Source organism: Salmo trutta, unplaced genomic scaffold (assembly GCF_901001165.1).
Source record: "Salmo trutta unplaced genomic scaffold, fSalTru1.1, whole genome shotgun sequence".
NCBI lineage: Eukaryota > Metazoa > Chordata > Actinopteri > Salmoniformes > Salmonidae > Salmo > Salmo trutta.
In genome coordinates, this window is record NW_021823434.1 from 140934 (window position 1) to 213022 (window position 72089).

The window sequence follows — 72089 nt, forward strand, 5'->3', positions numbered from 1 at the left end:
CAGGACACCACCACCCGATGTCACAGGAAGGCCAAAAAGATCATCAAGGACAACAACCACCCGAGCCACTGCCTGTTCACCCCGCTATCATCCAGAAGGTGAGGTCAGTACAGGTTCATCAGAGCTGAGACCAAGAGACTGAAAAACAGCTTCAATCTCAAGGCCATCAGACTGTTAAACAGCCATCACTAACATTGAGTGGCTGCTGCCAACATACTGACTCATCTCTAGCCACTTTAATAATTAGAAATTGGATGTAATAAATGTATCACTAGCCACTTTAAACAATGCCACTTTATATAATGTTTAAATATCCTACATTACTCATCTCATATGTATATTTACTGTACTCTCTACCATCTACTGAATCTTGCCTGTACCGTTCGGCCATCGCTCATCCATATATTTTTATGTACATATTCTTAATTATTCCTTTACACTTGTGTGTAGAAGGTAGTTGTTGTGAAATTGGTAGATTACTTGTTAGATATTACTGCATGATCGGAACTAGAATCACAAGCATTTCGCTACACTCGCATTAACATCTGCTAACCATGTGTATGTGACAAATACATTTGATTTGGTATTGATTGGCCTAGAGAACTTTGGAAAAGTTTGAAATGAGGAGTATTGTAAGAAATGTTTGAATATGTAAATGAAAGGTGAATCTAACTTTCATTTTGTGGAGTTAGGTAGCCTCATCAGCTAGTCCCATAGGTTCTTGGCATGTACACTGCCCGGCTGGGCTGATCAGTGGAGGCTGGTGGGAGGAGCATTAGGAGGACAGGCTCATTGTAAGTGCTGGAATGGAATAAATATGTTTGATACTGGTCCATTAATACCATTCCAACCATTACAATGAGCCCGTCATCCCATAGATCCTCCCACCAGCCTCCTCTGACATTGACCCATGTATTATTTCACCAGCCAGGAACACATTTGTTAAAATATTTCTATGAACATGAAGATAATTAACTAAGCTTTCCAGGTGCCAGTATCCTTCATAATTGAATAGAATTACTTCCATTTCAATCATCACTTAGTGTCAGTCTCTAAAACGCACCTGTGTCTGAGTTAAATGTACATGTTTCCTTGTAGGATTTGATGAACCAAGAGGAGCCGTGAACAGACTTCCTCCTGCTCCATCTGGAAGGATTCAATGTTTAGCCATTCTCAGGTTCCACTTACTGATTGGGAAACATTTCTTCATTGGTTGGTTAATGAATTTGACACACTAAGAACATTTTGGATAATTACATTTTTAGAAAGAGTTTCAGTCAGGGGCTTCCAGAAATCCAAAACCACTTATTTGTTTTTGTTTTTACTTAATTGATTATTAAATAGTTGGGTTCGAAGGTAGACCTGCGAAGGTCAGAAAATATATTATTTCGACCACTTTGTTTGTTAATAGCTGTCACCCACAGAAAGTCCATGCTCTTTCAGCCACAGGAGGCTGCTGAGGGGAGAACGGCTCATAATAATGGCTGAAATGGAGCAAATGGAATGGCATCAAACACCTAGAAACCATGCGTTTGATACTATTCCACTGATTCCGCTCCAGTTACTAATACGAGCCCATTCTCCCCAATTAAAGTGCCAACAACCTCCTGTGCTTTCAGACCCCAATAAAATGAAGCATTACAACCATACACAAGGTACTGGTGAGTATGGGGATCTCTGCTAAGTAATTACAGTTAGTCTTCTGTGACAAAGGTTAGTGTAGAAGTGCACAGAATAATATATTTCTTAATTCCATTCTTTTACTTTTAGATTTGTGTGTGTAACGGCTGTCGTATAGAGGGGACCAAGGTGCAGCGTGTTGAGTGCTCATAATTACTTTTATTAAACTCAGAACAGTAAAGAAAATAACAAAGAGAAAAACGATCAGCTAACAGTTCTGTCAGGATTTAAAGTCTACACAGAACACAACTAAACAGAAATCAACTGCCCACAAACACGCTAGACAACTTAAATATGATCTCCCATTAGAGACAACGCGAACCAGCTGCCTCTAATTGGAGATCATCGCAAAAACCTCCAACATAGAAATAGAATAATAGAACAAAACATAGAAATAGAAAACCTAGACAAACCACCCAAAACACCCCCTGTCACGCCCTGACCTACTCTACTATAGAAAAGGACATCTTACTAGGGTCAGGAACGTGACAGTGTGTTTTGTTGTGAATTGTTAGATACTACTGCACTGTTGGAGTTAGGAACACAAGCATTTCACTACACCCGCAATAACATCTGCTAAAAATGTGTATGTGACCAATACAATTTGATTTGAAGTGGAGCAAAGTATTGCGAGCAGGTCTTGCCAGGCTGATGAGAATGTGGTTTATGGGCGAGTTAAGGTTGTGTTACCAAAAGCTGGGTCTCAATGAGTTGAGTCTGGGGCTTATTGTAGGGTTTAATTTATGAAAAAAATATCTGGGTTTCTATTGTCATATGCTATTGATCTGATTTGTTAATTTCTTTGTTGCAATATTGCAGATTTGCACAGGGACTACACTTGAGGCAAGTTGATATGATAGAAGATGGCATTGCACGGAGTTCAAGGACACTGACAAGAATGACAAAAAGCCTGAGAAAGGTGAGAGGTGCATTGTGACTGTTACAGTTGTCGATCAACACAAAATTATGAGCAAATTTGACTCTGAAAAAGCCACCAGTTTTGTTAACCTATATTCACTCAGAGGAAATTTTTGCCAACTTACAAACAGTATGTAAAAGGGTGTTTTTAATGATCAGGTTTTTGGAATATTTAATTCATTATTTAATTATAGGGGCTACCCAAGATTTTCAACATTTAGCATGCTTTGCCACCCATCCAGACCAGTGTTTTCCACAGGTATTTAGGTTACTTGTCTTGGTGGCCGGCCAGGAAGGGCAGCATGGTGTGTCTCGGGAGACTTGCACCACTGCTGCTGCCCTAATTTATTATTCTTGTGAGCCAACACTGTTCAGGCAATGAAGTAAAAGCTGTTACAAATGTGTTTTGAATACTGCTTTTAGAGCTGCAACTAACAACTATTTTTATAATAAATCTGTCAGTTATTACTCAAGTTGTTTGAATTTTAAAAAGTCTGTGTTGCTGACTGAATATAGGATGTGTTTTATCAAATAATAAAATGTTGACAGTGCATTACAGTGCAAATAGCAACAGCAGAGAAACTCAAACTCAGTTATTTTGTGACTTCCATTAAAGTGTATTTCCACATGAGACAGATTAAGACGATTTGGGAATCTAAGTGAGATTTGATTTCGGTACTCCTCCTAGAAAAGTTGATGGTCATGCTTGCCTGGGACACCCAAGTCTTCTCATATCACTAACATTTGTCTTACCTCTAATTATTGAAGGTTTCCAACAAAGCCCTGAGGAGGTTCGAAAAGTTCTCTGGGTGGTGATAGATGAATCCAAGTTCTCGCACAAGAGAAAGGAATAACATTATTAGTTTTGATGTAGTAACATTCATTGTCTGGGCTTCAAGAGATAATTTGGTAATATATTTCACTTATGGTAATCAGTTGCCTTTTTAAAGAACAGTGGTTCTTCTTTTAAAGGTTGTGTCATACTGCAGCACACCTTGCGGGCTGCCGCAGAATTCTATGGCAAGTTATTTAATTGTCAGCCATTGTTACCATTAATGCAAGTTAGTGCTAGTTTGACCACCAGAGGGCATCTTTGAGAAGCATTTGATAGCCTTTAATATTGGCTGTACTAGATCATTTAAAACCTTTTTTTGTAAGAACATAGTATATGGGATTGATTTTAAGAAATGTTGCTTAATTCATTTGATTAAAAAAAAGGTATGAAATGTATGCATTCACTACTGTAAGTCGCTCTGGATAAGAGCGTCTGCTAAAATGACTCAAATGTAAATGTAAAAAAATAAATATTATGGTGTTTCTATTCCCCCAAAAATTAAACCCTCAGGATTTCTGTTAGGATGGAATGGAAAATATGGCGCTGTACAACGTGACGGTCGGGAGTAGGCTACAGTACTAAGCGCATAACATTACCACACCCTAATTGTAGTCTAACCAATACCCAAACGGAGATTCAGTAAAAATAAAAATCTCATTGAATCATCAAGACCAGTCCCCATGCTTGTCTCAGAGCAGTGCTGTCTTGACCTCTGAATGCTGTCTCTTCCATTCATTTTGAAAGAGTCTTCCAGTAAGCAACAATTTGTTTACCTTCATTAGCCTACTTTGTTCCAATTTTTCTGTCATTCAGTGATATGTATTCCCATAGTAATTCATTATGGATCCATAAGGAAATAAACATCTGCATTTTGAAAGAGTATTTTTATCATTATTTGTATCATTACCTAAAGCATAAAGATGCTGATGAAGAAATACAGTACTGTTCAGTATATGCTTTATCCAACATTTTGCGGTTGCATGAGATCGCCCACACGCACTTTAAACAATTGGATAATAAAGCATTTAAAGCATTTTGAAGATCGAAGCTGCCTACATTTGTTTATTAGGCTACTGTGCAGTAAACATAGCCTACAGTACATACTGTAGTAAACATGGTATAGTGCCTAATTCCTTACATAAGGGAGAGCAGGCCATGTCCAGACTTTCTCGGTGACCTCAAGTACTCATTAACTCTGTCTTTAATGCTTTTTCGGGTTGCATCAGTCATGGACAGAAACTTCTGAGACAGTATTAATGATGAACACCCGTAGGTTCACTGGTAAGCCACATTTGCCTCAGGATCCATCCCAGTTGGTATTCTGTGTCCACTCATGGTATCTCTCTTTGGTTACACATCCTTGGAAGAGCAGAACAGCATAACGGTCCAGACGGCCCTTGCTGTGCCTGGTGAGCAGTTGGTCAAATTCTGTTGTCAGAAGAGGAATGGAAATGTCAGGGTGAACTGAAGACCTAACGAAACCGCCAGGTATGTTGACTCTGACTGTTGGAGGTGGAGTTCCAAATCTCACAGGTATACCTGGCATTGATTGTGACTCCATCTCATTCCTCGCCCTCTTCAATGAGTTATTCTCCACCTGACTCTCCACCAATGCCGCCTGACAGGGCATGTTCACTAATAAGCGGTAAATTGCTGCATGCCTTTTAGGCCGCCCATTGTGACTTGCTTGTGGGCGTGCTGGCAGCATATGGCAGCATATAGCAGTAAGTTTTATTTTGCGTGAAGAATTCAGCATAGCAAGTTTGTATGAAGGTCTGGTTATTAAATGGGTAAATAGTTCAATAGTAATATGCTCTAAAACGCTCTGGTGACAAACACACTTTGCTTCCCTGTTTCTAATAGTCCACATGGCTGGAGAACCTATTCAAGTAAGTAAAAAAACAATGAATTATTTGCTAACTAGCTACAGTGTAGGCTAACTCATATGAGCTGCTAAATGAGCTAACTAGTTGACTAGCTAGCTATCTAGCCAACTTTACATACTGTAAATATCACCAGCTACCTAACTTCATATTAGCTAGCTATCTGGATGTATTTATCACTGTAAAAAACAAACTCCAAATGCATTTGTAGGTAGCTACGGTAGCTAACAACCATGGACGAGGGTGAAAGGATAGCAGCCCCAATTGTCAAAGTGAGAGAGTAGGCTATTCTCGATAGGGCAGGCACTTGTGTATTTCCAGTCCCTAGAAGTGAAGACGGAGACTATAGTAACAAAATATTCAGTGCCATGTAATTTGAGTGTAATGAAGTCTGTTTCTTGTGAGGTTTTCTGTCCTCAGATAAAGATAGCTATGAAAGCCTGTCTACAGATGAAGAGGTCCCAATGAAGAGCAGTGGTTCTCAGTCCTGGTCCTTTGGACTCAAAAGGGTGCACATTTTTGTTTTTGCCTTAGTACTGCACAGCTGATACAAATGATCAACTCATCATCAAGCCTCAAGTGGTATTTGTGTATTAATTTGTGATGCTATCCTTGATAGGATCCTGTTATTGTCACATGCTACACATGCACATGTGTGTGTAGATGCAACTATCTATCCAATATTATCATGATTTGTTATAAGAGATGTTATGCTTTGGTAATCCACAATGACCTGGTGATGTAAAAGTCTAATAATGACATTATCTTCCATATTCCTACAGATACCTTGTAACTGGATATTCTTTCAAAACGATTGTCTAAAGTTACCGTGTAGGGCACTGCAAGGTCCGGTGACCAGGGCCATCTGGGACTGCCTCCTGGAGGAATTCAGAAGTATGAATTCTACCTGTGTCCTGCATAACTTCATGAGGATGGACACGAGGACCAGGAGGGGATCTGCAGCTCACCGCCGTGTGCCAGAGGAGAAGTCTTGTGCTCTGCAGGATGTTTCAAGGATAGGGTCCGACAACACAGCAAGAGAGGCAATCCGTGTGCGGGAGATCTTCACCTCCTACTTTTTCAAAGATGGTGCTGTTCCCTGGCAACACCATAGACTACACTATGCACAACCAAAGGCTCGTTTAAGAGCCATTCACATTGCAATAAGAGTATTCTTCCATTAACTTAGCTATGTCAACTGCAGTTATTCAATTCTCAGTTTCTCTCCCTTTGTTTTCTACTTCTCAGGTGAGGGACTGTTTAGGTAAGTGTGTGATGTCTGTATAAAAACAAAACAGGCTATTTGAAGTCACCCATATTGAAAAAATGTAGAACAATTAGACACCCTACAACCCACACCTACACACTCATGTATCAATCTGATTGATGGATTGTGTTGTGCAGTAAGCAGGTTCAGGTGTATAACTGTGGCTCTTTCCACCTTCAAAGAATAGGCAAGAGGGCCAACCACAGAGAATAGTAATACACTTCATTATTTCTATAACTATGCTATATTGTTTGTCCTTGTGTGTCCGTTCATGTTTTTCAGCATAAAGTACTCTGCAGCCACTTAGTGTGGACACCAGGTTAGGCCAGACACACAGATTCCTGTTGAACACTCACTTTAACTATGTTATTTTCTCAATAACAGTCTCTCTCCTTCACTTTATCCCTCTCTCCCCTTCTCCCTAAATCCTCTAGGTTATAGCAGCTGTGTCAGTGAACCCCTTCCGCATCTGAACTGGCTACGTAGAGGGCACAGCATGATCCGAGGTGAGAGGTCACTTGGTCAGGTCAACAGGAAGTATTATTAAAGAGATGCTTTACATTAAAATACAGATAGAGATGTAGTAGTCCCAGAGTTAATGATCCAAGGTCAGTTTTGCATTTCACCTCCTGATGATTATGATGACAGACAGTGTTAGAATAAAAAAAACATGCTCTCTCTCTCTCCATCTGTCTCTCATCTGCACCACCTCACCCGCTCTTAACATAACCTTCGGGCTGACTGGGAGCCTAAGGCTGGTTAGGAAACACCACTGGAGACACTATTATGTAACTGTGATGAACTGAGAGAATATTAGGATAGCACTGTGATTCATTAATCATATGCTGCCCTCCCTGCTCCTCTGTTCTTACCTCTTTCCCTTTGTCTTTTACACCTCTCTCCCCACCTCTTTCTTCCTCTGTTTTTATAATGCACAACAGATGTGCATTGAAGTAAAGATTGAACTTGTATTTATAATATAATATTACAATTATAATATTTATAATGCATGTATTATGTATTTATAACACCTGAATAATGAACTTCTTTCAATTAAGCATTTCACATTCTCTACTGGTTGAAATTAAGTCTCTCATTTGATGAAATACTACACCTATCCTGTGTTTATCAAATCAATACAGATGAAGGAAATTAGACAAAGAGATGAACTGGTTTTAGAGTATTTACATGATGCATAGGAAGTGTTGTGTACTGTTTTTCTGTATACAGTTGAAGTCAGAAGTTTACATACACTTATGTTGGAGTCATTAATTAATGTACACTACTCTATTATAAACACACTTAATGTTTAGTTACATATTAATGAATGTACACTACTCTGTTATAAACACATTTATTACTGTTTAGTTACATATTAATGAATGTACACTACTCTGTTATAAACACACTCACTGTTTCGTTACATATTAATGAATGTACACTACTCTGTTATAACACACTGTTTAGTTACATATTAATAAATGTACACTACTCTGTTATAAACACATGTATTACTGTTTAGTTACATATTAATGAATGTAAACTACTCTGTTATGAACACACTCACTGTTTAGTTACATATTAATGAATGTACACTACTCTGTTATAAACACACTGTTTAGTTACATATTAGTGAATGTACACTACTCTGTTATGAACACACTCACTATTTAGTTACATATTAATTAATGTACACTACTCTGTTATTAACACACTATTTAGTTACATATTAATTAATGTACACTACTCTGTTATAAACACATTTATTACTGTTTAGTTACATATTAATGAATGAACACTACTCTGTTATAAACACATTTATTACTGTTTAGTTACATATTAATTAATGTACACTACGCTGTTATAAACACACTATTTAGTTACATATTAGTGAATGTACACTACTCTGTTATAAACACATGTATTACTGTTTAGTTACAAATTAATTAATGTACACTACTGTTATAAACACACTGTTTAGTTACATATTAATGAATGTACACTACTCTGTTATAAACACATGTATTACTGTTTAGTTACATATTAATGAATGTACAGTACTCTGTTATAAACACACTCACTGTTTAGTTACATATTAATGAATGTACACTACTCTGTTATAAACACACTATTTAGTTACATATTAGTGAATGTACACTACTCTGTTATAAACACACTATTTAGTTACATATTAATTAATGTACACTACTCTGTTATATACACACTATTTAGTTACATATTAATTAATGTACACTACTCTGTTATAAACACATGTATTACTGTTTAGTTACAAATTAATTAATGTACACTACTCTGTTATAAACACACTATTTAGTTACATATTAATTAATGTACACTACTCTGTTATAAAAACATGTATTACTGTTTAGTTGCATATTAATTCATCTACACTACTCTGTTATAAACACACTATTTAGTTACATATTAATTAACGTACACTACTCTGTTATAAACACACTATTTAGTTACATATTAATGAATGTACACTACTCTGTTACAAACACATGTATTACTGTTTATTTACAAATTAATTAATGTACACTACTCTGATATAAACACACTATTTAGTTACATATTAGTGAATATAAACTACTCTGTTATAAACACACTGTTTAGTTACATATTAATTAATGTACACTACTCTGTTATAAATGCACTATTTAGTTACATATTAGTGAATGTACACTACTCTGTCATAAACACACTGTTTAGTTACATATTAGTGAATGTACACTACTCTGTTATAAACACACTATTTAGTTACATATTAATTCATGTACACTACTCTGTTATAAACACACTATTTAGTTACATATTAATGAATGTACACTACTCTGTTATAAACACACTGTTTAGTTACATATTAATGAATGTACACTACTCTGTTATAAACACATTTATTACTGTTTAGTTACATATTGATGAATGTACACTATTCTGTTATAAACACACTTACTGTTTAGTTACATATTAATGAATGTACACTACTCTGTTATTAACACACTATTTAGTTACATATTAATTAATGTACACTACTCTGTTATAAACACATTTATTACTGTTTAGTTACATATTAATGAATGAACACTACTCTGTTATAAACACATTTATTACTGTTTAGTTACATATTAATTAATGTACACTACTCTGTTATAAACACACTATTTAGTTACATATTAATGAATGTACACTACTCTGTTATAAACACATGTATTACTGTTTAGTTACAAATTAATTAATGTACACTACTCTGTTATAAACACACTGTTTAGTTACATTTTAATGAATGTACACTACTCTGTTATAAACACATGTATTACTGTTTAGTTACATATTAATGAATGTACACTACTCTGTTATAAACACACTCACTGTTTAGTTACATATTAATGAATGTACACTACTCTGTTATAAACACACTATTTAGTTACATATTAGTGAATGTACACTACTCTGTTATAAACACACTATTTAGTTACATATTAATTAATGTACACTACTCTGTTATAAAAACATGTATTACTGTTTAGTTATATATTAATTAATGTACACTACTCTGTTATAAACACACTGTTTAGTTACATATTAATGAATGTACACTACTCTGTTATAAACACATTTATTACTGTTTAGTTACATATTGATGAATGTACACTACTCTGTTATAAACACACTATTTAGTTACATATTAATTAACGTACACTACTCTGTTATAAACACACTATTTAGTTACATATTAATTAACGTACACTACTCTGTTATAAACACATTTATTACTATTTAGTTACATATTAATGAATGTACACTACTCTGTTACAAACACATGTATTACTGTTTATTTACATATTAATTAATGTACACTACTCTGATATAAACACACTATTTAGTTACATATTAGTGAATATAAACTACTCTGTTATAAACACACTGTTTAGTTACATATTAATTAATGTACACTACTCTGTTATAAACACACTGTTTAGTTACATATTAATGAATGTACACTACTCTGTTATAAACACACTGTTTAGTTACATATTAATGAATGTACACTACTCTGTTATAAACACATTTATTACTGTTTAGTTACATATTAATGAATGTACACTACTCTGTTATAAACACACTATTTAGTTGCATATTAATGAATGTACACTACTCTGTTATAAACACACTATTTAGTTACATATTAATGAATGTACACTACTCTGTTATAAACACACTATTTAGTTACATATTAATGAATGTACACTACTCTGTTATATACACACTATTTAGTTACATATTAATTAATGTACACTACTCTGTTATAAACACACTATTTAGTTACATATTAATGAATGTACACTTCTCTGTTATAAACACATTTATTACTATTTAGTTACATATTAATGAATGTACACTACTCTGTTATAAACACATGTATTACTGTTTAGTTACATATTAATTAATGTACACTACTCTGTTATAAACACATGTATTACTTTTTAGTTACATGTTTATTGAATGGACACTTAAGGTATTACCCTATTTTTATTTCATTTCAAAAAACAGAAGAGCATTTTCATTCATTTTTTTACTGAAGGACATATGACAACATTTTTTAAATAAATCGTGTTAAATCAATTTTATTAGTGGAGTGCCTTTGTTACAACTATGAAACAGAAAGCATGTGTTGGAACATGGTAACAGCTTATTTTATAACTACTCCAAAATACCAAGATGCATGGTCAAGCGGTCAAGTGATGAAAACATCAGCAGCCTAAACATCATTATAAGTGCCACGTGGCCTTGATAAATAATGAAACAGCACAAAAGCAATAAAGGCAATCTAATGAATATAAGTGTAGATATGACAGCAGATAAAAATGGTAAAGTATTGTCAGCTCGTGCTTGTGTGCATCTTCACTCAATGGCATCATTTGGATTTCATTTAGCTGTTATCCCTTGTCCTAACAGTTGACACAATTTTCGTAACTTTCACTTGCTTGACACACTTTTACATACCTTTGTTTGGTTGTAGTGCGTAATAGTCATATTTTTATTGTGTTCCTGTCATCTTGTCATTCTTCAGCACCTTTGTGGAGTATAACGGCAGTGCAGGTGCTTATTTTTGCATAGATGGAAGGAGCGCACGTCTAACTTTGTTCATTGTGCCGGCCACAAGCAACTTGTTCTCCAATGACAGTGAAGAAGTTGTCCATCATGACATTTCTCCCCTTGCCTCATCACCACATTCTTTGACACTCGCTCACCTGCTGCCTGATGTGTATCTTTTCCCAGATATTGAAAACTGTTCAGCATGCACAATTACGCACACTCTCACTGTGTAGCCTACTCCAAGTAGGCCAGAGTAGGCTTATGAGACTGCTTTGATTCGGTGGACGAATATACACTGTAGGGTCAAAATGACTGCTTTAGCAGTTCTAGTGTTAAGGCACAAAGTGTTCTACAAGTTCAGCTTAATCAGACTGCATTGGGACAAGGCAGTCTAAGACACATCTTCTCCTCCAATGCACTCTGTTCATGCCCAAATCCTGCTGACTAAACCACACGTAGGACCCATGGCCAAAGAGTCTATAAGGGTAAGAGTTCTATGCCACTCCAGGTTTATAGCACACAGGGAGACACTCAAACACGTTCCTCAGGCTGTAGCAACAGATAATCTCCTTAAAGGTTTTCCTCATCTCCTGACTCCTGAAGGCGTAGATCAGAGGGTCAATCACAGAGTTACACATGATGAGGATGAGGTACATGTTGAAGTGAGACATGAAGCACACACAATACAGGTTCCCGGGGCAGGAGATCATCAGGATAAGGTGGAGAAAGAAGGGTGCCCAGCAGACGATGAAGATGCCCAGGAGGATTGTGAGAGTGATGGCTCCCTTCATGCTGGCCCTCTGGTGGATGGAGTTGCACCCAGGCAGAGCCGCGATGCGCTTGACGTGGGAGCGAGCCAGCATGAACATGTGGCTGTACAGCGAGGCCATGAGCACCAGCATGGTGAAGAACATGGATACCAAGCAAATGATAACAGGGGTGGTGTCGGAGTACATGATAAAGACGATGCCGCAGCCCGTGCAGAAGGTCCAGATGGCTCCGATGATGAGAGCGGCCCTTCTATGGGTCATGATGCTGTGGTAACGCAGAGCGTAGAAGATGGTCACATACCGGTCTACAGCGATGGCCAGGAGAGAACACATAGACGCCACCACTGATATACAGATCATGGAGTCAAAGACGTTGTCCATCTGACGAATAAAATGGTCGTCCACAATGAGCTGCCGGTTGGTCAGCAGGTAGATGATGATGGTCTCCCAGGCGTTGGAGACGCTGACCAGCATGTCGGCCACAGCCAGGGAACACACAAAGAAGTACATGGGGGAGTGGAGGTTCTTGTTCTTGATGATGGCGTAGATGACCAGGATGTTCTCCAACAAACTGATAATACCCAGGATGAGGAAGACCTCTGTGGCAATGTTGAGCTGCTCACAGGCCTTGGGTTTGGTGAGGAAATTAGGGGCCACAGTGGTGTTGGGGTTGTAGTACAGCTGGCTGGAGTTGGCGAACAGAGCCCACATCGGCAGAGACATGGTCGTCATTTCCTCCATAGGGTTCATCTTTATAACTTTGAGTTTACCTTCAGTTCTCTCTCTTTTCAGCTCACTGGCACGTTGTCAGGAGCATCCTGTTCCTATGAGGAATTAAGAGGAAGAGGATTTAGTATGAGGGACAGGAATGAACTTAATAGATACTATACAGTGAGCTCAAAAAGTTTTGGGACAGTGACACATTAGTAGTTGTTTTGGCTTTGTACCCCATATTGGATGAACCATTTAGAAATTACGTCTGTTTGTCTTGTCCCGTACCGTCCCATGTATATATATTTTTCTTCGTATATATTTCCTATATTTATTTTTTATTTTTTTAAATGTCAATTTCCATCTACGGACTGAACATACTCTCCTGCAACCCGCCTTACCCAATGTGGTACAGATCTGCTATTTTTTACACTTTAGAACCGGAACCCCCATCAGCAGCTAGCCAGCTAACTAGCTACTAGCTAGTAGTCAGTTAGCCACTGCTAGCGGTCATCACCGTTAACTCGGACATCAACCAGCCTCAGCCCGGTCAATTCCTACCAGTCTGCACAGCGCGATTTCAACCCAGAGAGCGTATCAGACTGCTTTTTCTCTACCTCACCTCCGGATTCCTACCGCAAGCTCTGAACCTTTACATTGGATCATCGTCTCTGTCTCGAAGAACGCCCCAGTTAGCCTGGAGCTAGCCTGGAGCTAGGCCCATATCCTGGCTAGCTGAAGAGGTCCATCAGCCAATTCTTGGGCTACAATATCTATTTTGCCAATGGGCCTGGACCCTTTTACTGCCAAATCGGAGCCGATCCATCACGACTGGTCTGCCGATGTAACCATCCGAGGGGTTTCAACAGGCTCTTCCTTTGCGATGTCCACCGAAGGCCCATCTACTAACCAGCTAGCCCCGGCCTGCTAGCTATCTGAATCACCATGTCTCCAGCTCATCTAGTGCTACTCACTGGACCCTATGATCACTCGGCTACACATGCTTCTCCTAAATGTCAATATGCCTTGTCTATTGCTGTTTGGTTAGTGACTATTGTCTTATTTCACTGTAGAGCCTCCAGCCCTGCTCAATATGTCTTAGGGTTAGGGTTAGGGTTAGCCGTTTTGTTCCATCCCCCACACATGCGGTGACCTCACCTGTCTTAAATGGTGCCTAGGTTTACCTCCAATGCCTAGGTTTACCTCCACTGTACTCACATCCTACCATACCCTTGTCTGTACATTATGCCTTGAATCTATTCTTCCGCGCCCATAAATCTGCTCCTTTTACTCTCTGTTCCGAACTCACTAGACGACCAGTTCTTATAGCCTTTAGCCGTACCCTTATCCTACTCCTTCTCTGTTCTTCTGGTGATGTAGAGGTTAACCCAGGCCCTGCAGCCCCTAGTTCCACTCCTATTCTCCAGGCGCTCTCATTTGTTGACTTCTGGAACCGTAAAAGCCTTGGTTTCATGCTTGTTAACATCAGAATCCACCTCGCTAAGTTTGTTGTATTCACTGCTTTAACACACTCTGCCAACCCGGATGTCATGCCGTGTCTGAATCCTGGCTTAGGAAGGCCACCAAAAATCCTGAAATTTCCATCCCTAACTATAACATTTTCCGCCAAGATAGAACTGCCAAAGGGGGCAGAGTTACAATCTACTGCAGAGATAGCCAGCAGAGTTCTGTCATACTATCCGTGTCTGTGTCCACAGAATTCGAGCTTCTACTTCTAAAAATCCACCTTTCCAGAAACAAGTCTCTCAACGTTGCCACTTGTTATAGACCCCCTTCAGCCCACAGCTGTGCCCTGGACACCACATGTGAATTAATTGTCCTACATTTATCTTCAGAGTTCGCACTATTAAGTGACCTAAACTGGGACATGCTTAACACCCCGGCCATTCTACAATCTAAACTAGATGCCCTCAATCTCACACAAATTATCAAGGAACCTACCAGATACAACCCTAAATCCGTAACAATGGACACCCTCTTAGATATCATCCTGACCAACATGCCCTCTAAATACACCTGTCTTCAACCAGGATCTCAGCGATCATTGCCTCATTGCCTGTGTGCGTAATGGGTCCACGGTCAAACAACCATCCCTCATCACTGTTAAATGCTCCCTAAAACACTTCAGCGAGCAGGCCTTTCTAATCGACCTGGCCCGGGTATCCTGGAAGGATATTGACCTCATCCCGTCAGTAGAGGATGCCTGGTTGCTCTTTAAAAGGGCTTTCCTCACCGTCTTAAATAAGTATGCCCCATTCAAAAAATGTAGAACTAAGAACAGATATAGCCCTTGGTTCAACCCAGACTTGATTGCCCTTGGCCAGCAAAAAAACATTCTGTGGCATTCAGCATTAGCATCGAATAGCCCCCGCGATATGCAACTTTTCAGGAAAGTCAGGAACCAATAGTCAGTTAGGAAAGCAAAGGCTAGCTTTTCAAACAGAAATTTTCATCCTGTAGCACTAATTCCAAAAAGTTTTGGGACACTGCAAAGTCCATGGAGAATGAGAGAACCTCCTCCCAGCTGCCCACTGCACTGAGGATAGGAAACATTGTCACCACCGATAAATCTACGGTAATCGATCCTTTCAAGAAGCATTTTTCTATGGCTGGCCAGGCTTTCCACCTGGCTACCCCTACCCTGGCCAACATCTCAGCACCCCCTGCAGCAACTTGCCCAAGCCTCCCCACTTCTTCTTCGCCCAAATCCAGACAGCTGATGTTTTGAAAGAGCTGCAAATCTGGATCCCTACAAATCAGCAGGGCTAGACAATCTGGACCCTCTCTTTCTAAAATTATGAGATCCCCAAAGATTGTAAAGCTGCCGCAGTCATCCCCCTCTTTAAAGGGGGACACACTCTAGACCCAAACTGTTACAAACCTATATCCATCCTGACCTGCCTTTCTAAAATCTTTGAAAGCCAAGTTAACAAACAGATCACTGACCATTTCGAATCCCACCATACCTTCTCCACTATGCAATCTGGTTTCTGAACTGGTCATGGGTGCACCTCAGCCACGTTCAAGGTCCTAAACGATATCATAACCGCCATCAATAAAAGACAGTACTGTGCAGCCATCTGCATCGACCTGGCCAAGGCTTTCGACTCTGTCAATCACCGCATTCTTATTGGCAGACTCAACAGCCTTAGCTTCTCAAATGACTACCTCGCCTGGTTCACCAACTACTTCTCAGATATAGTTCAGTGTGTCAAATCGGAGGGTCTATTGTCCAGACCTCTGGCAGTCTCTATGGCGGTGCCACAGAGTTCAATTCTCGGGCCGACTCTTTTCTCTGTATATATCAATGATGTCGCTCTTGCTGCTGGTGATTCTCTGATCCACCTCTACGCAGATGACACCATTCTGTATACATCTGGCTATTCTTTGGGCACTGTGATAACAAACCTCCAAACAAGCTTTTATGCCATACAACACTCCAACTGCTTTTAAACACTAGTAAAACTAAATGCATGCTCTTCAACCGATTGCTGCCCCCACCCTCTCGCCTGACTAGCATTACTACTCTGGACGGTTCTGACTTAGAATATGTGGACAACTACAAATACCTAGGTGTCTGGTTGGACTGTAAACTCTCCTTCCAGACTCACATTAAGCATCTCCAATCCAAAATCAAATCTAGAATCGGCTTCCTATTTTGCAACAAAGCCTCCTTCACTCATGCTGCCAAATATACCCTCGTAAAACTGACACATCCTACCGATCCTTGACTTCTATGATGTCATTTACAAAATAGCCTCCAACGCTCTACTCAGCAAACTGGATGTAGTCTATCACAGTGCCATCCGTTTTGTCACCAAAGCCCCATATACTACCCACCACTGCGACCTGTATGCTCTCGTTGGCTGGCCCTCGCTTCATATTCATCCCAAATCCACTGGTTCCAGGTCATCTATAAGTCTGCGCTAGGTAAAGCTCCACCTTAGTTCACTAGTCACCATAGCAGCACCCGTAGCAAGCGCTCCAGCAGGTATATTTTACTGGTCACCCTCAAAGCCAACCCTTCCTTTGGCCGCCTTTCCTTCCAGTTCTCTGCTGCCAATGACTGGAACGAATTGCAAAAATCACTGAAGCTGGAGTCTTATATCTCCCTCTTTAACTTTAAGCATCAGCTGTCAGAGCAGCTTACCGATCACTGTACCTGTACACAGCCAATCTGTAAATAGCACACCAAACTACCTCATCCCCATATTTTTATCTATCCTCTTGGTCTTTTGCACCCCAGTATCTCTACTTGCATATCATCATCTGCACATCTATCACTCCAGTGTTAATGCTGAATTGTAATTATTTCGCCTCTATGGCCTATTTATTGCCTTACCTCCCTGCTCTTCTACATTTGCCAACACTGTCCATAGATTGTTCTATTGTGTTATTGACTGTACGTTTGTTTATGTGTAACTCTGTGTTGCTGTTTTTGTCACACTGCTTTGCTTTATCTTGACCAGGTCGCAGTTGTAAATGAGAACTTGTTCTCAACTGGCCTACCTGGTTAAATAAAGGTGAAATATATCAAATAAAATAAATAACAAGGGGTGGTGTCAATGTAAATTGTCTGGGAGCAGAAGCTGTTAAGGAAACTTTTGGTCCTAGAAGTGGCGCTCCGGTACCGTATGCTGTATCAGAGAGAACAGTCTGTGACTGGGGTTTTTGCATTTTTTTTAGCCTTCCTCTGACACCGCCTGGTATAGAGGTCCTGGATGGCAGGAAGCTTGGCCCCAGTTATGTACTGGGCCGTACGCACTACCCTCTGTAGCACCTTATGGTCAGGCTGGGATTAAAAATAAAAATATAGGACAAAACACACATCACAACAAGAGAGACAACACAGCACTACATAACGAGAGACCTAAGACAACAACATAGCATGGTAGAGCTTGTAGTGTCATACCCAAGAAGTCTTGAGGCCGTAATCGCTGCCAAAGGTGATTCAACAAATTACTGAGTAAATATACTGAGTACTAATGATATTTTCTTTATACTTTCTTTATAAAATTTCAATAAACCTGTTTTTGCTTTGTCACTATGGGGTATTGTGTGTAGATTGATGAAGAAAAAACAATTTAATCAATTTTAGAATAAGTCTGTTAGGTAAGAAAATGTGAAAAAAACAAGGGGTCTGAATACTTTCTGAATGCACCGTATAACGTTGAAGATATGACGTTGTTTCAAAGGTACAAATTCACTATATTTTAGAGAAGGTTGTACATTTTGAAATTTGGTTACCATGATGAAATAATCCTGTGGTTGAAATTTTACCCTCAAAACATTAGTTTACGTTGATTACTTTTTTCAAATCCAATGTATTTTCCACATAGATTTGACGTCACATTACTAACTTAACCAGTTTGTGCCCAGTGGTAAAGAACACAAAATGCATGTAAAACGACATTTTCCAATGCTAGAGGTCAATAGGCCTTCCCACATGTACACTGTCAAAATATTGACACATTCAGTGACGGGTGAAATATTGAATTTTATAAGCGAGACAAACTATAAAATGCTGTGCAGAGAGAGAGAGTTGTAATTTCTGTCCCAGGGATGTCTATCTCTCTATCTATCAGACAGAACACTCTGATGCTTGTGCTGGATGAATCAGACCACATAATTAAGCCAATTGGTGGAAATGACTGGAGGGAAATAGCAGCAAGTTGTCTGAGGTAGAAACAGACTTCCTACATCAATGTGTTCACCTTTAGGTTCGTGGTTGGGTTTAAAATTCACACGGCATTTGATGGAGAGAAAAAACGTCCCCCCCCGACAGATTCATTGTTAATGTCCCTGCATCCGCCTCAGAGTAAGACAACAGTTTAAGGCATGATTTTAGGACTGGCAGGGAGAGAGAGAATACATGGATGAATAAACCAGGAGGAGAGAAACAGAGAATACACGGATGAACAAACCAGGAGGAGAGAAACAGAGAATACATGGATGAACAAACCATGAGGAGAGAAACAGAGAATACATGGATGAACAAACCAGGAGGATGGAAACAGAGAATACATGGATGAACAAACCAGGAGGAGAGAAACAGAGAATACATGTCACGGTTGTCGTCGGTGAAAGAGGACCAAAACGCAGCAGGTACGTGTATGCTCATTTTGATGATTTATTAACTTCAAAAAATGACTACAAAAATAACAAACACGAGAAACGAACGAACGACAACAAACAGTCTGGCAAAGCCTAAGCTCAACACAGAACAATCACCCACAAAATCCAAACAAACACACCCTACTATATGGGACTCTCAATCAAAGGCAGATAGACAACACCTGCCTTCAACTGAGAGTCCCAACCCCAATTAACCTAACATAGAAACACACTCACCAGACTACACATAGAAATACATAAACAGACTATAAACCCAAACCCCGGAAATACTACATCAAACCCCGGAAATATTACATCAAACCCCCTTTAAACAAACACACCACCCTGAACCACATAAAACAAATACCCTCTGCCACGCCCTGACCAAACTACAAAACAATTAACCTTATATACTGGCCAGGACGTGACAGTACCCCCCCCCTTAAAGGTGCTACCCCGGAAGCACCTTAACAAAAAATAACCCCAAACACAAAAATAAAAATTCCCCTTTTCTAAAGGGAGGGAAGGGAGGGTGGCTGCCGTCAACGACGGCACTGTGCTACACCCCCCCTCCCCAACCCACCTATTTCGGGAGGTGGCTCCGGTTCAGGCCTTTCCCGGCAGTCGGGCCACTCTGGCAGTTCGGGGCAGTCTGGCCAGTCTGGCAACTCGGGGCAGTCTGGCAACTCGGGGCAGTCTGGGCAGTCTGGCAACTCGGGACAGTCTGGGCAGTCTGGCAACTCGGGACAGTCTGGGCAGTCTGGCAACTCGGGACAGTCTGGGCAGTCTGGCAACTCGGGACAGTCTGGGCAGTCTGGCAACTCGGGACAGTCTGGCCAGTCTGGCAACTCGGGACAGTCTGGCCACTCCGGCAGTTCAGGGCAGTCTGGCCACTCCGGCAGTTCAGGGCAGTCTGGCCACTCCGGCAGTTCAGGGCAGTCTGGCCACTCCGGCAGTTCAGGGCAGTCTGGCCACTCCGGCAGTTCAGGGCAGTCTGGCCACTCCGGCAGTTCAGCGCAGTCTGGCCACTCCGGCAGTTCAGCGCAGTCTGGCCACTCCGGCAGTTCAGCGCAGTCTGGCCACTCCGGCGACTGTTGACTGGCGGGCAGCTCCGACGACTGTTGACTGGCGGGCAGCTCCGACGACTGTTGACTGGCGGGCAGCTCCGACGACTGTTGACTGGCGGGCAGCTCCGACGACTGTTGACTGGCGGGCAGCTCCGACGACTGTTGACTGGCGGGCAGCTCCGACGACTGTTGACTGGCGGGCAGCTCCGACAACTGTTGACTGGCTGGCAGCTCTGACGACTGTTGACTGGCGAGGCTGGGTTTACGCACTTGCAGGCTAGTGCGGGGAGCGGGAACAGGACGAGTCGGACTGGGTTGACGCACTTCCGGGTCCGCACAAGAGACAGGAGCTGGAAACCCAGGGCTATGGAGGCGCACAGCCGGTCTAGATCTTACCTCCTGCACAACCCGCCTTGGCTGGATGGAACTAGTAGCCCTGTATGAGCGGAGTGCTCGTACAGGGCAGACTGGGCTGTGCAGGGGCCTGATGGTAGCCGTGCGTAGAGCGGGAGTTGGGTAGCCTGGTCCTCGGAGGCGTACCGGCGACCAGATGCGCTGCGCAGGCATCCTCCTACCAGACTGGATGCCCGCTCTAGCACGGCACCTGCGAGGGGCTGGAATAACTCGCACCGGACTGTGCGTGCGTATGGGTGAGATAATGTGCTTCTCAGCGAAACATGGCGCTCCCCACCTCATACGCTCCTCCATATAACCACGGGTAGCTGGCCTCCGGCTCTTCCTACGCCTAGCCAAACTACCCGTGTGCCCCCCCAAAAAAAATTCTTGGGGGTGCCTCTCGTGCTTCTCCCTCAGCGCGTCTCTGGCCTCGTACCACCGCCTCTCTGCCTTGGCTGCCTCAATTTCCCACTGCGGGCGGCGATACTCCCCAGCCTGGTGCCAAGGTCCGGCCCCGTCCAGAACATCCTCCCAAGTCCACTTCTCCCGCCAGTCCAACTCGAAAACCGTCTGCTCCTTCCTCTGCTGCTTGGTCCTCATGAGGTGGGTGATTCTGTCACGGTTGTCGTCGGTGAAAGAGGACCAAAACGCAGCAGGTACGTGTATGCTCATTTTGATGATTTATTAACTTCAAAAAATGACTACAATAACAAACACGAGAAACGAACGAACGACAACAAACAGTCTGGCAAAGCCTAAGCTCAACACAGAACAATCACCCACAAAATCCAAACAAACACACCCTACTATATGGGACTCTCAATCAAAGGCAGATAGACAACACCTGCCTTCAACTGAGAGTCCCAACCCCAATTAACCTAACATAGAAACACACTCACCAGACTATACATAGAAATACATAAACAGACTATAAACCAAAACCCCGGAAATACTACATCAAACCCCGGAAATACTACATCAAACCCCCTTTAAACAAACACACCACCCTGAACCACATAAAACAAATACCCTCTGCCACGCCCTGACCAAACTACAAAACAATTAACCTTATATACTGGCCAGGACGTGACAATACATGGATGAACAAACCAGGAGGAGAGAGACAGAGAATACATGGATGAACAAACCAGGAGGAGAGACTGAGAGAATACATGGATGAACAAGCCAGGAGGAAGGAGAGAGAGGATACATGGATGAACAAACCAGGAAGAGAGAGAGAGAGAGAGAATACATGGATGAACAAACCAGGAGGGAGAGAGACAGTATACATGGATGAACAAACCAGGAGGAGAGAGACAGAGAATACATGGATGAACAAACCAGGAGGAGAGAGAGAGAGAATACATGGATGAACAAACCAGGAGGAGAGAGAAAGAGAGAGAGAGAGAGAGAGAGAGAGAGAGAGAGAGAGAGAGAGAGAGAGAGAGAGAGAGAGAGAGACAGAATACATGGATGAACAAACCAGGAGGAGAGAGACAAAGAATAAATGGATTAACAAACCAGGAGGAGAGAGAGAGAGAATATATGGATAAACAAACCAGGAGGGAGAGAGAGATAGAATACATGGATGAACAAATCAGGAGGAGAGAGGTGTTTGCAGGGTTTACTTGAGAAAGGAAAAAACCGGCATGTTCCTCTTGGACACCTGGAGATAAATACAGCATGCTGGGACAGGGACTGAACATGTGCTCGTTGTTCCCAACAGCCAGGACATCACATGAGAGCTAGAAGCTTCATTAATCCTCAAAGGATGTCTTCTTTTAAAGAGATCCCTGCTGCTCAGCCCTACCCATTCCTCTCTTGGTCCGTAATCAGTAATATTTTCAGAGTATGAGTGCTGATTTAGGTTCAGTTGAGCTGTTTAGATATAAGATAAGACCAGTGGACATGACCCTAGATCAGCACTCCTATTCTGAGAGAATTTCTAAATACTGTGTGGCGTACAGCAGGCCTGGTGACAGACTGAGTATACACCACGAGGTGATGGCTCCATCTGCTGGACGTGCCAGGTCTCGACGGGCTCTCCGGCCAGGACTAATTGGGACTGATTGGGGATTGGTGAGTAATCAAGGGCTGATTGCTCATCAGCTGAACAACTCCCATCAAGCTGCCAGAAGGGCAGCACACAGGAGAGAGACTGGGGGAGGAAAGGACTCCCGTATAGTTAGGGACGGTACCAGAGGTAACAGGAGAGAGTTCAGTTTTTGATCCCCACAGGATACAGCAAGACCCAAAGCCCAGTAGATGATATTCTTTTCTTTTGGACTATTATTTTAATAAACACCTTTGAAACTGAGCTAATCCTACTCTGTCCGTGTCTGATCTGTGTAAACGTTTTGACCCAACCCCCTGGTCTACCCCAAGTGCTGGAGAATGCGGGCACTCTTATAACGTGGTCAGATCAGGGTTTACGTTTACGCAGCATCAGCATGGATGAGTTGATTGCTCAGTTCATCCGGGCCCAACAACCTCAACAGGCAGTTCAGGAACGAACGCTGGAGGAACAGCGGCTACAAAACGTCCTCCTCATTGAGGAAATCAGGAAGCTACAAGGACTACTGAATCACATCCAAACCAGTTTTTAATCAAGTTAACAGAAGATGACGACATCGAAACCTACCTCTGTACGTTTGAACGGACGGCACTACGGGAAGGATGGCCAAGACAGAAGTGGGCCTGTCTGCTGGCCCCGCTCTTCTCTGGGAATGCTGAAAAGGCATATTGGGACCTGAACGATGAACAGGCGGCTAACTACGATGGACTCAAACGGGAGATACTCAGCCGCTACGGGTACAGCCTGGCCCATCGGGCTCAACTATTCCACCACTGGAGGTTCGTAGCTGACGCATCCCCCTGAGCCCAGATGAGCGAACTACTGCGCGTCACCAGGGGATGGCTCCTAACCGACGCATCCACCCTCTCCATCCTAGACAAAGTGGTCCTGGATCGCTTCCTACAGGCAGTACCCCACGACATGAAGAGGGCAGCGAGTCTATGTGCACCCCAGACCATGGAGGGCCTCCAGGAAGCAGTGGAAACACATCAGAACACTCAGGCCCTGCTGAGTTGGACCCGGGCCGAGTCGGCGACCTGTTCGAGGAGTCGGAAGGACAGCCCCACTGCTGTGTACCCCAAACCGACAGTCGGCAGGGCCAAAGGACCGCAAACCCATGGAGAGACGGCTGGAGTAGGGCCGCCCCTCCACCGACAACCCCAGGTAGATGGAGAACAAAGGAGGTGTTTTGAGTGTGGCGCCCGGGGGCACATTGCCTGGAATTGCACGGCTCGAGAGGAGTCGATGCCATCAGCAAGCCCCGGAGGCGAGGTGGGTCATGCAGTGAACTATGTCACCTCCTGTTGGGCACACCATGAATCAACTGCACCCATGGTCCCGGTGAAGGTTGACGGACACGGCACGGAAGCTCTATTTGACCCAGGAAGTATGGTTACCCTCATAACCATGAGTCTGTTGAATCAGGATACCGAACGTGGTAGGGAGATGTCAATTTCCTGTGTTCAAGGGGACACAAAGCGGTATCCAACCGTATGGGCCAACTTCGTGACACCACAAGGGAACTGCCAGATGATGGTGGGTGCAGTACCAGAGTTGCTGGTACCTCTTCTAGTGGGACGATATTGTCCGCTGTTCGCAGCCCTGTGGGGGCATGAGCTGAGGAAGAAGGTACGAGCCAGCCGAAGATGAGAGTGAGGACGAACCATCGCCTGTGCGGCCCGGAAGCAAACGGTTCATCAACCTGTATCTATGGGTCCGGAGTCAGAGTCGACGGGGGTGCCAGAACCCGACCCCCCCGGGGAACCACGGGAGGAAGAGCCCAGCCTCCCCCTCCTTGATTTCGAGGGGCCAGTTGAGACACCCCCTGGGGGCCAACTGAGGGAACAATCCGGGATGGCCCAGTGGGAGGATCCTAACTTGAATGTTGCCGCAGCCCATGTGATAGCGGTGGATGGACAGCTACTTCCGGGGGTGAGTGACTGGTAATTCCCCCATTTCCAAATCAAGAATAACTTTTTGTATCAGGTGTTGCACCAACAGGGGGAACTTCGAGAGGTATTGTTGCTGCCCCGATGGTACGTGGGAACCGTTCTTCAGCTGGCCCACACCCACCTGTTGGGGTCGCACCCGGGAATGGATCGCCGCCCGGTTCCACTGGCCTGGGATGAGGAGGGCCGTGGAAGATTACTGTCGCAGCAGCCCGGAGTGTCAAATGACTGCCCCAAAGGCACACTTCTGAAACCCACTGGTCCCCCTACCGATCATTGGGGTGCCCTTTGAACGCATCGCCATGGACATAGTGGGACCCCTGGTAAAACAGCACGAGGACACCGGTACATCCTGGTGATAGTAGACTATGCCACCTGGTATCCTGAGGCCATTCCCCTACGGGCGGCGGTATCCAAGGGAATCGCCCGGAAGCTGTTCCACCTCTTTAGCCAGGTGGGCATCCCGAACGAGATCCTGACAGACCAAGGTCCTGAGTTTATGTTCCGCCTAATGAAAGATTTGTGTGCTCTCCTGCAGATCAAGCAGAACCGGACCTCCGTCTTCCACCCGCAGACGGATGGGCTCATTGAACGGTTCAATAAAATGCTCAAACAAATGCTGTGGAAGGTCATCGAGCAGGACGGGAAAAACTGGGACCAGCTACTACCCCACCTAATGTTCTCAATCCGAGAAGTACCCCAGTCCCCCACTGGGTTTTCCCCTTTCATACTCCTAAGCGGGAGGAGGCCACGAGGCCTACTGGGCCTCACCAAGGAGGTGTGGGAAGCCCAACCGACCCCCTTACTCAGTGTGGTAGAGCACGTGGCGACGATGAGGGAGCGGATGAAAGCCATATGGCAAGTTGTGAGGGAACATATGGAGAAGGCCCAGCGCACCCAACCCCAGATCTACAATCGGGGAGCCCAGCCCCGAGAATTCCAGGTGGGAGACAGGGTTTTGGTCTTAATCCCCACGGCCGAAAGTAAGTTCCTGGCAACATGACATGGGCCATACGAGGTGATTGAGAAGCTGGGACCTGTCAATTACCGCAAACGGCAGCCGGGGAGATGGAAATCCCAACGGATTTACCACATGAACCTGTTGAAGAAGTGGCACAAGAGGACAACCTTGGCCGTGTTATGGTCGGGACCAAGGACGCCAATGGTACCAGTGGTGGTCCCGAGCAATGAGGACCTCGACCCAGCCCAGAAGCAAGAGCTCAGGGAGCTCCCCAACTTTGCGGCTATAGCTTCCTTCCTCACCGATCTAACCAGGGCCCACCTCCTGAAAACAGTGAAATGGACGGACGAGACAGAAACGGCGTTCAGCCGTCTGAAGGAAGCACTGTGCTCCCATCTGATTCTCATAACGCCCGATTTCCAGGTGCAGATGTTGGTCCAGACGGATGCATGTGACACGGGACTAGGCGCCATTCTGTCCCAGATACAAGATGGAGAGGAGCACCTCATCATGTACATCAGCAGAAAGCTGGTTCATTGAGAAAAAAAGTACTCTATTGTTGAGAAAGAGTGTCTTGCGGTGAAGTATTACCTGCTAGGTACCCACTTCACCTTGGTCACGGACCATGCTCCCCTGGTCAAATCAAACACAATTTTATTTGTCACATACACATGGTTAGCAGATGTTAATGCGAATGTAGCGAAATGCTTGTGCTTCTAACCAACCATGCAGTAATATCTAACAAGTAATCTAACAATTTCACAACAACTACCTTATACACACAAGTGTAAAGGAGTTAATAAGAATATGTACATAAATATATACGGATGAGCGGTGGCCGAACGGCATAGGCAAGATGCAGTAGATGGTATAGAGTACAGTATATACATATGAGATGAGTAATGTAGGGTATGAAAATATTATATAAAGTGGCTCTGGCTAGTGATACATTTATTACATACTTTTTTATTATTAAAGTGGCTAGAGATTTGAGTCAGTATGTTGGCAGCAGCCACTCTATGTTAGTGATGGCTGTTTAACAGTCTGATGGCCTTGAGATAGAAGCTGTTTTTCAGTCTCTCGGTCCCAGCTTTGATGCACCTGTACTGACCTCTCCTTCTGGATGATAGCGGGGTGAACAGGCAGTGGCTCGGGTGGTTGTTGTCCTTGATGATCTTTTTGGCCTTCCTGTGACATCGGGTGGTGTAGGTGCCCTGGAGGGCAGGTAGTTTGCCCCAGTGATGTGTTGTGCAGACCTCACTACCCTCTGGAGAGCCTTATGGTTGGGGGCGGAGCAGTTGCCGTCCTCTCTAATATCTCCCCTTTCAGACCTACATCTCTCTAATATCTCACTGTCAGCCCTAAATCTCTCAAATATCTCCATGTCAGCCCTAAATATCTCAAAAATCTCCAATATCTGCCATTAATCTCTCTAATATCGCCCCTTTCAGATCTAAATCTCTCTAATATCTCCCATTTCAGCAATACATCTTTCAAATATCTCCCTGTCAGCCCTAAATCTCTCATATCTCCAATTTCAGCACTAAATCTCTCTAATATCTCCCCTTTCAGACCTTAATCTCTCTAATATCTCCCTTTACAGCCCTACATCTTTCTAATATCTCATTTATCAGCCCAACATCTTTATATCTCCCTATCAGACCTAAAGTCTTCTACAAATTACAATATCAGCCCTACATCTCTCTAATATCTCCAATGTCAGCATTTAATCTCTCTAGTATCTCCAAAATCGGCCCTTAATCTCTAGAGTGTTTCCCATTTCACCCCTATATCTCTCAAATATCTCCAATATCTGACCTTAATCTCTCTAATATTTTCCTGTCAGCCTTACATCTCTCTAATATCTCTCTGTCAGCCGTGAATCTCTCTAATATCTCCAATATCAGCCATTAATAACACCAATATGTCCCTTTTCAGCCCTATTTCTCTCTAATATCTCCCGTTTAGCTCTACATCGCTCTAATATCTCCCTGTCAGCCCTACATCTCTCTAATATCTCCCTGTCAGCCCTACATCTCTCTAATATCTCCCTGTCAGCCCTACATCTGTCTAATATCTCCCTGTCAGCCCTACATCTGTCTAATATCTCCCTGTCAGCCCTACATCTCTCTAATATCTCCCTGTCAGCCCTACATCTGTCTAATATCTCCCTGTCAGCCCTACATCTGTCTAATATCTCCCTGTCAGCCCTACATCTGTCTAATATATCCCTGTCAGCCCTACATCTCTCTAATATCTCCCTTTCATCCCTACATTTGTCTAATATATCCCATTCAGCTCTACATCTCTCTAGTATCTCACTGTCAGCCGTTAATCGTTCTAATATCTGCCTGTCAGCTCTAAATCTAAGTCTGTAGTTCATCTGCACTACCCTGGCCTGCACTAAGAGACCTTGCTGTCTGTAGTTAATCTGCACTACTCCGGCCAACACTAAGAGACCTGGCTGTCTGTAGTTAATCTACACTACCCTGGCCTGCACTAAGAGACCTGGCTGTCTGTAGTTAATCTGCACTACCCTGGCCTGCACTAAGAGACCTGGCTGTCTTTAGTTAATCTGCACTACCCCGGCTAACACTAAGAGACCTGGCTGTCTGTAGTTAATCTACACTACCCTGGCCTGCACTAAGAGACCTGGCTGTCTTTAGTTAATCTACACTACCCCGGCCAACACTAAGAGACCTGGCTGTCTGTAGTTAATCTGCACTACCCTGGCCTGCACTAAGAGACCTGGCTGTCTGTAGTTAATCTGCACTACCCTGGCCTGCACTAAGAGACCTGGCTGTCTGTAGTTCATCTGCCCTACCCTGGCCTGCACTAAGAGACCTGGCTGTCTGTAATTAATCTGCACTACCCTGGCCTGCACTAAGAGACCTGGCTGTCTGTGTATTTTTCTGTCTGCTTGCTGTCTTCAACACCCCTTTCTCTCTCTCTCTCTCCCTCTCTCTCTAACTCTCCCTCATTATCTCTCTCTCTCTCTCTTTGAATCTCTATACATTACTAGTAACAGGTTGTCAACAGCATTAGTATCATGTTTGGTACTTGGCCTCCATCTCTCTCCCTTCCTCCGGTCTCTCATCCATCGCTCCTCAACTCTTCTCTAATATTCTATTTAAATAGGAGCTTCCATCTCTATCCCTTCCTCAGGTCTCTCATCCATCTCTCCTCAATCCTCTACTATTCTATTTAAATGGGAGCCCACATCTCTCTCCTCCCAATTTGTCCCAACAGGCTTTGAACATTGACTCGCTATTGAGCCTCTGTCTGGACCCACCCAACCCCCACCCCGACTTCCTCACACCCACGCAATGAACCGCTGACTCAAGCTCGCAGGCACACAGAACCAAAGAGATCAGACAGTGATCTACAGACCATGTTATTTTATGAAATAGTCTGGCTGAATGGCAGACAAGCAAGTTACTGGAAGTGTAATTGTCTGGGTAACTCTAGTGATAGTGTAGGTTTCTAGGTAACTCTACTGATAGTGTAGGTGTATAGGATGGTAACTCTACTGATAGTGCAGGTGTCTAGATATCTCTAGTGATAGTGTAGGTGTCTAGGTAACTCTACTGATAGTGTAGGTGTCTAGGTAACTCTAGTGACAGTGCCAGTGTCTGGGTAAGTCTAGTGATAGTGTAGGTGTCTAGGTAACTCTAGGGATAGTGTAGGTGTCTAGGATGGTAACTCTAGTGATAGTGTAGGTGTCTAGGATGGTAACTCTACTGATAATGTAGGTGTCTAGGATGGTAACTCTAGTGATAGTGAAGGTGTCTAGGTAACTCTACTGATAGTGTAGGTGTCTAGGTAACTCTACTGATAGTGTAGGTGTCTAGGATGGTAACTCTAGTGTTAGTGTAGGTGTCTAGGTAACTCTAGTGATAGTGTAGGTGTCTAGGTAACTCTACTGATAGTGTAGGTGTCTAGGATGGTAACTCTAGTGTTAGTGTAGGTGTCTAGGTAACTCTAGTGATTGTGTAGGTGTCTAGGATGGTATCTCAAGTGTTAGTGTAGGTGTATAGGATGGTAACTCTAGAGTTAATGTAGGTGTCTAGGTAACTCTAGTGTTAGTGTAGATGTCTAGGTAACTCTACTGATAGTGTAGGTGTCTAGGATGGTAACTCTAGTGTTAGTGTAGGTGTCTAGGTAACTCTAGTGATAGTGTAGGTGTCTAGGTAACTCTAGTGACAGTGCCAGTGTCTGGGTAAGTCTAGTGATAGTGTAGGTGTCTAGGTAACTCTAGGGATAGTGTAGGTGTCTAGGATGGTAACTCTAGTGATAGTGTAGGTGTCTAGGATGGTAACTCTACTGATAATGTAGGTGTCTAGGATGGTAACTCTAGTGATAGTGAAGGTGTCTAGGTAACTCTACTGATAGTGTAGGTGTCTAGGTAACTCTACTGATAGTGTAGGTGTCTAGGATGGTAACTCTAGTGTTAGTGTAGGTGTCTAGGTAACTCTAGTGATAGTGTAGGTGTCTAGGTAACTCTACTGATAGTGTAGGTGTCTAGGATGGTGACTCTAGTGTTAGTGTAGGTGTCTAGGTAACTCTAGTGATTGTGTAGGTGTCTAGGATGGTATCTCAAGTGTTAGTGTAGGTGTATAGGATGGTAACTCTAGTGTTAATGTAGGTGTCTAGGTAACTCTAGTGTTAGTGTAGATGTCTAGGTAACTCTACTGATAGTGTAGGTGTCTAGGATGGTAACTCTAGTGTTAGTGTAGGTGTCTAGGTAACTCTAGTGATAGTGTAGGTGTCTAGGAGGATAACTCTACTGATAGTGTAGGTGTCTAGGTAACTCTAGTTATAGTGTAGGTGTCTAGGAGGATAACTCTACTGATAGTGTAGGTGTCTAGGTAACTCTACTGATAGTGTAGGTGTCTAGGTAACTCTAGTTATAGTGTAGGTGTCTAGGAGGATAACTCTACTGATAGTGTAGGTGTCTAGGTAACTCTACTGACAGTGTAGGTCTATAGTTAACTCTAGTGATAGTGTAGGTGTCTAGGTATCTCTACTGATAGTGTAGGTGTCTAGGTAACTAGTGATAATGTAGGTGTCTAGGTAACTCTACTGATAGTGTAGGTGTCTAGGTAACTCTACTGATAGTGTAGGTGTCTAGGTAACTCTACTGACAGTGCAGGTGTCTAGGTAACTCTACTGATAGTGTAGGTCTATAGGTAACTCTACTGACAGTGTAGGTGTCTAGGTAACTCTACTGATAGTGTAGGTGTCTAGGTAACTCTACTGATAGTGTAGGTGTCTAGGTAACTCTACTGACAGTGTAGGTGTCTAGGTATCTCTACTGATAGTGTAGGTGTATAGGATGGTAACTCTACTGATAGTGTAGGTGTCTAGATATCTCTAGTGATTGTGTAGGTGTCTAGGTAACTCTACTGATAGTGTAGGTGTCTAGGTAACTCTAGTGACAGTGTAGGTGCCTAGGTAAGTCTAGTGATAGTGTAGGTGTCTAGGTAACTCTAGGGATAGTGTAGGTGTCTAGGATGGTAACTCTAGTGATAGTGTTGGTGTCTAGGATGGTAACTCTACTGATAGTGTAGGTGTCTAGGATGGTAACTCTAGTGTTAGTGTAGGTGTCTAGGTAACTCTAGTGATAGTGTAGGTGTCTAGGTAACTCTACTGATAGTGTAGGTGTCTAGGATGGTAACTCTAGTGTTAGTGTAGGTGTCTAGGTAACTCTACTGATAGTGTAGGTGTCTAGGTAACTCTATTGATAGTGTAGGTCTCTAGGTAACTCTAGTGTTCGTGTAGGTGTCTAGGTAACTCTAGTGATAGTGTAGGTGTCTAGGTAACTCTACTGATAGTGTAGGTGTCTAGGATGGTAACTCTAGTGTTAGTGTAGGTGTCTAGGTAACTCTACTTATAGTGTAGGTGTCTAGGTAACTCTATTGATAGTGTAGGTCTCTAGGTAACTCTAGTGTTAGTGTAGGTGTCTAGGTAACTCTACTGATAGTGTAGGTGTCTAGGTAACTCTACTGATAGTGTAGGTGTCTAGGATGGTAACTCTACTGATAGTGTAGGTGTCTAGGATGGTAACTCTAGTGTTAGTGTAGGTGTCTAGGTAACTCTAGTGATTGTGTAGGTGTCTAGGATGGTATCTCAAGTGTTAGTGTAGGTGTATAGGATGGTAACTCTAGTGTTAGTGTAGGTGTCCAGGTAACTCTAGTGTTAGTGTACATGTCTAGGTATCTCTACTGATAGTGTAGGTGTCTAGGTAACTAGTGATAATGTAGGTGTCTAGGTAACTCTACTGATAGTGTAGGTGTCTAGGAGGATAACTCTACTGACAGTGCAGGTGTCCAGGTACCTCTGCTGATAGTGTAGGTGTCTAGGTAACTCTACTGATAGTGTAGGTGTCTAGGTATCTCTAGTGGTAGTGTAGGTGTCTAGGTAACTCTACTGATAGTGTTGGTGTCTAGGTAACTCTAGTGTTAGTGTAGTTGTCTAGTTAACTAGTGATAATGTAGGTGTCTAGGATGGTAACTCTACTGACAGTGTAGGTGTCTAGGTAACTCTACTGACAGTGTAGGTGTCTAGGTATCTCTAGTGATAGTGTAGGTGTCTAGGTAACTCTAGTGTTAGTGTAGTTGTCTAGGTAACTAGTGATAATGTAGGTGTCTAGGATGGTAACTCTACTGACAGTGTAGGTGTCTAGGTAACTCTACTGACAGTGTAGGTGTCTAGGTATCTCTAGTGATAGTGTAGGTGTCTAGGTAACTCTACTGATAGTGTTGGTGTCTAGGTAACTCTAGTGTTAGTGTAGTTGTCTAGGTAACTAGTGATAATGTAGGTGTCTAGGTAACTCTACTGATAGTGTAGGTGTCTAGGATGGCAACTCTACTGATAGTGTAGGTGTATATTATGGTAACTCTTCTGATAGTGTAGGTGTCTAGGATGGTAATTCTAGTGATAGTGTAGGTGTCTAGTACGGTAACTCTACTGATTGTGTAGGTCTATAGGTAACTCGATTGATAATTTAGGTCTCTAGGTAACTCTACTGATAGTGTAGGTGTCTAGGATGGTAACTCTTGTGATAGTGTAGGTGTATAGAATGGTAACTCTTGTGATAGTGTAGGTGTATAGGTAACTCTGCTCATAGTGTAGGTGTCTAGGTAACTCTACTGATAGTGTAGGTTTATAGGTAACTCTGCTGATAATGTAGGTGTCTAGGATGGTAACTCTAGTGATAGTGTAGGTGTATAGAATGGTAACTCTTGTGATAGTGTAGGTGTCTAGGTAACTCTGCTCATAGTGTAGGTGTCTAGGTAACTCTACTGATAGTGTAGGTTTATAGGTAACTCTGCTGATAATGTAGGTGTCTAGGATGGTAACTCTAGTGATAGTGTAGGTCTATCGGTAACTCTGCTGATAGTGTACAGTAGGTGTCTAGGTAACTCTACTGATAGTCTAGTTGTCTTGGTAAATCTGGAACATTACTGAATAGTGAATTGGACTGCGGTTCAATCAGATCTGTGGTAACCCGCGGTAACCGACAAATGCATAGCTTATAGTTGTTTTTGTTCAGGTGGTGTCAAAACACAAGCAGCTCCCGCCGTTATACCTGTTGCCAAATCACATTAGTAGGTATCCCATGCAGCCGCGTTACAAGTTCGAACACTTTTGGCTGAAATAAATCCTTATTATTTGATTTTAATGCTTTTCAATTTCACTGTCATTATTTCCATAGTTGTGAACTTTTAATGCCGGTGAGATATACAGTTGAAGTCAGAAGTTGACATACACCATAGCCAAATACATTTAAACTCAGTTTTTCACAATTCTTGACATATAATCCTAGTTAAAATTCCCTGTCTTAGGTCAGTTAGGATCACCACTTTATTTTAAGAATGTGAAATGTCAGAGTAATAGTCGAGAGAATGATTTATTTCAGCTTTTATGTCTTTCATCACATTCCCAGTGGGTCAGAAGTTTACATACACTCAAGTAGTATTTGGTAGCATTGCCTTTAAATTGTTTAACTTGGGTAAAATGTTTCAGGTAGCCTTCCACAAGCTTCCCACAATAGGTTGGGTGAATTTGCGACCAAGCTTTAACTTCCTGACTGATGTCTTGAGATGTTGCTTCAATATAGCCACATAATTTTCCTACCTCATGATGTCATCTATTTTGTGAAGTGCACTAGTCCCTCCTGCAGCAAAGCACCCCCACGACATGATGTTGCCACCCCCGTGCTTCACGGTTGGGATGGTGTTCTTCAGCTTGCAAGCATCCCCCTTTTTCCTCCAAGCATAACGATGGTCATTATGGCCAAACAGTTCTATTTTTGTTTCAAAAGACTAGAGGACATTTCTCCAAAAAGTATGATCTTTGTCCCCATGTGCAGTTGCAAACCGTAGTCTGGCTTTTTTATGCCGATTTTGGAGCAGTGGCTTCTTCCTTGCTGAGCAGCCTTTCAGGTTATGTCGATATAGGACTCGTTTTACTGTGGATATAGATACTTTTGTACCTGTTTCCTCCAGCATCTTCACAAGGTCCTTTGTTGTTCTGGAATTGATTTGCACTTTTCGCACCAAAGTACGTTCATCTCTAGGAGACAGAACGCGTCTCCTTCCTGAGTGGTATGATGGCTGTGTGGTCCCATGGTGTTTATACTTGCGTACTATTGTTTGTACAGATGAACATGGTACCTTCAGGCGTTTGGAAATTGCTCCCAAGGATGAACCAGACTTGTGGAGGTCTACAAATCTTTTTCTGAGGTCTTGGCTGATTTCTTTTCATTTCCCCATGATGTCAAGCAAAAAGGCACTGAGTTTGAAGGTAGGCCTTGAAATACATCCACAGGTACACCTCCAATTGACTCAAATGATGTCAATTAGCCTATCAGAAGCTTCTAAAGCCATGACATAATTTTCTGGAATTTTCCAAGCTGTAAATGTCTGACCCCCTGGAATTGTGATACAGTGAATTATAAGTGAAATAATCTGTCTGTAAACAATTGTAGGAAAAATGACTTGTGTCATGCACAAAGTAGATGTCCTAACCGACTTGTCAATACTATAGTTTGTTATCAATAAATGTGTGGAGTGGTTGAAAAACAAGTTTTAATGACTCCAACCTCAGTGGATGTAAACTGTATGTGAACTTCCGACTTCAACTGTAGGTGTGGTTTCTTGACCGCGCAGGTACACCTCTGACATCGCCTAAACAGAAGGCAATGATAAGCTATCAACGGTTACCACTGATCTGAGTGAATCCTGGCCTTAATAAAACCTCTGTTAGTGATGGTTGTACAGTTAATATTGCATAGCATAGATAATAGCACATTAGGAAATGACTGTGTTCATGACTGATCATTATTTACTTACATTTGATATTTGAGTCATTTAGCAGACTCTCTTATTTGTGCATTAATCTTAAGATAGCTAGGTGAACAACAACATATCACAATCATAGAAAGTACATTTTCACTCAACAAAGTCTTTATCAGTCAGGCTAGTAGGAAGAGATAAGTACCTTTTTTTACTCTGTGGTAGTTATTTAAGATACATTTCAAAGAGGTAGGGTTTCAGACATTTTCAGAAGATTGGCAGGCAGGAACTCCGCTATCCTTTTGACTTTAGTGGGAAGCTTGTTCCACCGTTGGGGTGCCAGGACAAAGAAGAGCTTGGACTGGGTTGTGCGGGAGGTGCCCTTCCGTAGGGTTGGGAGGGCCAAGAGACCATAGGTGTCAGGATGGATTACGTGGGTTGGGGTGTAGGGTTTCCCTTGTTGCACCAGGGTCCTGAAGACTGGAAGCTAATGGAGTGTGCAGAGGAGCGGTGTGAGACAGGAGAACTTTGGAAGGTTGAACACCAGGCAGGCTTCTGAGTTTTGGATAAGTTGCAGAAGTTTGATGGAACAAACTGTGTGAGGAAAGGTTGTGCTCTACGGATGTTGTAGAGAATGAACCTGCAGGAGCGAGTCACTGCTTTGATGTTTGTAGAGAATGACAAGGTGTTGTCCAGGGTCACAGTTCTTTGCACTCTGGGAGGGGGATACTGTGGAGTTGTTAATCGTTAAGGAGAGAGCTGGCCTTCCCTGGGAGGAAGAACAGCTCCATTTTCTAAAGGTTGAGCTTGAGGGCCAATATCCAAGTTGAGATGTCTGCCAGGCACGCAGAGATGCGTCACCACTTTTCAATATACACTACATGACCAAAGGTATGTGGACATCTACTCGTTGAATATCTCATTCCATCATGAGCATTAATATGGAGTTGGTCCCCCCTTTGCTGCTATAACAGCCTCCACTCTTTCTTTTTAACCTTTATTTAACCAGGTAGGCTAGTTGAGAACAAGTTCTCATTTACAACTGCGACCTGGCCAAGATAAAGCATAGCAATTCGACACATACAACAACACAGAGTTACACATGGAATAAACAAAACATACTGTCAATAATACAGTAGAACAAAAGAAAACAAAACATCTATATACAGTGAGTGCAAATGAGGTAAGTTAAGGCAATAAATAGGCCATGGTGGCGAAGTAATTACAATATAGCAATTAAACACTGGAATGGTAGATGTGCAGAAGATGAATGTGCAAGTAGAGATACTGGGGTGCAAAGGAGCAAGATAAATAAATAAATACAATATGGGGATGAGGTAGTTGGGTGGGCTGTTTACAGATGGGCTATGTGCAGGTGCAGTGATCTGTGAGCTGCTCTGACAGCTGGTGCTTAAAGTTAGTGAGGGAGATATGAGTCTCCAGCTTCAGAGATTTTTGCAGTTCGTTCCAGTCATTGGCAGCAGAGAACTGGAAGGAAAGATGACCAAAGGAGGAATTGGCTTTGGGGGTGACCAGTGAAATACACCTGCTGGAGCGCGTGCTACGAGTGGGTGCTGCTATGGTGACCAGTGAGCTGAGATAAGGCGAGGCTTTACCTAGCAGAGACTTGTAGATAACCTGTAGCCAGTGGGTTTGACGACGAGTATGAAGCGAGGGCCAACCAACAAGAGCATACAGGTCGCAATGGTGGGTAGTGTATGGGGCTTTGGTGACAAAATGGATGGCACTGTGATAGACTGCATCCAGTGCGTATGTTATCGTTTGTGTGTGTGTGTGTGTGTGTGTGTGTGTGTGTGTGTGTGTGTGTATACGTGTGTGTGTGTGTGTGTGTGTGTGTGTGTCTGTGTCTGTGTCTGTGTGTCTGTGTGTCTGTGTGCGTCTGTGCCAATGTTTCTGTTGCTTCACAGTCCCCGCTGTTCCATAAGGTGTTTTTTTATCGTTTTTTTTTAATCTAACTTTACTGCTTGCGTCAGTTACTTCATGTGGAATAGAGTTCCATGTAGTCATGTCTCTATGTAGTACTGTGTGCCTCCCATAGTCTGTTCTGGACTTGGGGACTGTGAAGAGACCTCTTGTGGCATGTCTTGTGGGGTATGTATGGGTGTCTGAGCTGTGTGCCAGTAGTTTAAACAGACCTCTGGTGGCATGTATTGTGGGGTATGTATGGGTGTCTGAGCTGTGTGCCAGTAGTTTACACAGACCTCTGGTGGCATGTCTTGTGGGGTATGTATGGGTGTCTGAGCTGTACACCAGTAGTTTAAACAGACCTCTGGTGGCATGTCTTGTGGGGTATGTATGGGTGTCTGAGCAGTGTGCCAGTAGTTTAGACAGACCTCTGGTGGCATGTCTTGTAGGGTATAGATGGGTGTCTGAGCTGTGTGCCAGTAGTTTAAACAGACCTCTGGTGGCATGTCTTGTGGGGTATGTATGGGTGTCTATGAGCTGTGTACCAGTAGTTTAAACAGACCTCTGGTGGCATGTCTTGTGGGGTATGGATGGGTGTCCGAGCTGTGTGCCAGTAGTTTAGACAGACAGCTCGGTGCATTCAACATGTCAATACCTCTCATAAATAAAAGTAGTGATAAAGTCAATCTCTCCTCTACTGAAATAGCTTACTGAAAAAGCCAAATCCACTCATTTGAAGGGGTGTTGACGTACTTTTGTGTATATGGTGTAATTATACGTAATAATGATACTATTAAAACAATGCCATATTTTGCATTATCAGCAAACTAATCTATGATATTGATGACCATGTTCTGAGATGTGTGATAGAGCAAAGCATTACAAACAGTACATTATTCTCTATAGATCTCTCTATAATAGATCATCTCTCCAGTTTATTATTCTCTATAGAGCTCTCTATAATAGATCATCTCTCCAGTTTATTATTCTCTATAGATCTCTCTATAATAGATCATCTCTCCAGTACATTATTCTCTATCGATCTCTCTATAATAGATAATCTCTCCAGTACATTATTCTCTATAGATCTCTCTATAATAGATCATCTCTCCAGTTTATTATTCTATATAGAGCTCTCTATAATAGATCAATTCTCCAGTACGTTATTCTCTATAGATCTCTCTATAACAGATCAATTCTCCAGTACATTATTCTCTATAGATCGCTCTATAATAGATCAATTCTCCAGTACATTATTCTCTATAGATCTCTCTATAATAGATCAACTCTCCAGTACATTATTCTCTATAATAGATCAATTCTCCAGTACATTATTCTCTACAGATCTCTCTATAATAGATCAACTCTCCCGTAGGAGTTGCTGCCTTGCCTATAGATAGGGGATTTAACATTGAAGATCTGACATTGTTTCAAAGGTACAAATTTCACTTATTTTGTAAGGTTTGTCCATATTGAACATTTGTTACAATGATGACATTATCCTGTTATTGAAATTTAACCATTTAAATATTTTTTTCAAATCCATTTATTTTCCATGAAGATTCCAAATCACAATATATTGACAAAATCTTTGAAACTACATTGCTTCAACCGGTTTGTGCCCAGTGGGCAGCATCCATAAAATGTAATTTGTGGAGCGCTTACCTTGGGGCTGCATGCTGCTTGCTGAAGCTAGATTGAATCCGTTATAGCCGGTAGCCGGTATAGCAGCTTGCCAGAGCTTGATTTAGCTATGGACCCCTTCTGGTTCTAGCGCGAGGAGAGACTGCCAGCAGTAACTGGTCTGATGGATGGAACAGGGAATGAGAGCATTCCTGGATGTATAAATAGATGACGAGGGATCCTCCTCTCTCTCCTCTGCATTGCTCTGTGTCAACGACCCTCCTCTGTGTTGCTCTGTGTCAACGATATGATGCGTTCTCCTCCAGTTCATCAACCCTCCTCTGTGTTGCTCTGTGTCAACGATATCATACGTTCTCCTCCAACTCATCGACGTAGCTCAACACGTAGACTAACTTGCTGCAGGGAGCAGAGAGATCCTGGTTTGTTCATGTTCTACACACAGACAAGACACCTCATGAAGCAATTCAAGTCATGAAATTATTTTAGTATTATTTGGTACTTTGGTGTACAAAGGAAACAAATAAATTATTATTTCAGAACAATCCAAATGCAGCATCATGTTTTAGGATGAGGAAGATTGGGGTTTGCAAAATTATGTCTCAAATGTATTTACCATAAAGTCAATCTAGTCAGTGACTATCATATATATTCACTCCACTTGGATTATTTCAAATTTTGTTGTGCTACAAAGTGGGATTGAAATAGATTTAATTGTGATTATTTTTAAACAGCCCTGCTGTGAAGTAGTAACTAGCATCAAACGCCCAGCTTGAGGAAATTAGACAATTTTCTGTAAGGTCCTTCAGTCGAGCAGTGAATTCATAGTCATTTAGACAGGTTACCTTGGCGTTCTTGGACACAGGGATAATGGCTGTCTACTTGAAACATGTAGGTATTACAGACTGGGTCAGGGAGAGTTTGAAAATGTCAGTCAAGACACTAGCCAGCTTGTCAGCGCATGCTCTGAGTACACATCCTGGTAATCTGTCTGGCCCTGCGGCCTTGTGAATGTTAACCTGTTTAAAGTTCCCACTCACATCAGCTACGGAGAGCATGATCACACAGTTGTCCGGAACTGTTGGTGCTCTCATGCATGGTTCAGTGTTACTAGCTGCAAAGTGAGTATAGAAGGCATTTAGCTCATTTGGTAAGCTTGCGTCACTGTGCAGCTCGCATATGGGTTTACCTTTGTAGTCGGTGATCATTTGCAAGCCCTGACACATCCAACGAGTGTCAGAGCCGGTGTCTTAGGATTCGTTCTTAGTCCTGTTTTGATGCTTTGCCTGTTTGATGGTTCATTCGAGGGCACAGTGAGATTTCTTATAAGCGAAATGAGTCTCGCACCAAGAAGACAGTGAATGTTCGAGTGGTCTATTTACAGTTTGGATTTAAATCTGATTGAAAATCTATAGCAAGACTTGACTGTCGAGCAATGATCAAAAACAAATTTGACAAAGCTTGAAGAATTTAGAAAATAATGCACAGCTGTAATCGCTGCCAAATGTGTTTCCTCACATACAGTATATATTTTCTTTTCATTAATTAAAATTGTAACATTTTCTTTCACTTTGGAATTACAGAGTACTTTGTGTAGACTGTTGACCCAAAAAAAATACAATTGAACCTATTTTAATCCCACTTTGCAACAATAAATCCAAGAGGGATGGCGATTTATGATAGGCAGAGTAAACAAATTAGCTACACATCAGATAAAAGACTGCTTAACAGTATTTCCTTAGAAAAGTGATTTAGCTCATCTGGTAGGCTCGTGTCACTGGGCAGCTCGCGCTGTGCTTCCCTTTGTAGTCTGTAATAGTTTGCAAGCCCTGCCACATAAGACGAGCATCAGAGCCGGTGTAGTATGATTCAATCTTAGCCCTGTATTGACGCTTCGCCTGTTTGATGGTTTGTTGGAGGGCATAGCAGGATTTTTTATAAGCTTCCGGGTTAGAGTCCCACTTCTTGAAAGCGGCAGCTCTACCCTTTAGCTCAGTGCGAATGTTGTCTGTAATCCATGGCTTCTGGTTGGGGTATGTACGTACAGTCACTGCGGGGACAACGTCCTCGATGCACTTATTGATAAAGCCAGTGACTGATGTGGTGTACTCCTCAATGCTATCGGAAGAATCCTGGAACATATTCCAATCTGTGATAGCAAAACAGTCCTGTAGTTTACCATCTCCTTCATCTGATCACTTTTGTATAAGCCATCTGGTTGCACATTTAACATGTTGATAGAAATTAGGTAGAACTGATTTAAGTTTCCCTGCATTAAAGTCTCCGGCCACTAGGAGCGCCGCCTCTGGGTGAGATGTTTCCTGTTTGCGTATTTCCTTATACAGCTGACTGAGTGCGGTCTTAGTGCATCTGTCTGTGGTTGTAAATAAACAGCCACGAAAAGTATAGATGAAAACTCTTGGCAAATAGTGTGGTTTGCAGTTTATCATAAGATACTCTACTTCAGGCGAGCAAAATCTAGAGACTTCCTTAGATTTCGTGCACCAGCTGATGTTTACAAATATGTACAGACCGCCCCCCTCGTCATACCGGAGTGTGCTGTTCTATCTAGCCGGTGCAGCGTTATATGTGGTTAAGCCCCATAGTGTACTGTATGTAACAAACAATGACAGGCTTTTTGTACCTAATGATGGGTAACAACATGTGACACATGATGCATGGCCTAGCTGGGCAACAACGCCTGAGGCCACGGCGCATAGAAGCCTATTCACTGGGTAATATAATTATGAATACCCGATAATAATTCAATTATAATGAAGTGAATTGTTTCAGAAAAGTGAATATCCACAACCAGACTTTAGTGTTTATAAACATCATTGATGTTCATATACCTGTCAGAGCATAAATATTAAATTGGGTGATCCTTGATATCCTTCATCTGCACCTATGGACTGCCCTCTTCAATCAAACCATAAGTTTTCAAACAAAAAAATAGAAATGGCTCAGTGCCGTTATCCTCACAAGTTAAGGTATTGAAAACAGGGTCAAAATTCTGACCACTACCTTTTTGAGAGATAAAAATGGTTACTTGTTAAACAAAATCTCTTTCTCTAGCAATTGTATGAATTTAAAATAATATAATCTACCCTTTTTTAAGCTTAGAATAAAGCTCAGCATTTGAATTATTGTTTTACAGTTATTTTTGCTCATCTTTATCAAGGGTGTCAATCATTTTGGACCCCACTGTATGTGGGTATTACAACTGAAAGCTGCATATGGATCATTACATTTTAATGAAATGATTGAACAGGATGATACTCAATGCCTTGTTGTTGTTCTGTGTGAGCTGAAGCCAGTTCTGTGGGTTTCTGAGTGAGATTAGCGTGATCCAAGATCTGATAGTGTTGCCTTGCCGACTCCTATGGCCATTGTCTTGACAAACAGATTGGAGGGGGGGGGGGGGTGGTTTAAGATGGTCATACCATGGATCAATATTTCATAAAATATTGAATTTGGCTTTTACTACTATAGCCCATAGAATCGCATTGAATAACAGATTCATAAATTGCAAAAAAGACAGTCAAAAACTATACTACACACTGAAGGGTTATAGTTATACTATACTACACACTGAAGGAAGGGTTATAGTTATACTATACTACACACCGTTATCCTCACAGGGTAAGGTATTGAAAACAGGGTCAAAATTTTGACCACTAGCTTTTTGAGAGATAAAAATGGTTACTTGCTGGTAACAGTCTGTAGTATAGTATAGCCCTAACCCTTCAGTGTGTAGTGAATATTTTCCATGTGTGTCCTATATCCTCTCTAGGGCAGGTGGCACCAAATCGTCCCACCTACGTAACAGCCAGTTGAATCCTGTGGCGCGATATTCAAATACCTTAGAAATGCTATTACTTCAATTTCTCAAACATATGACTATTTTACAGCATTTTAAAGACAAGACTCTGGTTAATCTAACCACACTGTCCGATTTCAAAAAGGCTTTACAACGAAAGCAAAACATTAGATTATGTCAGCAGAGTACCCAGCCAGAAATAATCAGACACCCATTTTTCAAGCTAGCATATAATGTCACAAAAACCCAGAAGACAGCTAAATGCAGCACTAACCTTTGATGATCTTCATCAGATGACAATCCTAGGACATTATGTTATACAATACATGCATGTTTTGTTCAATCAAGTTCATATTTATATCAAAAACCAGCTTTTTACATTAGCATGTGACGTTCAGAACTAGCATACCCCCTGCAAACTTCCGGCGAATTTACTAACAATTTACTAAATTACTCACGATAAACGTTCACAAAAAGCATAACAATTATTTTAAGAATTATAGATACAGAACTCCTCTATGCACTCGATATGTCCGATTTTAAAATAGCTTTTCGGTGAAAGCACATTTTGCAATATTCTAAGTAGATAGCCCGGCATCACAGGGCTAGCTATTTAGACACCCAGCAAGTTTAGCCTTCACCAAACTCCGATTTACTATTAGAAAAGTTTGATTACCTTTCCTGTTCTTCGTCAGAATGCACTCCCAGGACTTCTACTTCAATAACAAATGTTGGTTTGGTCCAAAATAATCCATAGTTATGTTCCAACTGCGGCGTTTTGTTTGTGCGTTCAAGACACTATCCGAATGGTAAATAAGGGTCATGCGCACGGCGCATTTCGTGACAAAAGATTTCTAAATATTTCATTACCGTACTTCGAAGCATGTCAACCGCTGTTTAAAATCAATTTTTATGCCATTTTTCTCGTAAAAAAGCGATAATATTCCGACCGGGAATCTGCAATTAGGTAAACAGACAAAAGAAAATAAATCACTGGGTCGACTCGGGCACGCGCCTAAGCCCTTTGTCCTCTGATCGGCCACTTGGCAAAGGCGATAATGTGTTTCAGCCAGAGGCTACCTCGATATCGTTCAGCTTTTTCCCGGGCTCTGAGAGCCTATGGGAGCCGTAGGAAGTGTCACGTTACAGCTAAGGTCCTCAGTCTTCAATAAACAGAGACAAGAAGAACGACACCTTGTCAGACAGGCCACTTCCTGCATGAAATCTTCTCAGGTTTTGCCTGCCATATGAGTTCTGTTATACTCACAGACACCATTCAAACAGTTTTAGAAACTTTAGGGTGTTTTCTATCCAAAGCCAATAATTATGTGCATATTCTAGTTACTGGGCAGGAGTAGTAACCAGATTAAATCGGGTACGTTTTTTATCCGGCCGTGTAAATACTGCCCCCTAGCCCTAACAGGATATCTAGGAGATATAAGAAAGCTCAGGAAATATTTGTGTCTTTTTCATACAGATTTAACCCCTTATTTTTGTTGCTGCAAAACTACCTCCAAACTTCCATTCTTTTGTATGGGTTACCTTCAGATGAAGGTTTAATATCAATATTGTCACATTTACATTTTTACATTTAAGTCATTTAGCAGACGCTCTTATCCAGAGCGACTTACAAATCGGTGCATTCACCTTATGATATCCAGTGGAACAACCACTTTACAATAGTGCATCTAAATCTTTTTTTGGGGGGGGGTTAGAAGGATTACTTTATCCTATCCCAGGTATTCCTTAAAGAGGTGGGGTTTCAGGTGTCTCCGGAAGGTGGTGATTGACTCCGCTGTCCTGGCGTCGTGAGGGAGCTTGTTCCACCATTGGGGTGCCAGAGCAGCGAACAGTTTTGACTGGGCTGAGCGGGAACTGTGCTTCCTCAGAGGTAGGGAGGCGAGCAGGCCAGAGGTGGATGAACGCAGTGCCCTTGTTTGGGTGTAGGGCCTGATCAGAGCCTGAAGGTACGGAGGTGCCGTTCCCCTCACAGCTCCGTAGGCAAGCACCATGGACTTGTAGCGGATGCGAGCTTCAACTGGAAGCCAGTGGAGAGAGCGGAGGAGCGGGGTGACGTGAGAGAACTTGGGAAGGTTGAACACCAGACGGGCTGCGGCGTTCTGGATGAGTTGTAGGGGTTTAATGGCACAGGCAGGGAGCCCAGCCAACAGCGAGTTGCAGTAATCCAGACGGGAGATGACAAGTGCCTGGACTAGGACCTGCGCCGCTTCCTGTGTGAGGCAGGGTCGTACTCTGCGAATGTTGTAGAGCATGAACCTACAGGATCGGGTCACCGCCTTGATGTTAGTGGAGAACGACAGGGTGTTGTCCAGGGTCACGCCAAGGTTCTTAGCACTCTGGGAGGAGGACACAAGGGAGTTGTCAACCGTGATGGCGAGATCATGGAACGGGCAGTCCTTCCCCGGGAGGAAGAGCAGCTCCGTCTTGCCGAGGTTCAGCTTGAGGTGGTGAGCCGTCATCCACACTGATATGTCTGCCAGACATGCAGAGATGCGATTCGCCACCTGGTTATCAGAAGGGGGAAAGGAGAAGGGTTAATTGTGTGTCGTCTGCGTAGCAATGATAGGAGAGACCATGTGAGGATATGACCGAGCCAAGTGACTTGGTGTATAGTGAGAATAGGAGAGGGCCTAGAACAGAGCCCTGGGGGACACCAGTGGTGAGAGCACGTGGTGCGGAGACAGATTCTCGCCACGCCACCTGGTAGGAGCGACCTGTCAGGTAGGACGCAATCCAAGCGTGGGCCGCGCCGGAGATGCCCAGCTCGGAGAGGGTGGAGAGGAGGATCTGATGGTTCACAGTATCAAAGGCAGCAGATAGGTCTAGAAGGATGAGAGCAGAGGAGAGACAGTTAGCTTTAGCAGTGCGGAGAGCCTCCGTGACACAGAGAAGAGCAGTCTCAGTTGAATGCCCAGTCTTGAAACCTGACTGATTAGGATCAAGAAGGTCATTCTGAGAGAGATAGCAGGAGAGCTGGCCAAGGACGGCACGTTCAAGAGTTTTGGAGAGAAAAGAAAGAAGGGATACTGGTCTGTAGTTGTTGTAGGTTTTTTCAGAAGGGGTGCAACTCTCGCTCTCTTGAAGACGGAAGGGACGTAGCCAGCGGTCAAGGATGAGTTGATGAGCGAGGTGAGGTAGGGGAGAAGGTCTCCGGAAATGGTCTGGAGAAGAGAGGAGGGGATAGGGTCAAGTGGGCAGGTTGTTGGGCGGCCGGCCGTCACGAGACGCGAGATTTCATCTGGAGAGAGGGGAGAAAGAGGTCAAAGCACAGGGTAGGGCAGTGTGAGCAGGACCAGCGGTGTTGTTTGGCTTAGCAAACGAGGATCGGATGTCATCAGCCTTCTTTTCAAAATGGTTGACGAAGTCATCCGCAGAGAGAGAGGAGGGGGGGGGGAGGAGGATTCAGGAGGGAGGAGAAGGTAGCAAAGAGCTTCCTAGGGTTAGAGGCAGATGCTTGGAATTTAGAGTGGTAGAAAGTGGCTTTAGCAGCAGAGACAGAAGAGGAAAATGTAGAGAGGAGGGCGTGAAAGGATGCCAGGTCCGCAGTGAAGCGAGTTTTCCTCCATTTCCGCTCGGCTGCCCGGAGCCCTGTTCTGTGAGCTCGCAGTGAGTCGTCGAGCCACGGCGCAGGAGTGGAGGACCGAGCCGGCCTGGAGGATAGGGGACAGAGAAAATCAAAGGATGCAGAAAGGGAGGAGAGGAGGGTTGAGGAGGCAGAATCAGGAGATAGGTTGGAGAAGGTTTGAGCAGAGGGAAGAGATGATAGGATGGAAGAGGAGAGAGTAGCGGGAGAGAGAGAGCGAAGGTTGGGACGGGGCAATACCATCCGAGTAGGGGCAGAGTGAGAAGTGTTGGATGAGAGCGAGAGGGAAAAGGATACAAGGTAGTGGTCGGAGACTTGGAGAGGAGTTGCAATGAGATTAGTGGAAGAACAGCATCTAGTAAAGATGAGGTCAAGCGTATTGCCTGCCTTGTGAGTAGGGGGGGAAGGTGAGAGGGTGAGGTCAAAAGAGGAGAGGAGTGGAAAGAAGGAGGCAGAGAGGAATGAGTCAAAGGTAGACGTGGGGAGGTTAAAGTCACCCAGAACTGTGAGAGGTGAGCCATCCTCAGGGAAGGAACTTATCAAGGCATCAAGCTCATTGATGAACTCTCCAAGGGAACCTGGAGGGTGATAAATGATAAGGATGTTAAGCTTGAAAGGGCTGGTAACTGTGACAGCATGGAATTCAAATGAGGAGATAGACAGATGGGTCAGGGGAGAAAGAGAGAATGTCCACTTGGGAGAGATGAGGATTCCAGTGCCACCACCCCGCTGGCTCGATGCTCTAGGGGTATGCGAGAACACGTAGGCAGACGAGGAGAGAGCAGTAGGAGTTGCAGTGTTATCTGTGGTAATCCATGTTTCCGTCAGCGCTACAGAAGAGGCTACGCTAATGCAAAGGAGATCGGAATGACAAGTGGACTACACGTCTCGAATGTTCAGAAAGTTAAGCTTACGTTGCGAAAATCTTATTGACTAAAATGACGAAAATGCTAGCTAACTAACACAACACTACACTAATCAAGTCGTTCCGTTGTAATGTAATAGTTTCTACAGTGCTGCTAGTCGGTAGAGGTTGGCTATTATACAAAAGCAACTTTGTAGCTAGCTAACATAACATAACACTAATCAAGACGTTCCTTTGTAATGTATTTAGTTTCTACAATGCTGCTCGTCGGTAATAGTTGGCTGGGTATGGAACAATGGCGTCGCGGGGGACGGAAATAGCTGGCTAGCTAACCTAGCTGACCTCGATAATTACTAAACTGCACAATTATCAAGCTATGACAAAGACAGCTATGTAGCTAGCTAGCTAACACTGCACTAGTCAAATCGTTCCGTTGTAATGTAATAGTTTCTAGGGTGCTGCTAGTCGGTAGAGGTTGGCTATTATACAAAAGCAACTTTGTAGCTAGCTAACATAACATAACACTAATCAAGACGTTCCTTTGTAATGTATTTAGTTTCTACAATGCTGCTCGTCGGTAATAGTTGGCTAGGTATGGCTAGGTATGGAACAATGGCATCGCGGGGGACGGAAATAGCTGGCTAGCTAACCTAGCTAACCTCGATAATTACTAAACTATACAATTATCAAGCTATGACAAAGACAGCTATGTAGCTAGCTAGCTAACACTGCACTAGTCAAATCGTTCCGTTGTAATGTATTAGTATCTACAGCGCTGCTAGTCGGTAACGGTTGGCTAGCTAGCGGTGTTGACTACGTTAGGAGGACGAAAAAATAGCTGGCCTCGATAATTACTCTAATTACTCTAAACTACACAATTATCTTTGATAGCTAAGAAAAAATTGCTCAGATCAAACAAACCAAACCGTTGTAATGTAAAGAAGTGTAATATTACCTGTGGAGCGAAGCGAAGTGCGACTGCTCGCTCCGGACCGGAAACGATCATCGTACAGAGCGGACCAAGGCGCAGCGTGAGTTGAGTTCCACATAATTTGAATTCACAGTGAAACAACAAAAACAACAAAACATCCAACGAACGTGAAGTACAGCGCGCACAAAGGCACTAACTGAAACAATATCCCACAAAGCAGATGGGAGAAAGGGCTTCCTAAATATGATCCCCAATTAGAGGCAACGATTACCAGCTGCCTCTAATTGGGAACCATACAACTCACCAACATAGAAATAGAATGACTAGAACTAGAACACCCCCCTAGTCACGCTCTGACCTCAACACCATAGAGACTAGTGTCGGTGGCGGCTCCGGTGCGGGTCGTAGCCCCCGCACCGGATCCAGCCATGGTGCCGGGCTGAACGCCGTGCCTGGACTGGGCATCGGCGCAGAGGAAGGCTCCGGCCTTGGAGCGGAACTGGATGCCATGCCTGGACTGGGCACTGGCGCAGAGGAGGGCTCCGGCCATGGAGCTGGGTTGGCGGCCATGCCTGGACTGGGCACCGGCGCAGAGGAAGGCTCCTGACATGGAGCAGGACTGGACGCCGTGCCTGGACTGGGCACCGGCACAGAGGAAGGCTCCGTCCTTGGAGCGGGACTGGGCACCGGCACAGAGGAGGGCTCCTGCCATGGAGGTGGGTTGGACGCCATGCCTGGACTGGGCACTGGCGCAGAGGAAGGCTCCTGCCATGGAGCGGGACTGGACGCCGTGCCTGGACTGGGCACCGGTGCAGAGGAAGGCTCCGTCCTTGGAGCGGGACTGGATGCCGTGCCTGGACTGGGCACCGGCACAGAGGAAGGCTCCGTCCTTGGAGCGGGACTGGGCACCGGCGCAGAGGAGGGTTCCTGCCATGGAGGTGGGTTGGACGCCATGCCTGGACTGGGCACCGGCGCAGAGGAAGGCTCCTGCCATGGAGCGGGACTGGACGCCGTGCCTGGACTAGGCACCGGCGCAGAGGAAGGCTCCTGCCATGGAGCGGGACTGGACGCCGTGCCTGGACTGGGCACCGGCGCAGAGGAAGGCTCCGGCCATGGAGCGGGACTGGATGCCGTGCCTGGACTGGGCACCGGCGCAGAGGAAGGCTCCCGCCATGGAGCGGGACTGACACCGTGCCTGGACTAGGCACCGGCGCAGAGGAAGGCTCCTGCCATGGAGCGGGACTGGTCACGGTGCCTGGACTGGGCATCGGTGCAGGTTGCACCGGACTGATGAGGCGCTGGGGTGGCGCACTGGAGGCTTGGTGCGTGGAGCCGGCACAGGTGGCACCGGACTGTTGACACGCACTTCAGGGAGGGTGAGGGGAGCTGGCACAGGACTCACCAGACTGCTGACAGGCTCTTCAGGTCGAATGTTGTGCAGAACACACCTGCACAACATCTCTCCTCTCTCTCCCCCAACTTCTCCATCGCCTCCCTGACAGTCTCTGGCTCTTTAGGGCAAGTGCGGGGAGCTGGCACAGATGGCACGCTCTTCAGCACGCCTGAGCTGCAGCATACTCCTCGCCAACATCATTCTCCGATATCCCTCCTCACACTGCTCCATCAACTCCCAGACGAGCTCTGGCTCTCTCCTTGGCTTGGCCGACCACCCCTCTTGTCCCCCCCCAAAAGAATCTTTGGGTTTCTCTGGCCGCGGTCCCTGGCGTCATGGATGTCCCCCGATGCTCCTTGGCGAATCCAACCAAGGAAGGGTCTCGTGTCCTCCCATGATTTCTTCCCAGGTCCAAAACTCCTTTACCTCCATCACACGCTGCTTGGTCCTTGCTTGGTGGGATATTCTGTCACGATCATCGTACAGAGCGGACCAAGGCGCAGCGTGAGTTGAGTTCCACATAATTTTAATTCACAGTGAAACAACAAAAACAACAAAACATCCAACGAACGTGAAGTACAGCGCGCACCAAGGCACTAACTGAAACAATTTCCCACAAAGCAGGTGGGAGAAAGGGCTTCCTTAATATGATCCCCAATTAGAGGCAACGATTACCAGCCGCCTCTAATTTGGGAACCATACAACTCACCAACATAGAAATAGAATGACTAGAACACCCTAGTCACGCTCTGACCTCAACACCATAGAGAACCAAGGGCTCTCTATGGTCAGGGCGTGACATATATATATCTCCATACTTCTATTCGTTTGTATGGGTTACCTTCAGACGAGTCCCGTGACACTTGTGGGGGTCGTAGATCAAAAAACGAAACCATTCGGACGCTAACCTTTTATGATCTTCATCAGATGGCACTCATAGGACTTCATGTTACACAATACATGTATGTTTTGCTCGATAAAGTACATATTTATATCCAAAAAAAACATTTTACATTAGTGTGTAATGTTCAAAAATGTTTTGCCTCCAAAACCCACGGTAAATGAGCACATCAATTTACAGAAATACTCATCATAAACTTTGATAAAAGATACAAGTGTTATGCACAGAATTATAGATAAACTGCTCCTTAATGCAACCGCTGTGTCAGATTTCAAAAAAGCTTTATGGCCAAAGCAAACTGTGTAATAATCTGAGTACAGCGCTCAGACATCAAAACAAGCCATACAGACACCCGTCATTTTGGAGTCAACAGAAGTCACATATAACATTATAAATATTCACTTACCTTTGATGATCTTCATCAGAATGCCCTCCCAGTTCCACAATAAATGTTTGTTTTGTTCGATAAAGTTCATTTTTATGTCCAAATACCTCCATTTTGTTAGCGCGTTTAGTCCAGCACTCCAAATTCACTAAGCGCGTGAATTTAGTCCAGACAAAAGTCAAAATAGTTCCATTACAGTTCGTAGAAACATGTCAAACAATGTATAGAATCAATCTTTAGGATGTTTTTATCATAAATCTGCAATAATATTCCAACCGGACAATTACATTGTCTTTAGAATTGAAAGGAAAAACAGCCAATTCATGCCAATTTTCCAGACACATGACTGAATCAGCTCTTATTCTCATCCCGTTCACAGTAGAAGCCCGAAACAACGTTCTAAAGACTGTTGACATCTAGTGGAAGCCTTAGAAAGTGCAATATGGCCCCCAGACACTGTATACTGGATAGGCAATCACTTGAAAAACTACAAACCTCAGATTTCCCACTTCCTGGTTGGATTTTTCACAGGTTTTTGCATGCCATATGAGTTCTGTTATATTCACAGACATCATTCAAACAGTTTTAGAAACTTCAGAGTGTTTTCTATCCAAATCTACTAATAATATGCATATCCTACCTTCTGGGCCCGAGTAGCAGGCAGTTTAATTTGGGCACGTCATTCATCTGCATTTCCGAATACTGCTCCCTGTCACTAAAAAGTTAAAGGTACTAGAACATTTTTCTAAAAGGTACTAGAATAAAGGATGATGGAAGTCTGTCTCCTGGCCTGACCCATGTCTGTTTCTCTGGGCTTGTCTGTTGAGTTGAAAGGCTAGGGTCGGCCCTGGTTGATTCATAATGGTTTCCTGGAACATGGTTTCCTGGAACAAAGCTTTGTGCCGGTTATGTGTGACTTATGAACTGGACAATGAAGACAATCAGCTTGCATAGCATATCATAAAATAGCTTCACTGCAGTTACATCACCTTAACAAAACCAATAATATGCTATGCCATTGTGGGTAACAGCAGGATAATAATGAGCTGATTGAATACTGGCCTTAATCTCAGAACCTCTACCCCCAAGCCATAAGACTGCTAAATAGTTAATTACATAGTTAACCAAATAGCTACCTGGACTATATGTGTTGACTACTATTTCCACATACTTTTTTGACTCACAAATGCTCCTGAGACTGTTTATTATCTATCCTGTTGCCTAGTCACTTTGGGTCAGCTTCCGACTTAAGAAATGTCACCTTTCTTGCTTAAATTCCAGGTCAGAATACGCATAGAGCAAAAAGTGCATAAAAGGGAATGACATTCCATTTATGCCTGCTTAACTGGGGCGGAATCGGGGCCTACATTCCTAGCTATATGTACATATCTTCAAAAAATGACCAAGCATGTCACAGATCCCTGCGGAACTGTCATTACGCACACCTGGCCCATATTCCATTTCATTAGTAATTGTATAAGTGTGCCCTTTGTTCACCATTGTCCTGTCGATTATTGTTCCAATGTCCGTTGGTCGTGTGAGTACGGGTCTATTCCCGTGTGTTAATCATTTTGTGCTTGTGTAAAATATTCTAAATACTCCTCGCTCTTTTGTTTGGGTTTCTACCCTGTGTTTTGTATATCAAATCAAATCAAATGTATTTATAAAGCCCTTCTTACATCAGCTGATATCTCAAAGTGCTGTACAGAAACCCAGCCTAAAACCCCAAACAGCAAGCAATGCAGGTGTAGAAGCACGGTGGCTAGGAAAAACTCCCTAGAAAGGCCAAAACCTAGGAAGAAACCTAGAGAGGAACCAGGCTATGAGGGGTGGCCAGTCCTCTTCTGGCTGTGCCGGGTGGAGATTATAACAGAACATGGCCAAGATGTTCAAATGTTCATAAATGACCAGCATGGTCAGATAATAATAATCACAGTAGTTGTCGAGGGTGCAACAAGTCAGCACCACAGTATATGTGTTTGTTTGGTCTTCGTCCCCGTGCTTTTAAACTTCACGGTGTAATTTGGGAAATAAAAACCCATATTACCCCGTTCCTACGCCTGTCTCCTGATCCTTTTAAAACGTGACATGGTACCCCTGAACATCAACTGGGTACTGGTACCCTGTGTATATAGCCAAGCTATCGTTACTCACTGTGTAATCTATAATTACATTCATTATTAAGTGATATTACTTTTCTATTATTTCTCTATTTTCTTTCTCTCTGCATTGTTGGTAAGTGCCCATAAGTAAGCATTTCATTGTTAGTTTACACATGTTGTTTACGAAGCATGTGACGAATAAAAATTGTATTTGATTGATTTGATTTAAATAGAACTGGAAAATCTTCTTGTTAACAACAAACCTTGTGATTTTTAAAAAGTTTTTACAAGGTTATTATTCAATATTTCAGTGCCACATAACACATCATAGTTATACAACTTACAACTCAGATATTTTTTGTTTTATCTCCAATACTGTTTGGCTCCACAATGTGTAGTTATTCAACCAGATAATTCATTAGTGAGAAACCGAGTAATGAGAAATGAAACATGATATAACTATTCTCAATAAGCAGAGCATGTGACATGGACTGTATTTAAAAAGTGTTTGTTTTCTTTTAAATAGTTGAAGAGACTTGATTATACTTTAAGAGGTTTTGATTAAGTCTGTATAGTGTGGATAAATGGGCAGCGTTTCTACTTTGAAAGGAAACCAATACTATTTGAACCCAGGTATGTCATATTGACGAGTCAGTGTTACAGAAGACGGTTCAATGTGGGCCAGAGGAGAGGACATTTTTAACCTGTTGGGGCTAGGGGGCAGTATTGAGAATTTTGAAAAAAATATGTGCCAATTTTTAACTGCCTCCTACTCCACCAACTCAGAAGCTAGGATATGCATATTATTAACAGATTTGGATAGAAAACACTCTGAATTTTCTAAAACTGTTTGAATGGTGTCTGTAAGTATAACAAAACTCATATGGCAGGCAAAAACCTGAGAATTTTTTTTGTAGCTGTACTATTTTCGAATCATTGCTAATAGATCACACAGTGACAAAGGATTCCTTTCGCACTTCCTACGGCTTCCACTAGATGTCAACGATCTTTATAAAGTTGTTTGAAGCGTCTATGATGAACAGGGACCGGATGACAAGGAAGAGAAGTTGACGTCCCTGGGATGTCGTCACTTCATTATTGCGCGCACCTGCGCATTCATGTGAGTTCATGTGAGGCGAGACATTTTTCAAAAATGTTTTTCAAGACACAGGAGAGGTCGGGTTGAAACATTACTGATGTTTCACCTTAAAAATGGCCCTAAAAATTGATGCTAAACAACGTTTGACATGTTTGAACGAACGTAAATAGATTTTTTTTTAAACTTTTTGTCGGGACTTTCCCCCCCTTTATTTGGACATAAATTATGAACTTTGTCGAAAGAAACCACATTTGTTGTGGACCTGGGATTCCTGGAAGTGCCAATGGATGAAGATAATCAAAGGTAAGCGATTATTGACAATAGTATTATTGATATTAGATGGTTACAAGATGGTGCTAACCTGTATATCCTAGCCTATTGTTCTTAGCACAGCACCCCATTTATTGCAAAGTGTGATTTCCCAGTAAAGTTATTTTGAAATCTGGCAATGCAGTAGCATTTACGAAATGTTAAACTATAATTCTTTGAATGACAAAATTATAATTTACCAATGTTTTCGAATGGTAATTTTGTAAATTGTAACGTTGATTCACCGGAAGCATTTGAGAGGAAAAAAATTCTGAATTTCACCGCTACTGTAAAATGCTGTTTTTGGATATAAATATGAACTTGATGGAACACAAAATGCATGTATTGTATAACATAATGTCCTAGGAGTGTCATCTGAGGAAGATTGTCAAAGGTTAGTGCATAATTTTAGCTGGTTATCTGCTTTTGGTGACGCCTGTCTTTGAATTGACAAAACATTACACACAGCTATTTTCAATGTACTCTCCTAACATAACCTAACTGTATGCTTTCGCCGTAAAGCTTCTTTGAAATCGGACAATGTGGTTGGATTTAGGAGATGTTTGTCTTTCAAATGGTGAAAAATAGTTGATTGTTTGAGAAATTGAAATTATTAGATTTTTGCAGTTTTGAATTTCCCGCCATGGTCTCTTGACAATAAATCCCAATACCGGGATCAGATCCCCAACAGGAACATGGCGAAGGAGGAAATCATTGTAACCTGTTTGGGTGCATGAACCGCTAGCGGGACACCTACGACAACATCCGGTGAAATTGCAGAGCGCGAAGTTCAAAATATAAAAATCATAATTTTAAATATTCATGAAAATACAAGTGTCATACATCATTTAAAAGCTTAACTTCTTGTTAATCCAACCGCGTTGTCAGATTTCAAAAAGGCTTTACGGCAAAAGCACACCATGCAATTATCTGAGGACAGCGCCCCACATCAAAATACTTCTTCAAACCAACACAGGCGTCACAAAATCACAAATAGCGATTAAATAAATCACTTACCTTTAAAGATCTTCCTCTGTTTGCAATTCCAAGGGTCCCAGCTACACAATGAATGGTCGTTTTGTTCGATAAAGTCCTTCTTTATATCCCAAAAATGTCCATTTATTTGGCGCTCTTGATTCAGTAATCCACTCGTTCAACATGCATAAAAACGAATCCAAAAAGTTACCTGTAAAGTTCGTCCAAACAAGTCAAACGATGTTTCTAATTAATCCTCAGGTATTCTAATATCTAAATAAATTATCATATTTAATACGGAGAATAGTATGTTCAATAGGGAAGATAAATAACGAGGAGCGAGCTCTCGCTCACTTGCGCAACAAGGCTACTTTTCTAATGGAGGACACCTTGGAAAAACTACTTCTTAATTTTTCAAAACACAAGCCTGAAACCCTTTCTAAAGACTGTTGACATCTAGTGGAAGCCATAGGAACTGCAATCTGCAAGACTAGCATTGGAATGGCCTGTGACCTCAACAAAAAAAATATCAGAATGGATTCTCCTCGGGTTTTTGCCTGCCATATCAGTTCTGTTATACTCACAGACATTATTTTATGACTTTTAGAAACTTCAGAGTATTCTTTCCAATGCTAACAATTATATACATATCCAAGCATCTGGGCCTGAGTAACAGGCAGTTTACTTTGGGCACGTCAGTCATCCAAAATTCCGAACAATAACCAGTCTCCCAAAGAAGATTGTAACATGGCTTCATTTGGGCAAAGGGTCAGATGAGAGGACCATTCTAACATGGTGGAAGGAGACAACCATTATAACATTGAATGAGGAGAGGACCATTCCAACATGGTGGGAGGAGAAACATATTCTAACATGGCAGAGGAGAAGACCATTATATTATGTCCAGAGGAGAAGACCATTCTAACATTGCGGAGAAGAAGATCATTCTAATATGGTGGGACGAGAGGACCCTTCTAACATGGTAGGAGGAGAAACATTCTAACATGGCGGATGAGAAAACCATTCTGTCATGGCCAGAGGAGAAAACCATTCTAACATGGTGGGAGGAGAAGCATATTCTAACATGGCAAAGGAGAAGATAATTCTAACAAGGCGGAGGAGAAGACCATTCTATTGTGGCAACAGAGGAGAAGACCATTCTAACATGGTGGGAGGAGATGACTCCTCTAACATGGCCAGAGGAGAAGTCCATTCCAACATGGCGGTGGAGAGGACAATTCTACTATGGTGGGAAGACAAGCCCATTCTAACATTGCGGAGGATAAGACCATTCTAACATGGTGGGAGGAGAAGACCATTCTAATATGCCAGGAGAAGAGGATCATTCTAACATGGTGATAGGAGAAACATATTCTAACATGGAGCAGAGAAAGACCATTCTATCATAGCCAGAGAAGACCATTCGAACATGGTGGGAGGAGAGGACCATTCTAACATGGTGGGAGGAGAAGCATATTCCAACATAGCAGACGAGAGGACCATTCTAACATGACCAGAGGAGAGGACAATTCTGACATGGCACATAGGAGAAGACCACTCCAACATGGCCAGAGGAGAAGACATTCTAAGATGGCAGAGGAAAAGACTATTCTAACATTGCGGAGAAGAAGAATGTTCTAACATGATGGGACAAAAGGACCATTCTAACATGGTAGGAGGAGAAGACCATTCTAACATGGCAGGAGGAGAGGACCATTCTAACATGGCAGGAGGAGATGACCATTCTAACATGGTGGCTGAAGAAACATATTCTAACATGGCGGAGGAAAAAACAACTCTATCATGACCAGAGGAGAAGTCCATTCTAACATGGTGGAAAGAGAAGATCATTCTAACATGGTGGGAGGAGAAGATTCTTCTAACATGGCCAGAGGAGAGGACCATTCTAACATGGCAGGTGGAGAAGACCATTCTAACATGGCAGAGGAGAAGACCATTCTGAAATGGCAAATTGGAGAACACCATTCTGACAGGGCACATAGGAGAAGATCATTCTAATGTGGCCAGAGGAGAAGACCATTCCAACATGGCGGAGGAGAGGACCATTCTATCATGGCCAGAGGAGAAAACCATTCTAACATGCTGGGAGGAGAAGACTCTTCTAACATGGCCAGAAGAGAAGTCCATTCCAACATGGCGGAGGAGACGACAATTCTAACATGGTGGAAAGACAAGCACATTCTAACATGGCCAGAAGATAAGACCATACTAACATGGTGGGAGGAGAAGACCATTCTAACATGGCAGGAGGACAGGAACATTCTAACATGGCAGGAGGAGAGGAACATTCTAACATGGCAGGAGAAGAAGACCATTCTAACATGTGGGAGGAGAAGACCATTCTAACATGGCAGGAGGAGAGGAACATTCTAACATGGCAGGAGGAGAGGAACATTCTAACATGGCAGGAGGAGAGGAACATTCTAACATGGTGGGAGGATAAACATATTCTAACCTGGCGGAAGAGAAGACCATTCTGACAAGGCAGGAAGAGAGGGTCATTCTAACATCGAATGAGGAGAGGACCATTCTAACAAGATGGGAGGAGAGGACCATTCTAACATGGTGGGAGGAGGGACCATTCCAACATGGTGGGAGGAGAGGACCATTCTAACATGGTGGGAGGAGAGGCCCATTCTAACATGGTGGGAGGAGAGGCCCATTCTAACATGGTGGGAGGAGAAGACCATTCTAACATGGTGGGAGGAGAGGACCATTCTAACATGGTGGGAGGAGAGGACCATTCTTACATGGTGGGAGGAGAGGACCATTCTTACATGGTGGGAGGAGAGGACCATTCTAACATGGTGGGAGGAGAGGACCATTCTAACATGGTGGGAGGAGAGGACCATTCTAACATGGTGGGAGGAGAGGACCATTCTTACATGGTGGGAGGAGAGGACCATTCTAACATGGTGGGAGGAGAGGACCATTCTAACATGGTGGGAGGAGAGGACCATTCTAACATGGTGGGAGGAGAGGACCATTCTAACATGGTGGGAGGAGAGGACCATTCTAACATGGTGGGAGGAGAGGACCATTCTAACATGGTGGGAGGAGAGGACCATTCTTACATGGTGGGAGGAGAGGACCATTCTAACATGGTGGGAGGAGAGGACTCTTCTAAAATGGCCAGAAGAGAAGACCATTCTAACATTGGGGAGGAGAAGACCATTCTAACATTGGGGAGGAGAGGACCATTCTAACATGGTGGGAGGAGAGGACCATTCTAACATGGTGGGAGGAGAGGACCATTCTTACATGGTGGGAGGAGAGGACCATTCTAACATGGTGGGAGGAGAGGACTCTTCTAAAATGGCCAGAAGAGAAGACCATTCTAACATTGGGGAGGAGAAGACCATTCTAACATTGGGGAGGAGAAGACCATTCTAACATTGTGGGAGGAGAAGACCATTCTGACATGGCCAGAAGAGAATAACTTTCTAACATTGTGGGATGTGAAGACCATTCTAACATGGGGGGAGGAGAGCACCATCCTAATATGGACAGAGGAGAAGACAATTCTAACATGGCAGAGGAGAAGACTATTCTAACATTGTAGTAGGAGAGGACCAATCTAATATGACAAGAGGATTAGACCATTCTAACATTGTGGGAAGAGAAGACAATTGGCAGGAAGACAGAACTTCTTGGCCATGTTCTGTTATAATCTCCACCTGGCACAGCCAGAAGAGGTCTGGCCACCCCTCATAGCCTGGTTCCTCTCTAGGTTTCTTCCTAGGTTTTGGCCTTTCTAGGGAGTTTTTCCTAGCCACCGTGCTTCTACACCTGCATTGCTTGCTGTTTGGGGTTTTAGGCTGGGTTTCTGTACAGCACTTTGAGACATCAGCTGATCTAAGAAGGGCTTTATAAATACATTTGATTTGATTTGATTTGACAATTCTAACACGGCCAGAGGAGAAGAACATTCTAACATGGCAGAGGAGAAGACCATTCTAACATGGCAGAGGAGAAGATCATTATAACATGATTGAAGGAGAAGACCATTCAAACATGTTGGAAAAGACCATTCTAACATGGCGGAGAAGAAGACCATTCTAACATGGTGTGTGTAGAGGACCACTCCAACATGGATAAATGAGAAGACCATTTTAAAATGGTGGGAGGAGAGGACAATTCTAACATGGTGGGAGGAGAGGACAATTCAAACACGGCCAGAGGAGAAGACCATTCAAACATGGCGGAAAAGACTATTCTAACATGGCAGGCTGAGAAGACCATTCTAACATTGTGGGACGAGAGGACCCTTCTAACAGGGCCCTAGAAGAAGAACATTCTAACATGGTGGGAGGAGAAGACCATTCTAACATGGTGGGAGGAGAAGACCATTCTAACATGGTGGGAGGAGAAGACCATTCTCACATGGCCAGAGGAGAAGACCATTCTAACATGGCAGAAGAGCAGACCATTATAACATGATGAAAGGAGAAGACCATTCAAACATGTTGGAAAAGACCATTCTAACATGGTGGCTGAGAAGACCATTCTAACATTGTGGGAGGAGAAGACCATTCTAACATGGCAAAGGAGAAGACCATTCTCACATGGACAGAGGAGAAGATAATTCTAATATGGCAAAGGAGAAGACCATTCTAACATGTTGGGAGGAGAGGACCATTCTAACATGGCCAGAGGAGAAGATAATTCTAATATGGCAAAGGAGAAGACCATTCTAACATGTTGGGAGGAGAAGACCATTCTAACATGGTGGGAGGAGAGGACCATTCTAACATGGTGGGAGGAGAAGACCATTCTAACATGTTGGGAGGAGAAGACCATTCTAACATGGTGGGAGGAGAAGACCATTCTCACATGGACAGAGGAGAAGACAATTCTAACATGGCAAAGGAGAAGACCATTCTAACATGGTGGGAGGAGAGGACCATTCTCACATGGACAGAGGAGAAGACAATTCTAACATGGCAAAGGAGAAGACTATTCTAACATGGTGGGAGGAGGGGACCCTTCTAACATGGCCAGAGAAGAAGAACATTCTAACATTGTGGGATGAGAAGAGCATTCTAACAAGCTGGGAGGAGAGGACCAATCTAACAAGTTGAGAGGAGATTACCATTCTAACATCGCAGGGGAGAGGACCATTCTATCATGGTGGGAGGAGAAGACCATTCAAACATGGTGGAAAAGACCATTCAAACATAGCGGAAAATACCTTTCTAACATGGCAGAGAAGAAGACCATTCAAACAAGGTGGGAGGAGAGGACCATTCTAACATGGCAGGAAGAGCGGGCCATTCTAACATGGCGGAGGAGATGACCATTCTAACATGGCCAGAGAAGAAGAACATTCAAACAAGGTGGGAGGAGTGGACCATTCTAACATAGCCAAAAGAGAGGACCATTCTAACATGATGGAAAGAGAAGACCTTTCTAACATGGCAGGTGGAGAAGACGATTCTAACATGGCGGAGGATAAGACCATTCCAACATAGCAGAGGAGAAGCCCATTCCAAAATGGTGGGAGGAGAAGCCCCTTCTAACATGGACAGAGTAGAAGACCATTCTAACATGGCAGATAAGAAGACCATTTAAATATGTTGTAAAAGACCATTCTAACATGACGGAGAAAAATACCATTCTAACATGGTGGGAGTAGAAGATCATTTAAACATGGCGGAAAAGACCATTCTAACATTGCAGAGGAGAAGACCATTTAAATATGTTGTAAAAGACCATTCTAACATGGCGGAGAAAAAGACCATTCTAACATGGCAGAGGAGAAGACATTACATTGCATTTTAGCAGACGCTCTTATCCAGAGCAACTTACAGTAGTGACTGCATCCATTTCATTTCATGCATTTTTTGTTTTTTATGTTGTACTGGCCCCCCGTGGGAATCGAACCCACAAACCTGGCCTTGCAAACACCATGCTCTACCAACTGAGCCACAGGGAAGGTCAACCATTCTAACATGCTGGGAGGAGAAGACTCTTCTAACATGGCCAGTAGAGAAGTCCATTCCAACATGGCGGAGGAGACGACAATTCTAACATGGTGGGAAGACAAGCACATTCTAACATGGCCAGAAGATAAGACCATACTAACATGGTGGGAGGAGAAGACCATTCTAACATGGCAGGAAGGGAAGACCATTCTAACATGGTGGGAGGAGAAGACTCTTCTATCATGGCCAGAGGAGAGGACCATTCTAACATGGCAGGTGGAGAAGACCATTCTAACATGGCAGAGGAGAAGATCATTCTTACATGGCAGGAGGAGAAGGCCATTCTGAAATGGCAAATTGGAGAAGACCATTCTAACATTGCCAGAGGAGAAGACATTAACATGGCAGAGGAGAAGACCATTCTGACAGGGCACATAGGAGAAGATCATTCTAAGGTGGCCAGAGGACAAGACCATTCCAACATGGCGGAGGAGAAGACCATTCTAACATGGTGGGAAGACAAGCACATTCTAACATGGCCAGAGGATAAGACCATTCTAACATGGTGGGAGGATAAGCATATTCTAACCTGGCGGAAGAGAAGACCATTCTGACATGGCAGGAAGAGAGGGTCATTCTAACATCGAATGAGGAGAGGACCATTCTAGCAAGTTGGGAGGAGAAGCATATTCTAACATGGCAGACGAGAGGACCATTCTATCATGACCAGCAGAGAAGACCATTCTAACATGGAGGGAGGAGAATACTCTTCTAAAATGGACAGAGGAGAAGACCATTCTAACATTGGGGAGGAGAACACATTCTAACATTGTGGGAAGAGAAGACCATTCTAACATTGTGGGAGGAGAAGACCATTCTAACATGGCAGAGGAGAAGACCATTCTAACAAGGACAGAGGAGAAGACCATACTAACATGGTGGGAGGAGAAGACCATTCTCACATGGCCAGATGGGAAGACCATTCTAATGTGGCGGAGGAGAAGACCTTTCTAAAATGGTGGGAGTAGAGGATCATTCTAAAATGGCCAGAGGAGAAGACCATTCTAACCTGGCAGAGGTGAAGACCATTGTAATATGGCAGAGGAGAATACCATTCTGACATGTTGGGAGGAGAGGACCATTCTAACATGGCAGGAGGAGATGACTATTCTAAGACCATTCTAACATGGTGGGAGGAGAAGACCATTCTAACATGGTGGGAGGAGAAGACCATTCTAACATGGTGGGAGGAGAAGACCATTCTAACATGGTGGGAGGAGAAGACCATTCTAACATGGTGGGAGGAGAAGACCATTCTAACATGGCGGGAGGAGAAGACCATTCTAACATGGCGGGAGGAGAAGACCATTCTAACATGGCGGGAGGAGAAGACCATTCTAACATGGCAGGAGGAGATGACTATTCTAAGACCATTCTAACATGGTGGGAGGAGAAGACCATTCTAACATGGTGGGAGGAGAAGACCATTCTAACATGGCGGGAGGAGAAGACCATTCTAACATGGCAGGAGGAGATGACTATTCTAAGACCATTCTAACATGGTGGGAGGAGAAGACCATTCTAACATGGTGGGAGGAGAAGACCATTCTAACATGGTGGGAGGAGAAGACCATTCTAACATGCCTTTATGGTTGAGAATCCAACATCAGGGGTGTATTCGTTAGCTGGATTCGGCAGCAAAATGTTATATTTTTTGCAAAGCATTTCACAAAGGAAACAAAAACAAGTCTCTATTGGACAAAGTCAGGTCCCTCCCATTTCCGTTCCTTTTGCTCTGTTCGCTTCCGCTTGCTTCCTAGAATTAACGGTAAACGGTTTCTCTTGCGAAACGTTTTGCAGAAGACCAAATGTTTTGCACCGTAATCAGACTAATGAATATACCCCAGTTTATGCTACTGTGAACTCATGACTCCGTTACAAAACAAACACAATGGGTCCATTGAGTTGGATAGTGTGAACACTATCTGTGTTAGTGTCCCAGCATGACAAGTAGGTTTTTCCAAGAGCTCTGATGAAGTAGCTGCTGCCTCTAACAGAAGAACAAAGAGGCTGACACAGTCAGGAGGGAAGAGAACGAGCTCTATATCAACATAACTATTACACTCAGATTCAGTTAGCTAACACCACGACTTCATTGCATTTGATGGTCAGGCTTTTCATCGTGTTTTGTCACTTTTATGCTCCCTTGATCATATATCTGACTCATACTGGTTACAGGAGTACTGGTATTTATTCAGCCTGTCTGATCATATATCTGACTCATACTGGTTACAGTAGTACTGGTATTTATTCAGCCTGTCTGATCATATATCTGACTCATACTGGTTACAGTAGTACTGGTATTTATTCAGCCTGTCTGTTTCTTTCACGATTATATATATATATATATATCATTTTTTTCTTTGGTCTACAAAAACAAAAATGAATCAGCAGATTGCCCACTTTAATCTTTCTATTTAATATTTTCAATGAAATCATGAATCCATCTACTGTACATGTACATATGGGACAGCATATAGGCCCAGAAAATCAATCTCGGTTTCAAGAGCTGTCTGTGATGCTTTCAACTTGTCCAACACACAATCATATCCATATCTCTTGAATCAGTGTACTCAGTCCGTCTCTCTGTGTGAACCAGCTGTCGTAGTGCAGGCTGTTTTCAGCCAGTACAACATATACGTAATAATATCCATAACCTCGTCCATAGGCTGCAGTTGCTAGCGCATAGAGGCTGAGAATATTGTGGGACTGTTTGGAACTTAGGGGGTGACATTTACTGAGAGACACGCAATTCAATTCAAATTCCTTCCGAATCACACGACTATAGGGGGTGGATCTAAATCGAGGCGGGACAGGGTAGTCACTAGTAAACACAAACACAAAGTCATAAACCCTGCCTATTTCTACTATTTCTCTTTTTTTAAACTTTAACCTTGCCTAACCCTAACGTTAAATTTAATTATTACATTTTTGTAGCCAATTTTGACTTTGGCTGCGGAATCACTTTGTGGCTATGGAAGCTAGTGGAAACTGAGAGGAGTGAGCTTGAATGGCGAGAATCGGCAATAAAAATACAGGTTCTATCACATTAATCATATTTTTTGGGGGAAGCCCAATTGATTCTAACTTCGGGCATAAGTTTCTATGTGAAAACTATTTCTACGATTTTAGAACTTCCTTGTTTTCCTCCCTTGTACTGCTTGTTCTTTAAAGTCCACCATGTAGAGGGGAGGGTCTAAGGGTTGGGCTAGATAGTGATGGACTGAGAGAACAGCCAACTAAAACCAGCGGATGTTTCGCCACTCCTGCTACAGATTCCCATTCAAGTTCCATTCTGAGGCACTGTGAAACAAGATGGCTCGACAGAGAGAGAGAGAGCCGGCTAAGGGATGAGATTATAATCTCCAAATCTGTTGAATCAGTCAAAATGGCGCCGAAAGAAGTGGCAACAGTTTTACGGGCGCCCAAACAATTGTGCTATTATGTGGGTTTTTTCACGTTATTTGTAAATTCAAATCAAATCAAATCAAATTTATTTATATAGCCCTTCGTACATCAGCTGAAATCTCAAAGTGCTGTACAGAAACCCAGCCTAAAACCCCAAACAGCAAGCAATGCATGTGAAAGAAGCACGGTGGCTGGGAAAAACTCCCTAGGAAAAACTCCTGAGAAAGGCCAAAAACCTAGGAAGAAACCTAGAGAGGAACCAGGCTATGAGGGGTGGCCAGTCCTCTTCTGGCTGTGCCGGGTGGATATTATAACAGAACATGGTCAAGATGTTAAAATGTTCGTAAATGACCAGCATGGTCAAATAATAATAATCATAGTAATTGTCGAGGGTGCAACAAGCACGTCCGGTGAACAGGTCAGGGTTCCGTAGCCGCAGGCAGAACAGTTGAAACTGGAGCAGCAGCATGGCCAGGTGGACTGGGGACAGCAAGGAGTCATCATGCCAGGTAGTCCTGAGGCATGGTCCTAGGGCTCAGGTCCTCCGAGAGAAAGAAAGAAAGAAAGAGAGAAAGAGAGAATTAGAGAGAGCATATTTACATTCACACAGGACACCGGATAAGACAAGAGAATACTCCAGATGTAACAGACTGACCCTAGCCCCCCGACACATAAACTACTGCAGCATAAATACTGGAGGCTGAGACAGGAGGGATCAGAAGACACTGTGGCCCCATCCGATGATACCCCCGGACAGGGCCAAACAGGCAGGATATAACCCCACCCACTTTGCCAAAGCACAGCCCCCACACCACTAGAGGGATATCTACAACCACCAACTTACCGTCCGAAGACAAGGCCGAGTATAGCTCACAAAGATCTCCTCCACGGCACAACCCAAAGGGGGGGCGCCAACCCAGACAGGAAGACCACGTCAGTGGCTCAACCTACTCAAGTGACGCACCCCTCCCATGGACGGCATGGAAGAACACCAGTAAGTCAGTGACTCAGCCCCTGTAAAAGGGTTAGAGGCAGAGAATCCCAGTGGGAAGAGGGGAACCGACAAGGCAGAGACAGCAAGGGCGGTTCGTTGCTCCAGCCTTTCCGTTCACCTTCACACTCCTGGGCCAGACTATACTTAATCATAGGACCTACTGAAGAGATAAGTCTTCAGTAAAGACTTAAAGGTTGAGACTGAGTCTGCGTCTCTCACATGGGTAGGCAGACCATTCCATAAAAATGGAGCTCTATAGGAGAAAGCCCTACCTCCAGCCGTTTGCTTAGAAATTCTAGGGACAATTAGGAGGCCTGCGTCTTGTGACCGTAGCGTACGTGTAGGTATGTACGGCAGGACCAAATCGGAAAGATAGGTAGGAGCAAGCCCATGTAATGCTTTGTAGGTTAGCAGTAAAACCTTGAAATCAGCCCTTGCCTTAACAGGAAGCCAGTGTAGGGAGGCTAGCACTGGAGTAATATGATCAAATTTTTTGGTTCTAGTCAGGATTCTAGCAGCCGTATTTAGCACTAACTGAAGTTTGTTTAGTGCTTTATCCGGGTAGCCGGAAAGTAGAGCATTGCAGTAGTCGAGCCTAGAAGTAACAAAAGCATGGATTAATTTTTCTGCGTCATTTTTGGACAGAAAGTTTCAGATTTTTGCAATGTTACGTAGATGGAAAAAAGCTGTCCTTGAAGCAGTCTTGATATGTTCTTCAAAAGAGAGATCAGGGTCCAGAGTAACGCCGAGGTCCTTCACAGTTTTATTTGAGACGACTGTACAACCATCCAGATTAATTGTCAGATTCAACAGAAGATCTCTTTGTTTCTTGGGACCTAGGACAAGCATCTCTGTTTTGTCCGAGTTTAAAAGTAGAAAATTTGCAGCCATCCACTTCCTTATGTCTGAAACACAGGCTTCTAGCGAGGGCAATTTTGGGGCTTCACCATGTTTCATTGAAATGTACAGCTGTGTGTCGTCCGCATAGCAGTGAAATTTAACATTATGTTTTCGAATGACATCCCCAAGAGGTAAAATATATAGTGAAAACAATAGTGGTCCTAGAACGGAACCTTGAGGAACACCAAAATTTACAATTGATTTGTCAGAGGACGAACCATTCACAGAGACAAACTGATATCTTTCCGACAGATAAGATCTAAACCAGGCCAGAACTTGTCCATGTAGACCAATTTGGGTTTCCAATCTCTCCAAAAGAATGTGGTGATCGATGGTATCAAAAGCGGCACTAAGATCTAGGAGCATGAGGACAGATGCAGAGCCTCGGTCTGACGTCATTAAAAGGTCATTTACCACCTTCACAAGTGCAGTCTCAGTGCTATGATGGGGTCTAAAACCAGACTGAAGCGTTTCGTATACATTGTTTGTCTTCAGGAAGGCAGTGAGTTGCTGCGCAACAACTTTTTCTAAAATTTTTGAGAGGAATGGAAGATTCGATATAGGCCGATAGTTTTTTATAATTTCTGGGTCAAGATTCGGCTTTTTCAAGAGAGGCTTTATTACTGCCACTTTTAGTGAGCTTGGTACACATCCGGTGGATAGAGAGCCGTTTATTATGTTCAACATAGGAGGGCCAAGCACAGGAAGCAGCTCTTTCAGTAGTTTAGTTGGAATAGGGTCCAGTATGCAGCTTGAGGGTTTGGAGGCCATGATTATTTTCATCATTATGTCAAGAGATATAGTACTAAAACACTTTAGTATCTCCCTTGATCCTAGGTCCTGGCAGAGTTGTGCAGACTCAGGACAATGGAGCCCTGGAGGAATACCCAGATTTAAAGAGGAGTCCGTAATTTGCTTTCTAATGATCATGATCTTTTCCTCAAAGAAGTTCATAAATTTATTACTGCTGAAGTGAAAGCCGGTAAATTGTTTTGTACATAATGTTTCTGATACGGTTGCATAATGTTTCTGCAACCGTATTTTATGGCAAAAAAGAGCTTCTGGATATCAGGACAGCGATCACCAAACTCGGATTAGACAAAGATTTTTTCTTCAACAAGCAAGACGCACAAGACATTCTCCAAACACCTGACAGGGCCAACATCCCCGTTATTTGCAAGAGGAATCGACGCAGGTACAGATTACAAAGAGCCGGATGCCTCGTCAGGACCCAGAAAAGGCGAGTGGAAAAGCTGCCGTTACAGACAATACTACTCGCCAACGTGCAATCATTGGACAATAAACTAGATGAGGTACGATCGCGAAAATCCTACCAACGGGACATCAAAAACTGCAATATCCTATGTTTCACGGAATTGTGGCTGAATGATGACATGGATATTCAGCTAGTGGGATATACGCTGCACCGGCAGGATAGAACAGCACACTCCGGTAAGACGAGGGGGGGGGGCGGTCTGTGCATATTTGTAAACAACAGCTGGTGCACAAAATCAAAGGAAGTCTCTAGATTTTGCTCGCCTGAAGTAGAGTATATTCTGATAAATTGCTGGCCACACTACTTGCCTAGACAGTTTTCAGCTATACTTTTCATGACTGTTTATTTACCACCACAGACAGATGCTGGCACTAAGACCGCACTCAGGCAGCTGTATAAGGAAATAAGAAAACAGAAACCTCTCACCCAGAGGCTGCGCTCCGAGTGGCCGGAGACTTTAATGCAGGGAAACTTAAATCAGTTCTACCTAATTTCTATCAACATGTTAAATGTGAAACCAGAGGGAAACAAATTCTAGATCACCTGTACTCCACACAGAGACGTGTACAAAGCTCACCCTCGCCCTCCATTTGGTAAATCCGACCACAACTCTATCCTCCTAATTATAGCTTACAAGCAAAAATTAAAGCAGGAAGCACCAGTGACTCGGTCCATAAAAAAGTGGTCAGATGAAGCAGATGCTAAACTACAGGACTGTTTTGCTATCACAGACTGGAACATGTTCCGGGATTCTTCCGATGGCATTGAGAAGTACACCACATCAGTCACTGGCTTTATCAATAAGTGCATCGAGGACGTCATCCCCACAGTGACTGTACGTACATACCCCAACCAGAAGCCATGGATTACAGGCAACATTCCCAATGAGCTAAAAGGGTAGAGCTGCCGCTTTCAAGGTGCGGAACTCTAACCCGGAAGCTTACAAAAAATTCTGCAATGCCCTTCGATTAACCATCAAACAGGCAAAGCGTCAATACAGGGCTAAGATCGAATCATACTACACCGGCTCCGACGCTCGTCGTATGTGGCAGGGCTTGCAAACTATTACAGACTACAAAGGGAAGCACAGCCGCGAGCTGCCCAGTGACACGAGCCTACCAGCCGAGCTAAATCACTTCTATGCTCGCTTCGAGTCAAGCAACACTGAGGCACGCATGAGAGCATCAGCTGTTCCAGACGACTGTGTGATCACTCTCTCCATAGCCGACGTGAATAAGACCTTTAAACACGTCAACATACACAAGACTGTGGGGCCAGACGGATTACCAGGACGTGTGCTCCGAGCATGTGCTGACCAACTGGCAGGTGTCTTCACTGACATTTTCAACACGTCCCTGATTGAGTCTGTAATACCAACATGTTTCAAGCAGACCACCATAGTCCCTGTGCCCAAGAACACAATGGCAACCTGCCTAAATAACTACAGACCCGTAGCACTCAGGTCTGTAGCCATGAAGTGCTTTGAAAGGCTGGTCATGGCTCACATCAAAACCATTATCCCAGAAACCTTAGACCCACTCCAATTTGCATACTGCCCAAACAGATCCACAGATGATGCAATCTCTATTGCACTCCACTCTGCCCTTTCCCACCTGGACAAAAGGAACACATGTGAGAAAGCTATTCATTGACTACAGCTCAGCGTTCAACACCATAGTACCCTCAAAGCTCATCACTAAGCTAAGGATCCTTGGACTAAACACCTCCCTCTGCAACTGGATCTTGGACTTCCTGACGGGCCACCCCCAGGTGGTGAGGGTAGGTAGCAAAACATCTGCCACGCTGATCCTCAACAATGGAGCTCCCCAGGGGTGTGTGCTCAGTCCCCTCCTGTGCTCCCTGTTCACCCACGACTGCGCAGCCAGGCACGACTCCAACACCATCATTAAGTTTGCAGACGACACAACAGTGGTAGGCCTGATCACTGACAACTATAGGGAGGAGGTCAGAGACTTGGCCTGGTGGTGCCAGAATAACAACCTATGTCTCAACGTAACCAAGACTAAGGAGATGATGGTGGACTACAGGAAAAGGAGGACCAAGCACGCCCCCATTCTTATCGACGTGGCTGTAGTGGAGCAGGTTGAGAGCTTCAAGTTCCTTGGTGTCCACATCAACAACAAACTAGAATGGTCCAAACACACCAAGACAGTCGTGAAGAGGGCACGACAAAACCTATTCCCCATCAGGAAACTAAAAAGATTTGGCATGGGTCCTGAGATCCTCAAAAGGTTCTAAGCTGCAACATCGAGAGCATCCGGACTGGTTGCATCACTGCCTGGTACGGCAATTGCTCGGCCTCTGACCGCAAGGCACTACAGAGGGTAGTGCGTATGGCCCAGTACATCACTGGGGCTAAGCTGCCTGCCATCTAGGAACTCTACACCAGGCGGTGTCAGAGGAAGTCCCTAAAAATTGTCAAAGACCACAGCCACCCCAGTCATAGACTACTCTCTACTACCGCATGGCAAGCGGTACCGGAGTGCCAAGTCTAGGACCAAAAGGCTTCTCAAAAGTTTTTACCCCCAAGCCATTAGACTCCTGAACAGGTACAGTGAGGGAAAAAAGTATTTGATCCCCTGCTGATTTTGTATGTTTGCCCACTGACAAAGAAATTATCAGTCTATAATTTTAATGGTAGGTTTATTTGAACAGTGAGAGACAGAATAACAACAAACAAATCCAGAAAAACGCATGTCAAAAATGTTATAAATTGATTTGCATTTAAATGAGGGAAATAAGTATTTAACCCCCTAGCAATCAGAAAGATTTCAGGTTCCCAGGCGTCTTTTATACAGGTAACAAACTGAGATTAGGAGCACACTCTTAAAGGGAGTGCTCCTAATCTCAGTTTGTTACCTGTATAAAAGACACCTGTCCACAGAAGTAATCAATCAATCAGATTCCAAACTCTGCACCATGGCCAAGACTAAAGAGCTCTCCAAGGATGTCAGGGACAAGATTGTAGACCTACACAAGGCTGGAATGGGCTACAAGACCATCGCCAAGCAGCTTGATGAGAAGGTGACAATAGTTGGTGCGATTATTCGCAAATGGAAGAAACACAAAATAACTGTCAATCTCCCTCGGCCTGGGGCTCCATGCAAGATCTCACCTCGTGGAGTTGCAATGATCATGAGAAAGGTGAGGAATCAGCCCAGAACTACACGGGAGGATCTTGTCAATAATTTCAAGGCAGCTGGGTCCATAGTCACCAAGAAAACAATTGGTAACACACTACGCCGTGAAGGACTGAAATCCTGCAGCACCCGCAAGGTCCCCCTGCTCAAGAAAGCACATATACATGCCCATCTGAAGTTCGCCAATGAACATCTGAATGATTCAGAGGACAACTGGGTGAAAGTGTTGTGGTCAGATGAGACCAAAATGGAGCTCTTTGGCATCAACTCAACTCGCTGTGTTTGGAGGAGGAGGAATGCTGCCAATGACCCCAAGAACACCATCCCCAATGTCAAACATGGAGGTGGAAACATTATGCTTTGTGGGTGTTTTTCTGCTAAAGGGACAGGACAACTTCACCGCATCAAAGGGACGATGGACGGGGCCATGTACCGTCAAATCTTGGGTGAGAACCTCCTTCCCTCAGCCAGGGCATTGAAAATGGGTCGTGGATGGGTATTCCAGCATGACAATGACCCAAAACAAAGGAGTGGCACAAGAACAAGCACATTAAGGTCCTAGAGTGGCCTAGCCAGTCTCCAGACCTTAATCCCATAGAAAATCTGTGGAGGGAGCTGAAGGTTCGAGTTGCCAAACAACAGCCTCGAAACCTTAATGACATGGAGAAGATCTGAAAAGAGGAGTGGGACAAAATCCCTCCTGAGATGTGTGAAAACCTGGTGGCCAACTGCAAGAAACGTCTGACCTCTGTGATTGCCAACAAGGGTTTTGCCACCAAGTACTAAGTCATGTTTTGCAGAGGGGTCAAATATTTATTTCCCTCATTAAAATGCAAATCAATTTATAACATTTTTGACATGCGTTTTTCTGGATTTTTTGTTATTCTGTCTCTCACTGTTCAAATAAACCTACCAATAAAATTATAGACTGATCATTTCTTTGTCAGTGGGAAAACATTCAAAATCAGCAGGGGATCAAATACTTTTTCCCTCACTGTAATCAATTGGCTGGTTGGTCAGCGCATGCACGGAGTACCAGTCCAGTTAATCCGTTTGTCCCTGCGGCCTTGTGAATGTTGACCTGTTTAACCTCTCTAGGGTAGGGGGCAGTATTTGCACGGCCGGATAAAAAACGTACCCGATTTAATCTGGTTATTACTACTGCCCAGAAACTAGAATATGCATATAATTGTTTGACTTGGATAGAAAACACCCTAAAGTTTCTAAAACTGTTTGAATGGTGTCTGTGAGTATAACAGAACTCATATGGCAGGCTAAAACCTGAGAAGATTCCTTACAGGAAGTGCCCTCTCTGACCATTTCTTGGC

The 72089-nt window shown here is 43.5% G+C and overlaps 1 protein-coding gene across 1 annotated transcript; it reads right to left on the minus strand.

The window, feature by feature from the left end:
* Nucleotides 1–11216: 11216 nt before the first annotated feature.
* LOC115190942 (melanocortin receptor 5-like) lies at nt 11217–39082 on the minus strand. Its single transcript, XM_029748981.1, has 2 exons — nt 38658–39082; nt 11217–13298 (listed from the first exon to the last, which is right to left on the minus strand). The coding sequence occupies exon 2, from the start codon at nt 13222–13224 to the stop codon at nt 12199–12201; it is 1026 nt and encodes a 341-aa protein (XP_029604841.1). The 5' UTR covers nt 13225–13298; nt 38658–39082; the 3' UTR covers nt 11217–12198.
* Nucleotides 39083–72089: the final 33007 nt, after the last annotated feature.

Coding starts and splice junctions, on each gene's coding strand:
- LOC115190942 (XM_029748981.1), bottom strand. CDS start 13,224: ATGAACCCTATGGAGGAAATGACGACCATGTCTCTGCCGATGTGGGCT.